A 68,933-nucleotide genomic window follows, 5' to 3' on the forward strand; every position below is an offset into this window, starting at 1 on the left:
AAAATTTAAAAATAAAATTAATAATGACATGTGTAGTTCTTAAAAAGAGAGCAAACCAAAATACTAATTTATTCATACATAATGAGTTAGAACAATTTAAAAGAGGTAGAGCTAAACAAAAAAGAGAAATGTTGCAAAGTAGGAGGAAGTATTATGAGAAATTATAAAACTTACAAGTTTGGACAAAAAATTATTTTAAATTTTGAATATTTTATGATTTTAAATTATGAAACTTACAAGTTTGGAAGAAAATTCATATTAGATTTAAACTTTATTATTATTATTATTATTATTATTATTATTATATAAGAGATTCCAAATATGAGGCATTACAGATTGAGGGTCAGCCTGTGTATTAAGTGTAATTATATTTTCAAAGTATTTCAAATAAACATGATTAATTTAAGGGTTAGATCATGTTTATCGTCTGTGAAAGTTATAATTTTTAATACTTTTCATTTATCCTATTTATATGTAACTGCTTTACTTATTAAATATGTGAGCTACTTGATGTTAGCAGGTTAATGATCAAAATTGGGCGTCAGACTCCTTATTCTTTTATCAGTGTAAGAATAACCTATCTCTGTATTTAAATATAAAATTATATAAAATTATGAAGAAGATATATGTAATTAATTCAAAAGTATTTAAATTTAAAATTCTATATCGATTTTCTTCCAAACTTGTAAGTTTCATAACTTCAAATCATAAAATATTCAAAATTCAAAATGAATTTTCTTCCAAACTTGTAAGTTTCATAATTTCTCATAATACTTCTTATTTTTTTGCAACCTTTCTGTTTTCTGTCTAACTCTACCTCTTTTAAATTGTAATTGTTCTATCACATTTTGTATCATTAAAATTTTGTATCATTAAATTAGTATTTTAGTTTGCTCTATTTTAAAGAACTACACATGTCATTATTAATTTTATTTTTAAATTTAAAATGTATATTCTTTTGAATTAGTTACATATATCTTCTTCATAATTTTAAATAATTTTTAATTTTATATTTATATAAAGAGATAGGTTGTTCTTACTTCGATATAAAAATAAGAAGTCTTATGTCTAATTTGATCATTTATCTGCTTATATTTAGGAGCTCACATATTTAATAAGTACGAGCACTTAAATACAAATAAGGTCAATGAAAAGTATTAAAAATATAACTTACACAAATGTAAACTGATTATTAAAAATCATTTTAAATCTATAACACCTCATATTTGCAATCTCTCTTGTAATTTTTAATAAAATTAATAATGGAAGGTACTCCTACAACGGGGCACCAACAATGCTTACGCCCATTAGAGAGCTATTACTCCTTTTAGGATCTTTTTCTTTTAAAAAACAATAAACAATAACACCAGCCAACATTTAGGAGGAGGATTAATCCACATAACGTCTACCATGGTGGTAAAATGTCTCGGTAGTTCGTGTTGTGTCAAGTCTAACCTGGAGGTCAAATTGTTCAACCCATACATGACTCATTTTTGTTGGCGGATCAAATAATAAAACTCGAATACGATCTGTCGTGGGTAACAAGGGTTGACCCGCAAAAATTGATAATCTAAATTTTTCCTATGAAAATTAAAAATAAAAGGGAAAAAGTGAATAAAATATGTGGGTTGATGGATGACCCATGATACCAAAATTTCAAAAAACAAAAATTATAAAAACAAAATTTTGCGGGTTGACATGTGGGTCATATGGGTCAACCCGTAATACGACATGACACTAATTCATGTCATTTAAATTTATACACAATCAATTTTATGGACCTACATTTTAGCCAGTCGTGTTGCGAGTCGACCTGTAGGTCATGACACGTTTTGCCACCCCTACTTACGAAATAGACCATCATGTATTATTTTTTAAGAGATAACCATTAAATGGACAAGTGTGTATTGTCACATTGCTTCTTATTAATTAATTTATAATGATGTGTAATTAAATGATTAATTAATGGTATAGTGACATGTAAATAATTTGGTAGAGCATATATATATATATATATATATATATATATATATATATATATATATATATATATATCGAAAAATTCAAAATTCAGTCACTGGACTGTCCAGTGAGTGTATTGTGACTATATTCTCCCGCGAGAATATAGTGCAAAAATATTACAATGGTGTTCTTCAGGTGTTCTCCCGGGAGAACATAGTTATAATATTTTTTGCACTATATTCTCGCGGGAGAATACAGTGCACTGGACCAAAATTACATCCAGTCACTTGATACTCACTAAGCCCATATATATATGTGTGTGTGTGTGGGGGGGGGGCAAAATGATTTGTAATGTGACTGCATATAAAGATTGGTGCAGTCACCTAAAAACTACGTCGTTATGAGTAGGATAAATGAAGTTCGCGTTCAAAATTAATTATAGAAAATGGAAATATTATATTCAATTCCACATTTGTATGGTTATGATTACTCATATTTAATTCTTTATACTTATTTTCGTCTTTGTATGGTTATGATTCCCAATATTAAATACTTTCACACTATAAAACGATGTAGTTTCATATGAGTGCACCAGTCCTTAGGTGCAGTCACTATACATCCGCTAAACCCATATATATATATATATATGGATAAACATTTCTACAGCCACTTTAGATAAGGTTATCTACAATTATTTCAAAAATTACGTCATTTTGATTAATGAAGAGTGTTTATGTAATTTTAAGTGAATTAATGAAGGGTGTTTCCATAATTTTGTTTATTTTTTATCATTACATTTTATGAAACACCCTTCATTAATTCACGTAAAATACAGAAACACTCTTCATTAATCAAAACGACGTCGTTTTTAGAGTAGCTGGAGATAATCTTATCTAAAGTGGCTGTAAAAAAAAATTTCTCGTATATATATATATATATATATATATATATATATATATATATATATATATATATATATATATATATGGGTCAAGATCATTTTACACCAGTGTAAGTTACACTCTCAATCTTGATCATTGATCCACTTGTATCTAATGGCTCACATCACATATAAGTGAGATTAATGGACACGATTGAAAGTGTAACTTACACTGGTGTAAAATGATTTGACCATATATATACATATATATATATATGGGATAAGATCAACTTACACTGGTGTAAGAATAATAAATCTTACACCACATCTTAACCATTGATTTCCGTGCATCCAACGGTTGAAATTTATTGAGATTTAGAAATTAATTAATGAGTGAGATATAATAAATCTTAACCGTTAGATGCACAAAATCAATGGTTATAATTTGGTGTAAGACTTATCATTCTTACACCGATGTAAGATGATCTTGCCCCTATATATTACCAAAAGAATTAAAAAAATATGTTTAAAGCAAGAATCATATGTGGCATTTTTTTTAAGATATACTATGAAAACTTGTGTCTCTCTTAGGTGATCTCACTGTCATTATTTATATTTTATTTAAAAGGAAGAGGATTTAGGTGGGGTAGCACCTCTCTCATAAGGAAAATATTACTTTTAGCCACACCAAAAATTACCTTTATCTTTATAATTATTTCCACCTATATTCTATATTTTTCCTTTTTAGGCAAAGTAGTATTTCATGCACCCAAAATGAACTCCTCCCATAAGAAGCCATGTAGCACTGCATCTCACCCCCTACTAATAATTAATGGGTTTAATATTTTTATTTTTATCACATAAATTTATTTTCTATCACACACATAAAAGTGAATGGATTTTATAATAATGAAAAAAGAGAAAAAGTTAATGGGATATATTGGGACTCGCTTATTTTTATCTTAGTGTGTCAAAAAAAAATTATGCAGCAAAGGAAGAAATAGTTTTCCCATAATTAAATATATTCAAAAGAAGAATTAATGGTATAACCATTTATTATTGGTGGAAATGACGTAATTAAAAAAATGAGAAATAAGTGAGGCCAAACTCTCATCTAATACCATTAAAATGTGGGTTTAACATTTCTGCATAAATATTTATTCTCCTATATACTCAAATATAGATAAGAATCTCAATGTCAAAAACAAAAATTTAATAAAATCCACTTATTTTTATATTATGTGACAGAAAAAATACTCGCTGCAAGGAATGTTCTTCCCTTAAAACATATGATTATATTTTAATTAATGAGCCATCGATTATGAGCCTAGTAAATTCAGTGCACTACATGAACCATAAATATTTAAAGATAAGTGGGATCTCAATATAAAATAAAAAATTTAATGAGATTCACTTATTTTAACGTGAGTTTAACAGAAAACATTTTTGCAACCAAAGCAGGGATATTCTTCCCTTAAAACATATGATTATTTTTTAATTAATGAGCCATAGATTATCGAGTCTAGTCAATTCAGACTATTACGTGAGCCATAAATACATAGTATTATTTCATTTGAAAATAATTTTACAATGTTAAAAATAATTAAGTTGCATATGTAATTAAAACAAAGAAGCTACAACTGTATTTTACAAAAAAAAAAAAAAAAAAGCTACAACTGTTTATGACTCATTGACAAAGGTATAAACATTTTTTTGACGGTATTAAATTCCAGCTTATTCTCATTCATTGCTTCTTTTTTTAATCCAAACCAAAAATAACGACAAAAATTGAATTTTATGGCATTTTTCCATTGGAAATATAACTTTAAATTGAATGGTTCTGTTATGTTGACAAACACAAGTGTGATTGTAGTTTTTATGAAATCTAAACACACAAAGGAGTAAATTTTGCATATCCAATATAACGAGACCTTGCATATCCAAAGTCAAATTTAATAGTGTAACAAGTGAACTAAGGACTTTTATTAAAGAACAGAGTGGTTAAATAAAAACAGAACTGTGTTATGCATAAAAAAAATAATTTCGTATAGCCCTCACAACCAATAAATGGTTGACATTTTTTTTTTTTCATCCATTACATAGCTTAATAAATTTTAAGAGTAAATACATTTTGGATCCTCGACAAAAATACACAAAATTCATTTTAATCCCTTAAAAAAAAATCTATATTAGTCTTTTTTTTATGGACTAATGTAGATCTTCTTTAAATTTCTGAGGAACCACAATTTCAAAGAACTGTAAATTCATAATGACCACAAGTCATTTTTTTTTTCTAAGGGATTAAAATGAGTTGGATATTTACTCAAACTTTAATATCTCAATTATTGTCAGTGAGGGTCACATGTGATACTCTTAATACATTAATATAAAAACTGAGATAATTCTAAGGGGAGGAGCATATCTTGTTTGTACTTTGAAAAAAAAGAATTGAAACTTATATTACACCTTACTTTTCTGTTTTGGAGAGAGATATTGATATCATTAGGCTATTTCATTTGAGGCAGCATATATGTGGTTTGAAAAACTAAAGAGAACAACCTTAATTATTTATAGCAAATTTTCCCTCATTAGATTTTCTTCAAATAGCAGTCAAACAAAGAGTCTGAGAAAAAAGATTACACAGAGCAAAGCAAGAAATTAATCATATTAACCAAGTTTGGCAATGACGTCATTCAGAGAAGATACAGTGTCAGCATAGTACTTCTCTGCTTGTGTGGAGCTCTTTTTCTTAGCTGCATAATCCAACTGTGAAAAAAAAAAAAAAAAAAATTAAGAAACTTTAATTACTCTAAACTTTCACAATCTTCAATTGATAAAGAGCTATGGGATAGTTTCATTTTCAACTTACATTGCCGATATCCTGAAAGAGCTTGCCAGTGAGTTCCTTAAGGGATTGCTTCTGGTCCTTAGGCTTTGCAGCAATGACAGTGTTGAGGTCATACCTAAGATATTCAGCTCTCAAACGCAAATCATTTTGAACATATGGCCATGCCTTCTTGTCTATCAACTTCTTGACACCAACAATTTCCTTTGCTGATTCCTTTGCCCTTTGTGCAGCCTCACTAGGAGACAATGGTTGAATGAAGAACCTTTCTTTCAATGGCAGCTCCAGGTCTCTTGCTTCATCTGAGTTCAATGTTCCAGCTGCCAAATTCCATAACATCACACCCACCATGGTTATAAATTATCCTCAATTTCCACTCTTTAATATCACTAATAACAACAACCCCATTTCTGATTTCTTAATTTTTTTTTTTCCTCTTTTGCCTTTAACCCATTAAAAGAAGGGTTGCTCGGTTCTGCAGCAGTGGCAGAAAAAATTATCTGCCACAGACATAACAAACTGGGTTGCTCGGTTCTGCATATATATATATATATATATATATATATATATATATATATATGAGTTTTATTAATCTCATGTAATAGGAGACTCTTATACAAAATAAGATTATATTTTCTCTATATATATAAAAAGGTTATATTTATAAAAAAAATTTACAATTTATACTTTAATTAAGAGTGCATGACTGGTTATACTTAATGTAATTTATAAAAAAAAATTATAAACTGATCATTCTCTTTTATATATATATATATAGGGGATTGTTTTTCTCATTAGAAAAACAATCTCCTACACACATATGGAAGAGGAAGAGAGAAAATAAAGGAGAGAGAGAAAATTTAAAATGGATCTCATATTCAATTTGTATCTAGTGCATGAGTTAATTATCTCATGTAAAATGAGATAATTATTTTCCATATATATATCACTCTCCGTTTAATCCCGATTATCGATGGTTGACTCTTGTAAAATTGCAAAAACACTATTTTTGGAATTCAAATTTATGACCTTTCAACAACAAAGTAACAATTTAGCACGGCTCAAGGCTTGCCCCCAATAAACATAATATATATACATAATGAAAATTGTAACATAAAAAGGAACAAGAAAAACTTACGCAATCCACCAGAAAGTGGAGGAGGAGGACCAACTTTGATGGATTTGGCATCAGCAAGAACAGCTTGAACAAAAGAGCCAGAGGCCAAACCAGCAGCAACAAGACCAATCATTGCTCTGCGGCTACTTTGTGGCTCAGCATGCACCTGTTGAGCTCTAACTATGAACCCTGAACGTGTTGATGACACTCTGCTACCACTATGCACATTCAAGCGTGTTGAGCCACTGAGTTGAAGGTTTCCTTCAAGCACAGCTTGAGAGGAACCACGTAAGCCAGCCATTGATGCCATAGCTTGTGCCATTTTTCCTTACTCAGTGACCCTCTTGTTTCCCCTGCTACCAATTGATTTGTAGAATGTGACAAGAATGAAAGAGAACCCTGAAATATAATATAATATTTTATGGCTAAGTAGATGGTGGATGATGATTGTTGTGTGTGTGATCCTGAGTCATTCTCAGAAGTACCTTATCTTACCATTTTCATAATTGGATAAGTTGGATATGTTCTCAGCCAATCATTGTTTAAGAATTGTGGTTACACCTTGACATGCTGGATTGTATTTCCAGCTTGGAATTTTAGCACTTTGACACATGGATTGGTAGATTATTGAATAATTTCATTATACTTTTTATTTTCCTTCCATTCCTTTTTCTCTTTTACACTTCGTTTCTTCAAAAGCAGGTCTAACTGACTAATCTTCCAACTGTATTGTTTTTTATTTTTTTTATAAATCATCCCGATATCACGTCGCCAAGCCAATGGACACTGACTAATCCAAATAGAATCACAAGAATAGAAAAATTCTTAATTTCGTACTAAATTTTAATAAAGCTACGTATCTAGAACTCAAATTCGAGATGAGTGATTTAGTTACAATAATTTGACACCCGTTGATGCACTTTTGGTAGTGTATTATTTTTGGGATTAGAATTTTTCATATTGTAAAAATTAATTTTATCTCTTACATACACACATATAAAAGTGTGTGAAATTCGTATTTTTTTTTTCTCTCTCTCTTCTTTTCACATAAACTCACATAGGACTCACACATTTTTATGTATATGTAGGAGATAAAATTATCTTCTATAACATGATAAATATTAATCCCGTTATTTTTTCTTTTAACTATAAACAAAGTAATAAAAGTTACAAATTAATAATATTAATAAGCGTATAACTTTTATTACTTAGTTAATAATATTTAATATAAATATAATTTTAAAAGAGAAAGTATTCTACTTTATTTAAAAAAATTACTAAAATAGATTCCCCTACTGATAAGTATACATAAGTTAATTAGGAGGGGGGGGGGGGGGGGGGGGGGGGGAAGCAAAAATATTTTGAAGATAAATTCTTATGTATCAGTGTCATATGAAAGTCATGATCTATATCGAATTCATATTTCCTTTCTATATATAGGAAAGGCAACCAAAAACACTTGAAAGTAGAAACTTCTTAACCCTATAAGGGCACGTATGTTTTTCCTCGAAATCACGTTTAAGACTTAAGGCCTTGTAAATTGGTTTGCATAGGAATTGCTTGGTTAAAATGTTAGGTTGTGCACCACTACGGTTAACCTAGTGGTGTGGGGTGTGTGTGTTAGGAGTGTGTGTAGTATAGGGTGTTGTGTTCAATTCCTTGTAACCTCCACACACAAAAAAATGTTAGGTTCTCGAAATCAATTTTATAGCGAGTAGAATTAATTTTGAAAAAATAGAGAAAAAAAAGAGTTTTAAACTTTTGGTTGACCAAAACTGATTTTAAATATATGACTCGTAAAATTTAAAAAAAATATATATTATTTACACTCAAAACGATTATTAATGTATCATCTACACAAAATCAATTTTAAACTCCCTTTTAAAGCAACATTCCCAAATGCAAATATTTTTTTTACATCAATTTGCTAGAGAGTTTGCTGCTCCAACAACAATTCAGCATATTCCAAAAGAGAATTTTTTACATTAACGAGAACTTGAACACAAAATCTTGTTTAAATAAAGGCTTTAATATTTCTACAGTAAATGTAAATAAGTTATTTACATTCGCTCTCAAAACGACGTCGTTTTGGATTGAAAAATTAAAAAATTATAATGAAAATGACTATTATAACCCTGAAATAAATTATAATTGCAAAAATACCTTGATTTCTGTCTCAAAATGACATCGTTTTGGGCTCAATGTAGATAAATTATCTACATTAACTATAGAAAAAACAAACCCTTAAATAAAATTAAACATGTGTCACTTGAACAAACTCTTATTTGTGAAAAAATACAGATTTCAACTCATCATATGTTCCTTTTCATATTCTCCAATATATATCACCTGATAAGTCTTCATTGGGCTTCTAACTCAGAATTCTAAAAACTCAACCAAAGACTTAGCTAATTTGACCTACGGCCCAAAACATTCAACATAGTTACATAATCTTTCACATACAAAAACTGATTCAGATGTCTTTTAATTTTGGGCTTCAGGTTTGGTCAGTTACAGATTTTTCCTCTTTTGAAACCTTCCGGATTTGGAGATGGCTATTTTGGCGATTATCTTGTATTGACAATCAAACTATTATTTTGTTTTTAAACTCTTTTTTTAACAATACATGTACCTATTATTTTTCTTCCATCCGAAGATTATTCAGCTTGAGTCTATTGTAACAAAATCCAATCGAATAAGTGTAAAAGTTTATTATCAATTTAAACATGCACTAAGTCCAAAGATCTTAATGTCTGACGAGTATCTATTTTATGACACCATTATGTTAGAAATTTTAACCATTGAAGACAAAACAGAATCAATTTGAACTACGAGGAGAGCTCCGTAATTCATTCAAGGGGTTAAACTTATGCTTGGGCAGAACGTATTTGATCAAATGTTCCGAAACAACAAACCAAAAACAACTTAAGAACAAAAACTAATGTATAAAACAAAAATTAAGATACTAATAGTTACCAGAATAAGATTATCCTCATAAATAATTTTTTTGTATGATTGAACAGTAATAAACACTGAAGTATATTTCACTGTGGCAGATACTAGTTTAAGATAATTCCACATAATTCTGAACTGATTTTTCACGGAACTTCCACAAAATTCTCAAATGAAAGTAAAAACACATGATGTTTGTTACATAAACTGTCTTAAGAAACAGAGTAAAACAACTAAACAAGACCCTATCCAAGGCCAAAACATTACAAGAGCTAGTAATGGATGTTCCTATGAACTTTCAGAAATCGAGAAACACAGGCTTGGCATATACTTGCATTCAGAAAAAAGTTACAATTTTTTCTGCAAAATAGGCAAACCAAGATTACTCCGTGTAACCGAAATTTTTAATATGCTTCACCACCACCATAGTCCTTCCACTAAAAAATTGACATCTAGATTAAAAAAAAAATCTCTCTTCTCTCTCCTCAACTTTTTCCCTTTCACAGAAATATCGCTCCTGTGTAACATGCAGCAGTGTTATAATTGCTTTAAACTGCACCTAATATTATTTGCAATAATCTCATTTCTTATCACTTTTCATACTGGTATTTATATAAACTGAGCAACTTGGAAGTTTACACTAATGATAAAATGATCTTCTATGCAAGGGTTTCATTGATTTTTCGGCTTTTATTTTTGGGCTCCATTAATATGGTTAAATAATAGTAGGTAACTCTAAGACCCACCCTCCCTGGTGAAGGATGGATTGGACTTGTTCTCACAATAAAACAACCATAAAATGAAGATTATCCAGTTATGCCAGATTATCTTCTGTGATTTTTTTAACCAAACTCTTTGGATAAATGATATACAACTAATCTTAATGGGGGAAAGGAAATAAATCATTGAGAAAAGTCATGCAAAAGTAAAAGGCCTAATCATACCTACAGGGAAGGTAATGTCTATGCAGATTGGATGGCTAATCATATTTTGGATACGGATGTCAATCTTCTGTATCAAATTTGGAGGGATCCTCCTCCTGGTGTTCAGTTTTTACTTCTTGGTGACATATCTGCTGTCAGTAGGACTAGGGCAGTGGTGTGTAGGTTCTAGTTTGTTTCTTTTCTGTTTCTTTTGGGCTTAGGCCTTTTGTTTATCAAAAATAAAAAAAAGGCCTAATCATAAGCAACATCAAGATCCAATAATAGTGCACTTGTCACCTGAATTTGGCAATAAAGGCAACAAGAGAGGGAGAGAAAGAGATATATCATTATTCATTAGGAAATACTTATATTGTTAGTTTGTTAGTATTAATTGGCATCTTGGGAAATAATTAGGATAATCTCATCTTCTATATTCAGACATGGTAAAACCTTAGAGTTCATATCGATGTTTTCTGAAATCTTATATTATCTTCTTGGTGAGAAAGTAAGCACATTTCTGGTTTTGCTTAATTTTTATTTAAAACAAAAAAAAATAAAAAATAAATCTTCTCAGCTACAAGTTCTCCATAGCATTTTGATTATAAATTTTTACTGTGCATAAAACTAAGATATTTAAACACACACTAAGATATAATTGGGTAATAGATAGCCATGGTGGTGGTCAAGGTTCAAACCCAAGTCATGTAATTTTCATAAGTAGAAGGTCGACCATGTAAGTCAACCCCCATTGGCAATATCTTAGAATCTTTTACAATGTAATAAAGAATTGTTATATATATTAAAGGTGTTTCTTCTCATTTATCTGGCCATTTAGTATCAGTATATGAGCCAACCTTTTGCCTTTACCATCTTACAAGTAGTCAGATAGATTCCAAGGAATTTTGTCCTACATCATGATGGGCATCAGAAATAAAATGGTGAGGCAATAACAGAACCAATGGGTACTAAAAGCAAGAACCAGAATCACGTGTATTGGTATTCGATGATACCGTAAGAATGCAAATTACACTGGTTAAACAAGAAAAAGAAAATATATGGAAACAAAAGATACAATGCTGACACTTAGAGAGGTCAACTTCCTCCCAATTACCCCAAAACTAACCAATTCCTTCAATGCCCTTTCACTTCCCCCCTCTCCTCTCATATATTCTCTCATGACAGCTTTTAAAATATTCCTAACAAACTCACACACTCCATGTCAGCATCTTTTAGTTTGAATTCCCAGCAGTCCTGCCCTTTCTCCTACTATACCTTTTTTTAAATGGTGGTCTATCACATCGTAACAGCATAAATTTTAAAATAGAAAAGGGAAAAACAAGTTCATGTGAAAACATGAAAACGATGAAGTCAAGTAGAAAGCACAAATACTTACAGATAGTTTACTTGTCATACCTCTGATATAATCACACTTTGAAGCAGCATGATAATTGTTCACAAAATTTGTGGTTTCTTTCTCTTAGAACTGAGATCACGTCATAGGAAATGAAGCAACGCAAGATAAGACATTTGCAGGTCATTCTTCAATTCCAAAAGTTAGGAAGCACTTACTAACCAGGTTTAAGAATCTGTACAAAATCATTTGGAATGATTGCTGGTGTTCATACTCAACAGTAAAAAATCATGGTCATCATACTAGCAATTTGCTGTTATAGAATTGCTCAAACCAATGTTTCGGAGCAGCTGGGTGAATTTTAAAAATGCGAGCAACAAAATTCTTGTCACTGGTCGCAATCATGCTTGCAATGGAATAGTTTTTGGCACACAGACCCTTTTGCATAATCCACATATGGAATCTATACCTAGGCTTAATACGTTTCTCTAAGTCAAAACATAAGAATGCTGGAAAAATGTCCAAAAGCTCTAAGGAGTGTCCCATTTCCCGACAGAGGAAATTAATCTTTTGTTCTATAATTTCAGGGTTTTGGCTTAGAATCCTAGGTCGAATTGTGATTATCTTACACAGCTTTGAGAATTCAATACCTGAATGTAGAAGGCAATCAAATCTTTTTTGCAACTCGCTACTTGTTCCATGCAAGTCGGTTAAGATATTCATGGTCAAAGCATTTTCTCCAAAGCCCAATGCATGCAAGAAATTCAATTTATTCATATTGTGAACTGGGGTTCTTGAAACACTAACTGCCTCTAAACCACCAAGATAATATTTATCTTGGGGTTCATTGGGATAGCTTGTGATATAACCCACTAACAAATGATGATTCCCATCTTTGATTTTATTAAAGAACCACTCCCGTAAACCCAAAGCCCTCATTACATTAGGAAGATTAGCCATTTTTATTGTTCCCAACACATGAGCATAATCCCTCTTGACATCCTCAATATCTTTGGAACTCATTCCAAGGTGTTTCAATAGCTTCAATACATTAATCACCGACGTTTCCAAATCAAGATTCAACAATTCTGAGCCCTCGAGAATAAACCGTGCCACTTCCTCCTTCTTGACACCAAAACTACAAAAATACTCAACCTTTTGAATCAACTCCTCTTCTCCATGCTCAAGAATGACACTTTTATTCCTTCCAATGAGATCCCCTATCTTAAAAACCTTGTCACCATTCAATTTGTAAAACACCCTAATTTTCCTACACACCTCATGCCAAGCCTCCACATTCCCCTCAACAGAACCTGCCAAATCAAAATCCCAAAAAGCCACTTTCAGATCAGAAAACAACCCATCAATCAGAGCACCCAATTGGCCTTCCTCCTCACAAAAAACAAAAGGGAAAGCCAAACATATCCCAGTGACTTGTGCATTACAAAAACCATATCTTTTGAACAAACAAAGCCTACCCTTCAACTCTAAAGCACTCCTTTTAAATACGGAACCACTCTCCATATACAACACCCCAAGCTTATCCCAGGGAAACCCAAATTCAGAGAGAGCACAAGCAGCATCCAGAAGGGACCCATCTTCAGAAAAGAAGAACTTGTTGGGAGGCAACAAAGCATGAAGTTGAGTATAATGTATGCCAATGCTTTCAAAGAAAAACTCAAATTCATTGATGGGGTTGTACCTGAGGAACTTGTCAAGGTTCTGGGAGAAATTTGAAGGTGAAAAAGGGACCTTTGAAATGAGATTGGTGAGAGAGAGAAGGGAATTCTTTGCAATCTGGTCAGCATAGGGATAAGGGATGCTCCTTGTGGCATGAAGGTAATCAGTGAGGGCATGCTGTGCTTGTGTCACAGCAAGCTTCTTATACCTCCAAGGGATTCTTGAGGTGGTGCTGGTGCTGGTGCTGGTGCCGGTGCTTGTACAGAGATGGCGCAAAGTAGAAAACATCACTGTATCTTTCTGCCTTTGCTTTTTGGAAATGGAGGGTTTTTCTTCTCTTTTCACTTAACTGGCTTCAACATCCTTCAAGGGCTGAAATAAATAAATAAATAAAATTTGAAAATGTTTTTTTTTTTTTTAATCCTAAGTAACATCAATAAAAATTTAACAACCTATAGGAAAATTTTTAATTTTTTTATGTTTTAAGACTTTACATGATTTTGTTATGTAAAAATATTTTATGTCTATAAAGTATTTTTCTATCTAACTGGGAAAATAGTTTTAGTCCAGTTAGAATAATATGGTTGATCAAAATAACACCATTATGTGTCATAACAACTTGTATAATGAAAACAAAAAAAAAATAATAATAATAATACTTACAATATAAGATGTATATGAATTTAGAGAGGTCGCACTACTCTAGCCTCTTCTTTTCTTCACTAAAGTGTTTTTCTTACTATATATAAGATTGCAATATCAAAACTATATCGTTTTGAGATTTAAGAAAAAAAGTGCATGGTATTCTTTTAAATTTTTCCTTTTTTTATATTATAAATTTTATTAAAATACTTTTTTTTTCAAACCACAAAATAATATTATTTTGAAGAAGAAAATTACTCTTACAATTTATTTTTGTTTACAATCTCTTACAATTATATCTTAACTGTTGATTTTTGTCCATCAATAATTATCATTTTGATCAATCTTTTCTCTATTTTGAATTGTAAAAAATAATTTCATTTCTTAGAGAAACTTAATCCCTGAAATATAACATCAAGGCTTTTGACCTGATACCAATTTGCCTGAACCCAAGTACATAAGCCCAGCATCTTATGGCGCAAACCCATCATTAAGACCAACCCAAACCGGTGCACATACTACAACTGTACTACCAGTCCTTGAGTTTTCCCAAAACTATGCATGCAACAAAGATATAACCTAGCATTTTAGGGTAAGGATGAGAATAATATTAATTTTTTATTTTTAATTAAAATAAATATTTATTAATCTAAACTATTTGGGTAATCGATGAATTAATGAAAAATTCATATATAAATATCAAGTTATTATAGAAATTATAATAAGTATTCCAAAAAATATACATGTATGTGGATGTGTGTGCGTGCTTTAATCAAAGTATACAAAAATGTAATATGAGCATTGCATGAATGCTTTAAAGTGAAGCACAAGATAATTAAAAAATCAAAAGACCTATGTATTATTTTTGCTTTAAAATTTAAAGGATTCTAAAATAAAGCCGTGAGTTAAAAATATAATAAAATTATTTATTTATTTTTATTCAAAAATTTAATTTTTTAAGAGAATTAATTCATAAAATGCAATTTTTTGCAATGAATATTTAAAATTAAAAAAACAAAGAAAACAAAGCTAATCGAAGCTCCTGGATTCTGATTAAAGAGAGCATCATATTTCACCTATTCATACGGTTAGCCCGTTTGGTTTCTTTCTAGTGTTCGGCCTTTGTTGACCCACAAGTTAAACAACACAGCTTGTTTAAGCCCACAATTAAACAAGCTAAAATATCAAAGACCAACCACATATTTCAGTGGGTCAAATGCCACTACACTAGACCCACCCCTCTCTTCTACCTCATTCATTAAATTGTATTTTTTCAATAAAAGAGGTATAAGAAGGTGGACAATAATAATGAATTATCTAATATCTCATTTTAACGTAATCACATTATATTTTTATTTATAATTTTTAATAACAAATCAATATATTTTGTACATGTTATTTAAGTTTAGGCTCATTATTCATGGAGCTCATTAACTAAGAAAAAAAATCTTATACCCCTTTCGATGACTTGAGAGTAGATGTAGTAACTATATATCCAAGTATACACATCTAAGCACTAAATTTATATATATATATATATATATATGAGGTAAGATCCTTTGATACCGGTGTCAAATTTGAAGTTTGACACCTTATCTGAGAACCGTTAGATCAAAAAAGATCAATGGTGTCACATGCTTACAAATCAGAGTCGTTGATCTTTTTTGATCTAATGACTTTCAGATGAGGTGTCAAACTTCGAATTTGTCACTGATGTCAAAGGATCCTGCCTATATATATATATATATATATATATATATATAGATAGATAGATTAACTTATACCGGTGTAAGAATAATAAGTCTTGCACTAAATTTTAACTGTTGATTTCTATGCATATAACAGTTGAGATTTATTAGGTCCCACTCATTTATTAATTATTAATTCTCAATAAATTATAATCGTTAAATGTATAAAAATTAACTGTTAAGATTTTGTGTAAGACATATTATTTTTACACTGATGATGATGCATATATAGAGAGAAAGAGAGAAAAATTATCAAGTTACATGAGGTGACCTTATCTCCGGTCACCCCAAAACTATATTGTTTTGAATGTTAGGTTTTGGTATTTTTGTTTGTTTGTTTATTATATGAATTTTACCAAAACACCCTTCATTAATTCTTTTAACCTCAAAACGACGTAGTTTTGGGGTGGTCGGAGATAAGATAACTTGTGTGTGTGTGTGTGTGTGTGTGTGTGTGTGTGTGTGTGTGTGTGTGTGTGTGTGTGTGTGTGTGTGTGTGTGTGTGTGTGTGTGTGTGTGTGTGTGTGTGTGTGTGTGTGTGTGTGTGTGTGTGTGTGTGTGTGTGTGTGTGTGTGTGTGTGTGTGTGTGTGTGTGTGTGTGTGTGTGTGTGTGTGTGTGTGTGTGTGTGTGTGTGTGTGTGTGTGTGTGTGTGTGTGTGTGTGTGTGTGTGTGTGTGTGTGTGTGTGTGTGTGTGTGTGTGTGTGTGTGTGTGTGTGTGTGTGTGTGTGTGTGTGTGTGTGTGTGTGTGTGTGTGTGTGTGTGTGTGTGTGTGTGTGTGTGTGTGTGTGTGTGTGTGTGTGTGTGTGTGTGTGTGTGGCATAATCTTTTTATACCGTTGTAAGAATAAAAAACCTTACACTTAATCTTAACCGTTGATTTTCATATATATGACAGTTGCAATTTTTTTAGAATTAATAATTAATCAATGGGAATAACTTAATCAATTATAGATGTTTGATGCATAGAAATCAATGGCTCAGATTGAATATAATATTTATATATGGGACAAGATATTTTTACCGTGATATAAGAATAAATATTACACTCAATTTTAGCCATTGATTTCTGTGCATGAAACGACCGTAATTGATTGGTTTACTCTCATTAATTAATTATAAATTTTCAATAAATTAAAACTGTTAGATATATGAAAATCAACAATTAAGATTTAGTATTAAATTTATTATTCTTACTCTTATATAAAAAATCGTATTCTACGTGTGTGTATATATATATATATATATATATATATATATACATGGTTATATTTATCTCATTCAACATGAGATAAATCAAATTTCTACACACACATAACAAATGTGGGTCTCTCTTATAATTTTGTTTCACTAACATAAGATAATTCATCTCCAATAACATAAGAAAAATATTTCTCATATATATATATATATATATATATATATATATATTAGTTAATTAATTTTATAAATAATTAGAGTAAATATACTCATTTCTAATATATAAGTGAGTGTTCTTCCAAACACTATTGAAAAGGAATATATTGATTCACTATTACTCTACGAGGGACTAGGAAGGGATCCGATCACATGAGGGGGGGGTCCACTAAAGACAATTGAATCAACAAATATACACACACTCATTGCGTTTGTTCTGAATTCTGACTCTAAGCATCCAACGCAGGCTCGGTGGACTCACCCCATGATTTCCCCACTTCATATTGCGTTCCTTCAATCCTTTATTTTTTTTCTTTTTAAGTAAATGTTCAATCCTTCTTTGGATGCAGCCAAAATTTATTTTAAATCAGTTTTTTTTTGGAAACCTGTATATTGGTGATTAGATTACGTAGCTGGAGTTAATAAGTTGTTTTATACACTAATGTCTAACAAAAAGTGATTCAGGCATTTTGGGGCGACAAGAAGTTTTGCATTGATTTATATAATTTTAATCACTCTTAATTTTTTTAACAACATATGTCAGTTCTTTTGATTAATCCATGCTGATTAAAAATAAATTTTTTTATTCACTGGCTATACAATTGATTGGTTGCATTTGACCATACAGTTTTTATTTGTATTTTTTATGATTTAAGTGAATCTTGACGATTGTAATTGATTGTAATTAATAAAAGGATGGAAAAATCATATATGCGATTGATATCTTTTAGTTGACTTTGGAAAGATATACTCAACGAATCTGGTTTCTGGAAGAAGAAAAATGAGTTTGGTGTGACTTGTCATACTTGAAAATGTAAAGCTTTATATAATATATGAGTTTGTATTTTCTGCTGTTAATGTAGATAAGTTATCTACGTTGAGCTCAAAACAACGTCATTTTAGAACAAAAATTAAGATATTTTTGTAATTATAATTTATAGGGTTATAATAGTCTTTTTCATTATATTTTTTAATTCAAAACGACGTCGCTTTGAGAGTGAATGTAGATAACTTATCTACATTCACTATAAAAATATTAAAGTCATAATATATTATATGATTTTTATTTTCTCATGTTGTTAGAGATGAAATATCTCATAATTGTAGACTTAAGGTGTGGTGAGACTTACACTTATTAAAAAATAAAAGTGTGGCTCGAGAATCAAATGGTGAGTAGCATAAGAGTATATACTCTCCTATTTTTTTTGGAGGTTACAAGGAATTGAACACAACACCTTACACTACACACACTCCTAACACACACACCCCACACCACTAGGCTAACCCTAGTGTTGCGAGTATATACTCTCCTATAATATAGGAAATAATTTCCCTAAAATGGATTTTTTTTTTTAATGGATCCATGGAGAATAAATTGATAAAAATATTTTAAGTTATGTTAATAAAATTAAAGTCTGAAAATAATTTGGCTTGACATGGTTAGATTTAATATAAGCTTTCTTACACGTTAAAAAGTATCAAAATCAATCATTATTAAAAAAATCTAAAAATTTATAGAGTTAAAAAATTATCACAATCAATTATTAGAGTTTAAAATTTTTACTTAATGTACAATGAAGAGATGCTTTATATTAATGCTGATTCTAGCTAATGTGTTTTTATTAATATTCTCACTGCTTGTCCTTTTGGCATTATTTTCGTGGTGCATTGAAGACTATAAAAGATGTTTTCTTTCTGTCTTTCTTTTTTCCTGTACTTATTTGTCCAGTTGAAAAAATCTTTTATTCGTTTATGGTATAAATAATAAAAAAAATTACTTGCAGATGTAGTCAGATGCTGCCAGTATAGAATTGTCCAAATGTGATTATAAATAGTGTGATTTTTTTTTGTAATGGGAGTTTATTTTTAAATACAGTAAATATTTATAATTAAATTTTAACGAGTTAAGTATAATAGCTTTTTGTATAAAAAAATTGTATTTGGAAGAAAAATATATTTAATTAACTAAAAATAAGTTACATATGTAACATAATCCTATTCGTATTATTAGATTTATTTTAAAATATTATATAACAAAATTTATATGAAATCTCATTTGTGAAAACGAATAGGGTGTTTGGTTGGAGTTTTTAATATGGATAGCTAGGCAACTTTTATTGGGATTTCTATTTAACTATGTTTGGTGCAAGTGTTTAACAAATTTTACCATCAAAATTGTTTCGCCATCCATTGTAATTCATTTGTAAAATAGATAGAAAACACTGTTTTGAAAAATCACATGAAAGGTGGTTTTTGAGATTTAGCTGGGCAACTAAAAAGAGCTCAATTTACAATGACAAAAATGCCTTATAGTTGGGGTCTCTTTTCTCTTTCTTTCATATAAAAACCAAATAAGCAAAGGAGTGTTGTGGTAAATGAATCTTATTTTCCTACCAATATTTCACTTCCAAACATAAATTTTTTCTAATCAAACAACTTTTTTTATATTTTCCTATCAAATTCACTTTTCAATCATTTCCCTATCAATTATATTTCCCTAGTATTCAAAAAATTTCTCCTCAACCAAACGCCCCCGGTAATAATTTCCCTCCATCGTTTGCTAGAAGGGAAAAAGTGGATTGCACGTGAGAAGATTGTCGTGTAATGGAGTCATTGATAAAAGAGTAAATACTCTTTTGGGTTCCAAACAAAAAATACGGTTTTCACTTTAATCTCTTATAAAAAAAATTAGTCAGTTGGTCTCTAACAAATTTAAAGTAGACCCATTTTAGTCTTTTTGAGGACTAATATGGGTCTTTTTTGAAATTGTGAGGGACCACAATTTCAACTAAATGGGTCCACTTTGAATTTATTAGAGACCAACTGATTAATTTTTTTATAAGGGACTAAAGTGAAGACCGTGTTTTTGTTAGGGATCAAAAAGAATATTTACTCTTAATAAAATAAAAAAGAGAAATGTACCAAAAAAAAGAAAGAAAGAGAGTATCCAATGATTGTAAAAGAGAGTGCGTGTCTGGTTATGGAGCGACAAAGTGACACGCACGAGTGCAATATGGGACCACGTGTTGACACGTGGCGAACCATCACGTGCTGATCCACTACATCACAGCTCATGCATGTTCCCCACGTGACCCCTTTTCTTTCGTATCATATTTTGCCTCACGCTTCGCACGTGAACCACAAATAAAATATTAATATTGAGTAATAACATATTAAAAAAGTATAATCAAATAATAAAACTAATTTAATAAATTTTAGGAAGTTAAGACAAGATTGCAGGCACGCAAGTTTTGAAGTGGCATTGGGTGTAAATGATTAGGAATTACATTTATGTATTCAGTTTTGAAGTCTTAAATTTTCCAATACTTTTTTATGTTATATTAACTTATTTTATATTCAGTACAATTTATAATTTAAAATCTTACTTAGATGATATTTTAATCAAAACTAAACATGCCCTACAACGTTTTTTGTTCAGATTAACTCCTTTCTTATTGTTTGAATCTTACACCATGAATACTCGAAGGAGCATCATTCTTCTCCATCTTCCTTGTGAGAGAAGCTTTGCACGCATTGATTGCCACGATGGCCAGATTTTGTGAGTCATGTCCCACTTCACCGAAGTTTTGAAACTGAAGCTGAATAAACAATGGGCAAAAGATGCAAATCTTGAATTCTTTTCAGCAAATTAATTTTTTTCCTTGTGTCGGGTTCCTGGAGAACCCGGGGAGCGGGACTTATTATCAATTGGTCAAGCTTGACTGTCTATATTAAGTTGGTCTAATATCATAGCACAATAAAAAAATCTTAAGACATTGAGTTCATGGCTCTTCATTTATATACAAAACCATAACCATGTTTGAAAATGATTGAGTTCCATTAATTATGATCATGACTCCTACTTTGCATTAATCTTTTTCTATGTTATTTGTGCCATTTCACCTGGCTTAATTAATAAGCAAAAAAATTTGAGGTTGATGTGTATTCGTGTTATGTTATAATATGTCAACTCGCATAATAAAAAAAATAATTTGAGGTTGGCAGGTATTTGTGTCATGTCATGTCGACTAGAAAAATGAACATGTTATGTTTGTGTTGAAGTTTTTGACATAAATCTTTATTTGTGTTGTATTTATGCGTGATTCCAACACAACACAAACACTACCATTAACACAAACTACCACCCCTACTTGGCAACGCTCAGAAGTTGCTCACATCTCATCTTCTCGAACTCCTTCTTTCACCTCCAAAGGAGACAAAGAAGGAAAAATAAATCCCCACGAATAACATACTCAAAAGAGGGAGTAGAAGCACAATCTTGTTGATATATGGGAATGACATACTTGAAAGATAACACTTTTTCAGTGCACCCGTCGTATGTGTGCCTCTCATTCGAAAAATGACACTTGGATTAAAAAAAATTTCTCTCATCCAACAACTTGCACCTCTTCTCTCCAATTTTGATTAGCCTGTCGCACCGAGTCAGTGGTGCGACGGAAGTACCTTAAAAATTTCACTTGAAAGATTGTTATTTCATGGTTTGAGATTAATTGCTATGTATTCATTGTTAGCTCATCATGTGGCACAAAACACGAAAGGTTGTTGTATGACTCCCAATATATTGAGAAAAACAGGAACCAACAATAGTAACAGGCACAAGTCCCTTCTGAGTCCTTCAACATACCACATCGGAACCTGTAACCTAGCACCATGAACTCTTGTACTACCGGACTGGTGGGACAACTATATTGAACCCTAATAATGGGTCACACCATATTCTAGAAGTTTAGAACAAGGCCCCACATCCAAATTCAAATAAACAATTATCAGAAAATCCTACCAACTAAAAAGATAATGTCCCACTCAAACACTACTACCAACAAGTAATCAACATTATAAATAGCCAAAGACCCTCAAATTTACACCATTGTGAAACCCTAATCTCTCATGTCCACTACAGACACACCACCACACCTTGGATTCACACCTCATCTTCCTTGCATCTAGTGATTTATTACCATTAGTGATCATCTCCCTCATAAATGATCACCCGTTGATGGGTCCAAGATAAAATTACAAATCTCATGATCAAAAAACAAACATTGTTTTCTCTTAAATATTTGATTCTATCATTGATTAATATCATAGATGGATATTGTGTATCTACTATAGTTTTTCATACGTAAAAGTCAAACTTTTATTAATGATGCAACCCAAGGATACAGTAGTGTGACAGAATGAGAGGTACTACTAGTCAATTAAATTATACAAATCTCATGGTTGTATACAAAATGCAAAGGACATTGACCAACATGCTATGTTTTGTCAAAAGAGTTTACCTCTATGCCATATGGGGCAAAAAATACCTGATTCAGACACTCGAGCCAAAAGTTATGGCTCTCCAAAGTTTTACTGTAAAATTTTGTACCACGTGTCACAAAACGATAAGCCACCAAATTTGCTCCCTATACTAGTGAGTTTGGCGGCTTATTGCTTTATGCCATGTGGCTTTTGAAACTCGTTGCCACTAACAGTGAATTTTCCACCATGACATTTTGGCAAAAAATTTGCCCCCGTGGCATACCAATAAAATTTTTTGGAATCTGTAGCAACATGGTCAATGTCCTTAAAAGGCTCAAATGCAATTAGTGTGTCCCTAAATTGGTTAAACAACTTCAATATATGCCACGAGTAAAGCTAAATTAGAGGTTGTTTGGATGGGCTTCTTTCTTAACAAAAGCTGCTTTTTTTTATAAATAAAAGTGCTTTTAGGGTAAAAGTGATTGTTTGGATGTTAACTTTTAAGAAAAGCAAAGGACAAAAAAAATTTAAAATCAGATTTTTATAAAAAGCTGAAAAATTTAGCTTTTGAAAAAAGCAGAAGTTGGAAGCAAATAAAATGACCTAGTGTGAGCATTTTGCCCCTTAGTTGGAAGCAAATAAAATTTGCACTAAAACAGTTCAAGCGGAAGCATATAACTCAATAAATAAAAATATTCTATAAATTATACATCTCCATTTCTTATAATTTGACATAGTCAATAACTCAACAATAGCATAGTTGTTGTTGATGACAAAAAATAACTGATTGACATACACAATGTAATAAGATTAAATTTTGGCAACAATAAAATAATTTATATACCATAAACCCCTTTGGGTAGGGAATATAATATTCAAATATTTTCTATCACATGAAGATTTGAACAATAAGGAGAATTAGATACAATTATGAAAATTCATCCCCTTTGGGTAGACAATTTTTTAAATTATACATATTTCTCCATAATATCATATGCAATTTAAAAATAATTTATCCCCTTTGGGAAGATAAATACTTCTAAATCACGTAATCTAATCAATAATTTCTTCATGTAATTTTCCAAATTATTATATGTTACAACCCAATTAATATATAATAATTCAAAATAATAGATCAATAATAATGCCCAACAAAATGAAACACTTAACATGTATTTCCAACAACATGAAACACTTCACAACATGTGTTTCCAACAACATTAAACACTTCACAACATGTGTTTTCAAAAATCATAATTCATTTGTCAGTCCAACAAATTTTGCCAAAAAAAAACATTTAACATTAAGTATAAGACAAAAAGTATTAATTATCTTAAGTAGGAGAAACTTTTATATAATTGTCTAAAATTTATCCCTTTTGGGCAGATAAATATTATAAATTATATATCTCTGTAATCCCAACATAAAGGCATCACATGTAATTTTAAAAAATTTATCACACAAGAATTTTTATTATATTTGCATGATGAATTACAACTAATATCACACCCTTTATGTGATCCAAGGACTTTTAATATATAATTGAAATAATTAAGGGTGCTGAGGATAATCCCTAATTAAATGAAATTATATGGATCACTTGACATTAACTTCCAAACCCAAATTATTACTTCAAACCATAGGAAATAATACCAAAATATTCAAATTATTCATCTCAATATTGTATGTATAAGGAAACATTAATTAATACACACAATCAAATCATTATAATACATGACATAAAAGCTTGTCTAATTTAATTCACACGGTGTATAACTATTAACCTTCAGTTATGGGTTCAGAACCTATTAGACCCATTTACCTTCCTTTTGCCACATACAATTAATGCCAAATTATACAGTAGCTTTACTCTCTTTTAAAATTATATTATGTAGCGAAAAAATTATAACAAATATACAAAAAATTCACAAATATTTCAAGGATCATACTATTAAAATTTTGTGAATTTTGGCTTAAAATAAGAGAGAGTGTGCTCTTTCCTTTAATCTAAAATTCACCAAATTTTAACAGTATTAATCTTATAATTATTTGTGAATTTTTTAATAATTTTTGTAATTTTTTGGCTCAATATATATTTTTATGAAATTATTATGTTTTATTCTATATTTAACTACATAAAAATATATATGTGTGCCCGAATTTTGAGAATCTAAATTACTGAAAAATTATTATGTCGAGAGATGAACTTGATGACAATATTACTATTTATAGATTCTTAAAGTCCATTTACACTTTCAGTTACAGTTTCATATTTGGGTTTTAGTGAAACACTTGATTTTGTTAAATGAGTGGATTATTGTTTTCATTGGATTGAGCTTCTCTTTTCAACATGTGTTGAAACTTTTGTTTGAATCTCTACATCTTAAATTTTTTAGAGATTAGTACTATTTAAGTCATAAGATTTTATGTTTAATGTTTTGACTGAATTTTCGATTTCCATGACTTTAGTGAGTGTATTATTGTTACACTATTATTGTCTTTGTATAGTTATGCTGCTCACGCATTAATTGCTATTGCTTTGTATATGGGAGCTTAAAGTACTAAAACCATGCCCTTGACTTTCGTATTATTTTATATTTGAATAATCTTAAATGCTGATTTTGTGGTAGAAATTGGCATCCTTTATACGGTATTGTATGCGCAAATCTTTTTTGCTTTGCCTTTTTTCTATTTTCCTAATTACTATTATTAGTGATATTCTATTTTTATATTACATTAAAAGGGCCACTGACATTGCTCTTGGTCTTTAATCATTAAAGTTTCAATATTCATTTTGGCTGACATGTTATTTTTCGTACTTTAGATTTCATATCTGATTTGGGCCGGTATATTATTGGACATTTGGTTTTTATTTTAGTGAAATAAGTGAAAATCATTTATGTCTCATAATTAATAAACTGTCCTTTTGGGACATTTTAGTGATTTTCACATTTTGGATTTAGTGAAATTGGTTTCATATTTCATTTCGTTATATGGTTATTCAATATTTTATTTTATTGGCACATTTATGACTAGTTCACCGTCATTGGTTTTTGGCACTGCAAAAATATTGTTGCAATATTTTTAGTGTCATTGATTGCTGTGTATTGCATTGTGACTTGTGATTAACAATATAATAAATGCAATTAATCATATTTCGCATTGAGATTTTTTTATTGTAGCTTCACATATAAAAATTAATATTTATTCCATTTGGCGGTGCTACTGCCAACTGAATCATTTTATTGAGTAAAAGGGAGTAAAGCTATTGTATAATTTGGCATTAATTGCATGTGATTTGAAAACTAATGTCAAGTGATCCATATAATTTCATTTAATTAGGGATTAACCTCAAACCCTTCATTATTTCAATTATATATTAAGAGTCCTTGGATCACATAAAAGGTGTGACATTAGTTGTAATTCGTAATGCAAATATAATAAAAATTCTTGTATGATAAATTTTTGAAAATTAATCTATAAGAATAATACTAATGCCAATAAGGCATATACACCAAAAAGGAACTCAAATAAAAGAAATTGCAGGACATGAGCGCACCACATATGGTGATCAAGAAGGCATACAAGAGATACATGGAAATCGAAAATCTAAAAATGACCTTTTAATTAAGATAGCAAAAAAATCTTAAAATTGTTAATTAAATCGAACAACAAATTTATGAAAAATTCAATTCCCTCAAATTCAGTGGATTATATAATCATATACATTAGGCTCTGATATCAAATGATAGATTTATTATTCCTGGATCATGTATATGATTATAAAATACCAAACAATATGAAATTAAAATTGGGATTGTGCGTACCTTGTTGGACCATCATAAAGTCGCAGGAAAGAAGGGACAATATGTCAGGATCTTCCTCTCTATGACCTATTCCGAAAGTGGCAGCCTTTGTGCGATGGGAGCAGACGGCTCATGAGGCTTAACCCCAATATAAATAGGCTAGAGAGGGGAACTAGCAAAACTCTAATCAACATTGTGTCTGATAGGTTCACCCATCACAAAAGCTCAATCAGACACTAATGCCTATATTGTGCTGCCCAACTAGGCCCAATACCATCAGATACCAAAAGTCTTTTTTTTTTGGAGGTTACAAGGAATTGAATTAGACTTTTGGTATCTCTAGACTTTTAGACTAGAGATACCAAAAGTCTAATTCAATATGATCACAACAGATTAATTAAAATAACAGAATTGAAATATCTATTAAAATGATTAATTTTAAAAAACAAAACTAATTGATTAATATTGCGCACATAACCTTGACCGGTTAAAACTTCCACTGCTCGAACGAAATGTGAAAGCAAAAGAAAAAGCAACATCAAAACTTACACAAGTGGCATCAAACCAAAAAGCATGCAAAATAGAACGGTATGCAAATATATGAATTATAAACAGTATACATTAAAAATATTGTTGTGAAGCCCTCAAGCACCAGTAAAGTACAAACCATAGTGCCAAATAAAGGAACAGTGAAATGAATATTCTGGGTTGATAAACGGATAAGTCATCCAGCGAACTTATACATCTCACTACTCATGCTCTCAAATAAGCAAAGAGCTAGGGGGCTTCTGATCTGGATTTATATTATAATAACACAAGACCCATTTGAAAGCCTTCATCCTTAAGCAAATATTACAGTCAACAAAGGCTGCTATAGTTAAATACTCATCTCAGTAAGCTTCTCAACATTAAACGCTACATGACAACAAGCTACTCATTCTACAAACTTCTCAAGCTTACTTTATCTCCAAGACACTTTTGTAAGATTATTTCAGCCACTACAATAACCAATAGGGAAGATTTACCGTCTCACAAACTTGCAACCAAGTTGCTCCTCTCCCCACCAAGTTGGACATCTCCATACTCTAAAAACAAATGTATTAACTCAAGGTAAATATTTTCTTCTATATAATAAAAATTTGTTTGAACCCAATCTGACTTGAGCGTCGGAGTGTCTTGCAGGTACACTCCGCACCTTGTTCCATTGAAAGCCCATGGGTTAAAAGCTGCTCCAACTGCAGGCTGCTCTGACTCGAGGCAGTTCCAGGCCATTTGTGTAGAGGAAGATCACATGGTTAGTCCAATTGTAAAACCGGTTCTGATCATGTTCTTTTGACGTTTTTGTTTTTTATTTTATTTTATTTTTTGGGTTTGATGTTTATTCTTTTAAAGGACATAAAATTGTGTTATTTTAAGTGAGAGAAAGACACAAGTAATGAAAATCATAGGAGAAGAAAGTGGATGATTTTTTTTAATTTAAATTTTAAATAAAAAATTATTAATTTATATATTTCTCTTGTTTAAAATGACATAACTTTATGTTTAAAAGTATAAATATCCTCCCTTACTTTTTACCTTCTAAATGATTCAAAACCAAAACTGATTCGTAAAAAATATTATCAGTTCGGTTCACTAAACCGAAGCGAACCACTAAAATTGGTTCAACATTTTAATCGAACCGTATCCACCTAATTGAGAGAGGCTCTTAGTGCTGATAAGAGGTTAGTCTTATAAGTAACCATGTAGGTAAAGTTATCTTGGTGAAAAATAAATCTACTTTTAAAAAAACAATATTTTTCCTTACTAATAACTTTGTAAAAATGACTTGCTTTTCTTAAAGAAATTATTACATTGATGAATATTAATTATATTAAATAGATTATTGTTAAATTAACTTATAATAAGTGTTTAATAACGTGCTTTGAATTTAATAAAAGTATCATACCAACTGAGAATTTTTTTCTTTATCTTTTTCTAGGTACTCTAAGGGCCCGTTTGGTAGGAGGATTTTTTTTGTTTTCCCGAGATTCCTTAGTTGGGTAAATAAGAATGCATCATTTGGTACAGGCTTTTTAAAATTTTCCCGGGAATCTGATCTTTCCGGGATTTTATTTTGTGTGTAAATTTTTTTTTAAAAATCATCCAGGAATACCATTCAAAAGGTGGTATTCTAGGATTTCTATGGCAACGGAAAATTTAATACAACTAAACATAGTATCAAGAAAATTAACCCAATATTCTCGAGAATATGTTAGTCTACTAAACAATTTTTTGATAACATTCCTAGAAAATTCATTTTCCCATCATATTCCTGGAAATCGTGATTTCCGGATAAAAAAAATTTCTCCTCTACCAAACGCCCCCGAAGGAAAAGAGTTGAGAAACATGAAAAGGATGAGAAGATAAGGAAATGGACAGGGTAAGCATCGACAACCATTGATAATTTAAACTAGAAAACTGAAAAGAGAGAGTATGCCCATATCCATATATACCTTACGAAAGAAACAATGAAGCATGTGACCGCAACCCTTCAAAAGATCTGTGAAAGATTTTGTGGATAAAAGTGTGAAGGGACGCATGCAGTTGAGAGCACACTTGAACTCCATGCAAAGTCCCAATCATTGTCATTCGATCATACATGATGATGTCAACTATACTCTTATTTCTCAACATCTTAAAGAGAATTTGATTCGCATTATTCTCTATGTTTCGAGCCTGAAAAAGTGATAAAGAAAAAGATAAAAAGTGACGGAAATAAAGATATTCTAGTCATTTATATCTATGGATTTGTCAATTTGCTAGGGTCATGCCTTCTAGCCATTATTATTTTTTTGTGTAAATATTTGGAAGTTAAGAAAATGACTCTTCTGATGAATATCAATACCAATCTCAAGATGAGCATTTCAGAGAACGTTCTTTTTAGTTGCAAATATTTGGATATGGGAAATGATTCTTTCATTGGAAATCAAAATCGTTTATTTTTTTCTCAAGATTTTTACACCGGTTCATTGATTACCCGACTGATCGAGTTGGATAAAATCACAAAATTGTAAAACTCCTTCTACCAAATTTTTTTTTTTTTTTTTTTATAACATTCTACCAAAATTTTAAACTATAAGCTGAAACAATCCTTACCATTTAATTCGGATTAAGGGAATGGAAGCAATTCTTCATGAGATTTTTTCTGAATGTAAATATTGAAATGACGATTATCTTCTTGAAAATCATCAACCAATTTCTCTAACTTTTCTTACGAATTATAACATTTATCCAAAGCAAATTTTTATAAATTATAGAAAATAAGTTTTTTTTAGTCAAATGGAAGTGCAAGCACTTGTGAAGGGAAAAAAAAAGAAGCTCGGTTTTTTTTTTTTTACATTTACAACATACTCAAATAAAAAACTTAGCTAATGCCAATAAAATTACAAGTTTATTATCCGATTTGAAAAGATATTAATAAAAAATGAAGCAATAATTTAAGTTTTAAGTAACCTATTGAATTGAAGTTACTATACTTTCATTTAAGACTTTGCGTGCCTAACATTTTGTTGTTGTTGAGAAAATATAAATATCTTATATTAAAGTAAAGGTACTAGTTTATAAAAGAAGAAGAAGAAGTAAAGGTACTATAAAATGTAAAAAATATTTATAAATAATAGAAGATTGAATTTATATATAATAGAAGATTAGATGCCGTAATAAGAAACATTATACTGATTACATTAAATTTTTAGAATCTTATATCGTGCAAGCAAAAGCACCATCTAACGTTGTTATTTCTATTTACTAAAACATAATGTCGCTCTACCCATTGCCATTTCTAATACAAAATGGGTAAAACTAATGCAAGGTATTTTTTTTTCACAGTTTTAAATACATGAGAAATAGTAATGCCACTACTAATTTTGTGGATGCCTCAAACAAGGTCATATTTGAATTAATAAAAAAGAATAAAATAAAGGGAAATAAAATGAAACACATTAGTTGTCGTTATTTGAATGATTTAAAATAAAATGAAATAAAATGTCTATCTCATATTTTATTTAATATTTTTGTTTTTCTTAATTCAATTTGGGATGAGATGAATATTATTATATCCTCCTTAGAGGACCACAAAGGTTAAACACATATATATAGGCATTATTTTAAGGGATTTTGATCACAAAATTTTTTCTACACACACAATATTTTGTGAGATTCGCATGTTTTGAAAAAAAGAAAGCTATGACACGCAAAACGAATATTTATAACATAACACAATCATTTTCCTATAATATAACTCTTATAAAACCCTTGTTTCAATGCCATAAAACATGAAAAAGTCACTCCAGACATCAAGTTGTACTGTGAGTACCGGTCACAATTCAATTAGAAAATATCAAAACACTATCTCATTTTTTTATTAGCATTTACATAATCAAAATTGTGTAAATATTAAATAAAAACATTTTTCTTAAATTTTCATACATTAAACATTAAATATTTTTACTTATTCTCGTAGCATAATACAAATAAAAGGTACTTTATTAAAGAGATTTAGATAGACCGGAGTAAGAAAAAGCTTATGTTTTATATTATTTAATATGTATCATATAGATTTTTTAGGTTTTTATTTGAATAATATTTATAATACTATAAATAATGTGATATGTACTTACCCAAAAAAATAACATGATATGTAAAATAATTTAAAATAATCTTTTTAAAAGAAACACTTGAGAAAATCTCTTATAAAATATTTTATACACAAATTTTTCTAATTTTTGAATTAGTTTATATTAAAGTGGAAAATTGTTTACGAAAAAAAAATCAATAAGTAAAAGTTAAATTTAATGTTTGTCATTTTAAAATATAAAATTATATCATTTTAAATTAAAGAAAATATATAAAATAGAAATTATACGAGAAGATAGTGAGTTTTTTTAATTTAAATTTTGAATAAAAAATATTAATTTTAATTAAAATAACTATTATTTAAAAAGATAAATATTTTTTCTTTATAAAATTTATGTAAATATTATTATTAAAAATTTCTACAGTGATTTACCAATTTACCTCTCGTTCTTTTAAACCCAGAGATGAGTGGGCCCCGCCTGGCATGTGTGGAAACGCCATGTCACACAGGGGACCCACCTTGAATGATGGCACATGAAAATCTTTCTTATCATCTTGATCATGATGAGGACATGATTCCCTGCGCGTGCCACTCCCAGCGCGTGAACCTCAAACACACACACACACTCTTTCTCTCTCCATTTTCTTCTCTTTTATATAGTCAACAGTCAAGTAGCGAAAAAGCTGCTATCCTTTCTCAACAGAACACAAACAGGAACACGATGAATTAAATATTAATGATAAATGTTCACCCAAAAAAAAAATTAATGATAAATAAATAAAAAAATTAAAATTTGTTCCAAATATCCCCACTCATTGAGAAATTATAATTTTCCAAAAAGTACATGTATGCATAGAAAGCAAAAACATGTTCTAACAGTATTTTTTTTCCTTATAAATAATAAATCCAACTAAAGATAATATCTTCTCATGTTAAATAAGTATTATATTATACCAAAAAAAACAAAAAAAAACAAGTAATATAATCATGTTGTGTCATCACAAAAATGGAAAAAAATTAAAATAAAATCAATTTACTCAAATAATAATGAGTTTTATAATAATTACTTTTTTCATCTCATTATTAACAATTAACATGGTTCAAAACAATATTATTAAAGACTTATTAAAGAAAGAAAGAACCCTTTAACCATGCTACACAAGCCTTTGGGGTTTCAAACTTAACCATGGTTAAAAAGTAACTAGATTTGGACTTTGAAGCTATCATATGTAGCTAAAGTTTAAAGCCTAGGAAAGTAGCCATTTTGTATGATGATTGAACCAAATTGGCACACTGACACAAGTCATCATTAACTCTACTACCTATTCTCTCACTCTCTTTTTCTATCTCTCCCTTTCACTACTCTTCTCCATAGTCCATAGTATCTATCTATATATAGTCCCATCTCTCCACCATTTCCCATTTATCGTTCTCTACAGAGCCCACACCATTTTCTGTTCTACCATTCTTATTACCATTTTGCTACTTTTCCACACTCCAAACCAGACAAGCTTTGTTGATTTTCTTTCTTAGAGGGAGAGAGAAAAATGGGTGAGAAAGATTATGGCTTGGGTTTGGGTTTGAGTTTGAGTTTGGGATGTGGAGAAAATGCAAATAATCAACCACCTTTGAAGGCAAATCTCATGCAAAAGCCTCCTCAATCGGTTCCAAACCAAAGGGGTTCCTTCAATAACTTGTTTCATTTTCATGGTTTGTGTTTCTTCATGTCACACACACACACTCTCTTTTTATTTTTTTATTCAATTTTTTGGTTCTTAGATTCTTCATACCAAAAAAAAAAAATTAAAAAAAAAATCATTTTTTCATAAATATTTGGTTAAAACTAAAACCCCATTTCGCAATTTTTTTTTTCGTTTGCAAAATGGTAACCTTTGTCGATGATTAGATGCAAAATCATGCAACGAAGAACACAATTTTTTTTTTATGTGTTATTTTTTCTATTTTTTTATATGTATGAAACAAAGCATTGTTTGTATAGAAATACCCTTCAATGTCGTTGTTAATTACACGACTGCCACTAACAAACTCACGTGCGCCTCACGCTGCAGATCGGAGCTCCGAGACGAGGTCGTTCCTCCGTGGAATAGACGTGAACTCAGCGCCGCCGTTGACGGCGGCGGTGGCGACTGCGTGCGACGACGAGAATGGGGTTTCGTCGCCGAACAGCACCATATCGAGTATCAGCGGGAAGAGGAGCGAGAGAGAAGGTAATGGAGACGAGAACGACGCTGCCGAGAGGGCCTCCTGTTCTCTAGGCGGAAGCGACGACGACGAAGGCGGAGGATGCGGCGGCGACGGCGACGGAGACACTTCAAGGAAGAAGTTGAGGTTGTCGAAGGAACAGTCCATGTTGCTTGAAGAAGCTTTCAAGGAACACAACACTCTGAATCCGGTGAGTGGTAGTGGCATTTCTGTAATTTTGTTGCGGGTTAAGGGCATATTTGGGATTTCATATTTGCTTATTTTGAGGTTGTCTTCTATTCTTAAATTATGTATTTTTTTATGGGTTTGTTTTTACTAACCGTTACTTTAGATAATTTTATTTAATTTTCATTAAAACGACGTCGTTTTGAGACAGAAATCATGGTATTTTTGTAATTTTAATTTATTTTAAGGATATAATAGTCTTTATCACTCTAATTTTTTAATTTTTCAACCCAAAATGACGTCGTTTCGATGAACATTAGATAAAGTTATGTAAAGTAACATCGGAATTTTTTTTCCCTTTTTTTATTACCTTTATTTTATTTTTTACTATAATTCAATGTTTACGTATGTTTTGTAAATGTTATTTTTTTGAACTATAATACAATGTTGGCATTTGGAATATTATTATTGTAATTTGTAGAAACAAAAGCAAGCATTGGCAAAGCAATTGAATCTGAGGCCAAGACAAGTTGAGGTGTGGTTCCAAAACAGAAGAGCAAGGTGAGGTTTTTTTTTTTTTTTTTTTTTATATATGTCTATGTTCTTCTAAGGGGCATTATTGAAATTGTATATATGAACTATAGAGTATTAAATTATATAATAAATATTTTGTGTTGTGGCATTGTTTATTGTCCCTTTACTTAATTTTCTGTGACATACCCTACTTTGTTTGGATCTATTTTAAATGGCTTTGATGTTCTCATCAATGTTATTCTTCTTCAGAGCAACTTCAAGCATAACTCCAACATCAATAATGGGATTTGACCCATGTGAGAATCATCAATAGCACAACTTTTATGACACAAAAGATAAAAAGTTTTAGATGATTTAGATTAAAAAAAAAGAAGCTATTTGTGATTAGCTGGGGCCCACTAACAGGCACAAAAAATGTAACATGTAGTTAGTTAGTGATGATGGATTTGGAGGTCAAAATTTGAAACTTTGGAATCTTTAGAATTTTTATACCATTCATTAGTACTTAAATTTCTAGCATTACGGTGGCAAAACTGATAAACTAATGGGTCAAGTGCAACAAAGATGGATGTGGCTTTGTTGTGTGTGTATGTGCGCGCGTGTGGTGTGTTACTTTATCTTCCATGTTATGGAAGAAAGTGATGTCAATGATTTTGGTTCAATAAATGCAGGACCAAGTTGAAGCAGACTGAAGTGGATTGTGAATACTTGAAGAGATGCTGCGAGAATTTAACTGAAGAGAATAGGAGGTTGCAAAAGGAAGTACAAGAGCTTAGGGCATTGAAATTATCCCCACAGCTCTACATGCACATGAACCCTCCCACAACTCTTACAATGTGCCCTTCATGTGAGCGTGTTGCTGTCTCATCTGCATCCTCCTCCTCATCAACCACCATACCCCCTGCCCCGTCTCCGGCTAATCGCAACCCTTTAGGCCCTAACATCCAGCGGCCGGTGCCGGTCAACCCTTGGGCGGCAATGTCAATCCAACACCGGATCCGGCCATAATTTTTGTTCACTCCTCGTCATGGTAAAGTTCATGTTGGAAAACAAGGACATTTTAGTTGCTAGACAGAAATGAATCAAATGCAAAAGGAATCTTTGTAAGTGTTGGTTTACTAGCACTTAAGGCTATGACTTTGGTTAACTCTTCAGTGTAGGCTTATTTGATTTTGGGCCTACGTAGAACATGTTTTAGTCAACTTTAGGATCTGTAAAGTGCGGACATGTTAAAGTAGGTTGTGTTTTCATATGCTGATTAGTTTTGTTAGCCTTGAAAAGATGAAAGAGGGAATCCGAATCTGTTTTATGTTTTTATTTTTATCATAGGATTTGTTATGCCACTTGCTAAGAAAAGGTGGGGTTTTGTGCAAGATTGGAGAGGGAGACAAATTAAGGGGATTCCCATAAAGGGATGACTTTGGTCTCAATTAGAAATAATTGTCTATCTTTCTTTTTCATGGTTCCCATTAATTTTGGTCTATAAACTTTAACATGGGGTTGGGTGAGTCAGATTGTGGGACTCAACTTTGGCTGCTTCCAATACGATAAGTGAACAAATGTAGATGTGGTTACGCACTAGTGACAGTAATTGCATCACATGCTTTTGAAAGTTCAAGTTTCAAAGGGAAGTAACAAACACAATGAAAGGTAACATGGGCCATGCCCATAATTACATTTTGCATTTTGGAACATTGGCCAATTTTGGAACATTGGCCAATCCTGTCTAGGTGTCACTTTTCTAAATATTGATTCTATTTTTTAGTTCATATTTTTAAATTGAGTTTTCATTACCAAATTTATATATAAAGAATTTGCCTATATTGCTCGTGCCGTGATTGATTTGATCAAGACAAGAAGTAACAACCCTTGAACTAATTTTTCATTTCTTTTTGTCTTTATTTCTGATCGTTTCAATTTCACTTTCACTTTTATGAATATAATTCTTGCATCCACGAGTGAATTGATGTACAACACAAAATAGGAAATGATAGTTGGCAGCGGCAGAAGAGGCTATAGCTGTTGAGTGATATTCTCAGCCTGCAAGTCTTGTGCGTAAGCTAATATAGGAACATTTACATTTCACGTAGTTACAACTTTTTTAAATAATTGTAACTTTTCTTAAAATAACTTACATAGAATTTACCATTTACGTTTTCAAAATAAAAAAATCTACAACTCTGAGCTAAAAGTAGTAGTAAAGAAGGTATAATTTCTAAAAAATTCTCAACGAGTTTACGACAAAAAATAAAAAAAAATGTTCATACCTTTTTTCAGCAAGAATTGTAAGCAACGGCCAAAGAACATACTTCATTTTTCTAATACTTTTTTAGTTTTTAGATTTAATTTCTATACCACATATCAAATTCTATTTCGCTGAATTTATTACACTCAAAAACATAATTTCTCCAAAATCAATTCAAATCATTACAGGTCAAAGGCCAGCAGACAAAAGATTTTTTTTATTTTATTTTTAATTCCAATGATATTTATGCTTAAGATAGTTTTAATGATCCTTAACTCAAAGCAATTAGGAACCTGAAAGGCTGAACTTCAACCTCAATTTTCATTAAATCTCACATTAAGAGCTTGTCCGTAGTTGTGAGAATTCTGGAGGCAAATTATGAGGTTACAAGCTCCTCAAAATGCATTAGATATTTCAGATTTCTCAAAAGTCCTGAAAAGTTAAAAATCATCACCCTTTGAATTGTAAACAATTTCAAAAGTAAAACAAGAGAAGTGACTCCAAAATTCAATATTAATATATTTCCCTGATATTTCACTACATTGATTGCTGTAGTCTTGCAAGGACATACAAGAGAACTAAAAACAATAAAGGAAAAGAACAAGTAAAAAGGTGGTCCAGAAATCAAACAGTGTTTACAGTATCAGTCAGGAAACGTAGAATGCAACCCAGTCCTGCTCTCTGTGTCAATTTTTCATGAATCCGGAGACATTGGTCGCATGTGGGACGATCTCCAGTAGCTAAGCCTCTATATAAGTACCTATGATGAATACCAACCTCTTAGGACAGAAACTGGTGGTGAAAGAATTAGACCTTAAATATCATTGATTATCTACTATAGTAACTATAGTATTATTTAAAATAATCCTCATTTAATGTCTATATTTAACTTCCTTAAAAATCCAAATTCCTACAACTACAAAGTAAAGAGAAAATTGCAATTTCAAATCAATCAGAGACCCATCAGTTACAGAGAGTTCCTACTTTCATATAACATTTACAAATTTTGTTCAAACAAATCACAACTCTAGAGTCACGTTTAAAAGTCAGATTTCAAAATATAAATTGTCAGGCCATCATATAATTAAATAAAATTATTATTTTTTTCCTTATTGTCTACTGTCTCTAGCAATATTTGAAAGAGTGTACTTACTGGATTGTAAACTTACAATTACTCCAGACTATGCAAATCAAAATAAAATTTTCATCACTTTACTAGCAAAGTTTTAACACTCTGACTAAGAGCAGGCAATGGCACAACATAGACCTCGTCACACTGGTCCATCCCGTTCAATATTATAGAGGTCTCAGGTCTAAAATATACCGGTTGAATCTTAAAAAGTAGCTAAGTTTAAACTCAAGTACGATCTGGAATGTAAAACATGCATATTTCTTTCTGGTGGGCATATGTCTACTATTCTAGAATATAATTCAAGTTTGGAATGTTCAACTATGATTAGCTTATTCTGATTCCTCAGCACAAAGTCTTAAAGTTGATACAACCAAACAATAAGGGTTCTTTTGACCTCGTTTCTCTAATCTTTTTAGTAATTTTTGGCCATTTATTACCTCATGAGACTGCCCCCCCTTTACATTCTCCCCGGAGCATGAAAAGGACAAACAGGATGAGGTATTGCATGCATATAAATATCATGTAAGATTTCTTCAAGCAAATAGAGAGATTTAAGCACTATCTACTTGGGAAGCTTTCCCTCCATAATGGCAAGGTAATATAATTCATAATGGTCTGTCTCTACTCTCTAGAAGTAGATCAACTTCTGTCAGAGACACAAAATTCTACATGAACTTAAGGAAAATCTCTGCCAAGCTCATGACTGTATGACAATTCAAGCTAATCAACACAAAAGAGAATTGGAGTTGAGTCTAGAGAGCGACAAAATTCTACATGAACTTCAGAAAAATCTCTGCCAAGCTCATAACTGTATGACAATTCAAGCTAATCAACACGAAAGAGAGTTGGAGTTTGAGTCTAGAGACTTGGTTTTCCTCAAAATTTAGCCTTATCCCCTGAAATCCCTAGCCAATTGAGTGGATGAAAAGCTCAGTCAGCAATTCTATGGCGTTACAACGAACTTGAAAGGGTGGGACAAATTGCCTATAAGTTGGAGTTGTCCCCTACTTGTTGCATACATCCTACTTTTCATGTTTCTTTGCTTGAGAAGGCTATAACACGCTTGACTAAACCTCAAGATATTCCCCCAATGCTTTCTAAGGACTGGGAACTGCAAGTACAACCTGAGGCTGCACTTAATTCACATGTAACTCCTACAAGGTTACATGAAGTGCTAATCAAATGGCAAGGCCTCCCTGATTTTGAGAATCTGTGGGAATCAGCTGCCACCATCAAGAAGGAGCATTTCCCTTCTTTTAACCTTGAGGACAAGGTGTCAGATTTTTGGGAAGAGTATTGTTAGGAAACCACCTATAACTCAGGTTTATCATAGGAAGCATAACAGGGAATCACACCATAAAGTAGTGTTGAAGCATAAGTGGGAAATTAATAAGCATGAGTGGGAAATTAATGGGCATAAGTGAGAAATTAGGTAGGGAGACAGAGAGACTCAGGGAGGAATTAAAAGAGGGAAAATTCGATTGGGTATAAATAGGCCAAGCATTCTATTATGAGCCTACATTAGGCCTGACTTGACCTAGTATGTTCGCTAACAAAAAAAGACTTTGGCCTAAAAAAATTATTTAAAAATGGGCCATAGGCCTATCCTATAAGCATGTAGGCTTGCCTGTCATATTATTTATTTTAAATAAAATAAAATAATTATTTGAATAATTTTATAGAATAAAATTATTATTTTAGTTATTTTTACTAATTCTTGATAGACCTAAAAGGCTTGATAGACTCATAATAAGCCCTGCCAAGCCTTTTACTTTTTACAAATCGAGTAGACCTATAATTTAGCCAGCAACGAACTAATAGGCCAGGCCAGGTTCAAAATATTCTACATAGGAGTAACCTATACACCCGTGGAATAGTGTGGGAAAGCAGCAAAAGATTGTAACTAGAGCCTCTTGAATGCTCTAGGCTATCTTTCCTTCATTTTTGTCATTCTTCTATCACTATAATCTATTTCAAACAATCTGATATGAACGGGATATCAGCTTTATATCAATAATATACCAGTTCTCATTCTATCAAGTGTTTCTCTACATTTGATTCTGATAGGAACTGAGTTCAAAAACTCTCAAAGAGATAAGGGAAAGGGGGAAAATGAAAAAAAAGCTGAAAGACTCATATTCCATGCATACGATTACAGTACATACAAACCCTATTTAACCTAGCGAACCTCCACTGACTCACTCTTGTGAAAGCTAACTGCTATAACTTCCTCATAAGAACTCTACTAACTGCTATTACCTCCTAACTATATCCCAACTACCACACTATACAACCTGAACACCAACAAACTATATCCAACTACCACAACTATACCAACTGAACACCAATGGAACCTACACAAAAGTATGCATCACTATGCTTCATGCATCATGGCTACGTCTTCATGCATCCTTACCCTTCTTGAACTTCTGCTTGTAACAGATTCGTAACAATGTTCAATATTAGAATTACATGAAGTTTCTTTTGTCTAAAAAACATATGAACGTCAGAGAGCTTCTAAAAAATTTGGACAAAGACACACCATGGGTATTCAGAACAAAAACAAATGTTGAATTGTTACAGAAGTGAAGATTAAGATACTGTCTTTTCCCTCCTAATTTAATAACGCATTAAATTCCCACACTATATCAACATTCCTTAGAATGTTATTCACATCTACGTTATGAGTTTGCCAACAAATTATCATTCCATTTCTGAAAAATATACAATCTAATTATCTATATTTATTTATTACAGTTCTATATTTTGATTTCTAGCTTTAATTGTTCCACTGCAGCACATATCATGCTAGAAAGTGTAACTGTAATATCATATAATATACCTGGTTCCAACTACCGCATGAAAAGGCGAAAGTAAGAGATATAGTTTTCACATTTTAATAAGCCCATTGTAATGCATAAGTTATTCTTCCCAGTTCAAATTTTTATTTGCAATGCATATCAAGATTGGACAAGCAAAGGAAAACTTGAAAACACTTGTGCCTTATGTTTGTATAGGTGGAATGAAGGGAACCCAAACTACACTGATCATTAACTACAAACCTGAGAATTTTACCATCACATCCAAGCAAATATGTATTCTAAAAGAATGAGAAGCTATCCAGTTAAAATTTGTAAAAATGAATTCAAACAAGACACTTCACCACTCACTTCATTAGGATATCATAGTACTCAGGATCCAAGGAAGAAAGCATTCCATCCACATCTTTTATAGCCATTATAGTTCTATGCACCACAATCCAATGTGCCGACTGCAAAATTATAAATGAAAAATATGTTGTGATTTCAACAAATTAGAAATCTTCAATTGTAACAACTCTAAGGGTCACAAAAAATGGCTAGAATTTGCTAGTTGAAATTAGCTTTACAAAATTATGAAAGAAAAGCACTATTATTGTTCCCCAACAACCCAAACCAAATGTAAGCACAAATATTAAAGTATGAAGACTCTTAAATATATAAAAAAAGGAAAAAGAAAAAACCAAGATACATGAAAAATATGTCGTGATTTCAAAAAAATCAGAAATCTTCAATCAAAACTCTAAAGTAACCAAAATAGAAAAAAAAAAAAAAAAACTCGTGTTTTTCGCAAGTTGAAAATAGCTTACAGAAAAGAAAAAAAAAATGTTTCAATTCCCAAAAACCCAAATCAAATACAGGCAAAAAATAACACTATATATATATAGACAGGAAAAATAGACAGAAGACCTTGCAACGCTCATCACCAGTCATGGCATACGTGCCTTCAAGGGCAGTTTTAAGGGCTTCCACGGGTTTATACCTGAAATTCCATCAAACACAATCATTTTTTTCTTCTTAATTTAGCATTCTATTCATCACAAAACAAATGAGTTTTGTGCTTCCAATACATAATAAAGAGAAGAAAGAGAGAGAAATGAAGGAAGAGGGTATTTATACTGTTTGAGTAAGCTTTCGATCTTGCGGGATTTGTGTTCAATTCTGGTAATAATGGCCTCTGCATTATCTGCTTCAACGAAACCTTCTGCCCCTGCCATAGATATCTTCTATTTTATCACAGTCCCTTTTGCTTGAGCCGGAATTTTCCCGAGAAAATGTGTTGATTTTCTTTCCCCCCAAACAAGGTGGTGGATCAGTTGTCTGCACTGGAGTGGCGTGCAGGTCAAGACGGATGAATAACAAATCAATAAAACAATTAGAACTATTTCGTAAATTGCATTAATGGGAATATGGGATTATTGTTTGTCAAGATGAGATAATTTTTAGCACAAAAGTAACTTTTGAATTTTAAACAAAAAATACATAACTCATTTTAGGAAAAAATATCTATCCTTTTAAACATATATCCTTCATTTTAATTCCTTAAAAATAAAATTAATTTATGTTTTTTTATAAAATTTAAAATAGATTCAATTAGTCGAAATTATGGTTCTTAAATTCGAAGAAGACCTACATTAGTCCTTCAAAAGGACTAACATAGATCTATTTTAAATTTCAGAGGAATTACGATTCGATATTATTTTAAAGAGTAAAATACCCTTTTTGGTCCTCAGCAAATTTCACGATGTCCGTTTTAGTCCCTAGCAAATTAAAAGGCCCATCGTAGTTCTTAAAAAATTTAAAATGGACCCATTCAGTTGAAATCGTGGTCCTCATAAATTCAAAAAAGACCCATATTAGTCCCTAAAAGGACTAAAATGGGTCCATTTTGAATTTTTAGGTACCACGACGAGCCTTTTTATTTGCTAGGGACTAAAGCGGGTATCGTGAAATTTGCTGAGGACCAAAAATGATATTTATTCTATTTTAAATTAGGCCCCTTGATATTTGTTGAGGACCTAAAAAATATTTTACTCTAATTTTTATCTCCTATGTGAAAGTGCGTGGAGTCCATATTTTTTTTTTCTCTTCACATAATACACTTATATGTATATGTAGGAAATAAAGTTATCGCCTACAACATAAGAAACAATGATCTCTTGCATTAATACCATAAATTTAAGGGGAATATGTTTATAGGTTTTAATGTTTCTATATTTAAGGTAGATAATTTATCTACGTTCACTCCCAAAATAACGTCGTTTTGAGTTAAAAAATATAATAAAAAAGATTATTATAACACTGAAATAAATTATAATTATAAAAATACATTGATTTCCGTTTCAAAACGACGTCATTTTGGGCTTAATGTAGATAAGTTATCCATATTGACTGTAGAGAAGTAAACCCGTGTTTATATTAGATAAAATTGTATCATGCAACATATAAAAAAGTGAATGAGATAAAATTGTACCACACAACATATAAAAAAGTGAATGAGATCCACTAAGGATGTCTTATGCTACATAAGAAACATATTTTCCTAAATTTAAATAAAGCTAAAAAAATTATAAAAATTAAAATTTTATAAGACATATATATATTGGAAATTATTCTCTCATCTATCAGATGTGGAACTATCCTAACATTCTGGCTTCTATTAATTCGACACTTCTGGTGCTCATTCCTAAGGTTCAATCTCCAGCTCATATCAGCCAATTTAGACCGATTTCGCTTTGCCAAGTAGTGTATAAGATTGTTAGTAAACTTATTCTCGGCCGACTTAAATCAATAATGGCAAAGGTGGTATCTCCTGCTCAATCTAGTTTTATTCCTCATCGTCATATTCAGGATAATATTATTGTGGTCTAAGAGTTGGTTCATTCTATGAGAAAAATGAGGGGTAAGAAATATTTTATGGCAGTCAAAGTGGATTTGGAGAAGACTTATGATCTTCTCAACTGGAATTTTATTCATAATGTGTTAAAAGAGATTCAGATTCCTAGGAATCTAACTGAGTTAATTATGGCTATTGTATCTTCTCCTAAAACTAGCATATTGTGGAATGGGGATATGACAGAGGAATTCAAGCCTAGAAGAGGGGTCAGACAAGGAAATCCAATGTCCCTATATCTGTTTGTTTTAGCTATGGAGAAGCTTTCCCATATTATTCAAACTGCTGTTAGTGGAGGTTTGTGGAAACCTATCAAGGCAGGTAAGGGGGAACCTAAAATCTCTCATTTACTATTTTCGGATGATTTAATGCTTTTCTTGGTAGCTAGTGAGGAGCAAATTCATATCCTTCTTCGTTGTTTAAATCTGTTTGGAGAAGTTTCTGGACAAAAAGTGAGTGATCAAAAAACTAGTGTTTATTTCTCTAAAAATACTCCTACTGATACAACAAGTAAGATTTTAGAGGTGAGTGGTTTAAAAAGGGTGTCAAACATTGGTAGGTACCTTGGGGCTATGATGTAGCATGGAAGAGTTACCAAGAATTCCTTTGCTGGTATAGTGGAGAGAGCTAAAGAGAGATTGAGCAATTGGCAATCTCAATCTCTTTCCCAAGCAGGCAGAATAGTCCTCTCACAATTTGTTCTGTCTGCCTTGCCCTACTATCACATGCAATATAGCATGATCCCGAGGGTATTTGCAACGAGCTGGAGAAGCTTCAGAGAGCTTTCATTTGGGTGATACAGTCAACAAAAAGCATATGCATCTCATTGGTTGGGATTCTATTGCAAGGCCGAAAAATCAGGGTGGTTTGGGTATTAGAAAGCTTTCTGTGATGAATGAAGCTTTTATGGGAAAAATTGTTTGGAGCTTTCTTAATGATTATGATAAGCTGTGGGTAAAGGTTTTGAAAGCTAAGTATGGAAGTGTGAGTAATAATCAAGAAAATTTCTTCTGGAAGAATGGGAATTCTAGCCTCTGGAAAGCCTTGTATGAAATCTGGAATAAGCTGAAGCCTAGGCTGACTTGGGATGTTGGTGATAGTTCATCAATTGATTTTTGGGAAGACAAATGGGTAGATCATGATACTAACTTAGCCAGTAAAGTGATCTCTGTTATTCCTCATGAAGAAATTGGAAGAAAAGTTAGGGATTATGTTAATTCTGATGGTTCTTGGAACTGTGGGGTTCTATTTAATCTCCTTCTAGAAAGTGTTGTCCAGTCTATAAGAGGGTTATTACCTCCTCAGGTGAGTAGTGGGGCTGATAGACTAAGGTGGAATATTAAAGGCTCAAGTGGGATTTCGGTTAAGCATTTATATAGTGCCTTAACTAACCAGGATGATGAAGAGTGTATTGATAATGGAATCTGGTGTGTCATTTGGAAATTAAAAATACCTAACTTGATCAGTGTTCTTCTTTGGAAATGAGCTCATCAACGTTTACCAATAAGAAGTATGCTGGCCAGATTTAGTATGTCTAATCCAATTTGTCCTCTTTGTCAAATTGAGGAAGAAACCATTATTCATATGGTTAGAGATTGTAACAAAATTAAGAGAGTGTGGCTGGATTTAACTAACCCAGATATGTATATGGAGTTTTTTAGTGCAGATTTATGCAGCTAGTTGAAGATGAACTTGAATAATGCAGATTTGAAGCAGTTTAATACCCACTGGCCGATAGTGTTTGTTGTCACTGTTTCTTGCGCTTGGAGTTGGAGAAATGAGGTGGTTCATGGAGCTGAGGACAATTGGCTGGCTTATAAAATTCATATGATAGAACAGAAAGTTAATGAAATCTCCCATGCTTGGATGCATAGCCATGATGGTCAGGTTAGGAGGATCTCAGTTTATATTACTGCTGGTTGGCATTCTCCGGAAGCTGGTTGGGTTAAAATCAATACAGATGGGGCAGCCAAAATTTCTGAAGGAGATGCTGCTTGTGGGGGACTGATTAGGGATGAGACTGGAAGATGGCTTCAAGGATTTGCGTATCACATAGGACATTGTTCAACGTTTGTAGTTGAGCTTTGGGGAGTACTCAAAGGTCTTGAAATGGCTTGGGCTGGGGGTTGGAGGCGTTGTTTGTTGAAAAGTGATGCTAGTTCAGTGATCACTTTGCTCACCAAAAGTGGAGGAACAGCTCGAGAGTCCGCTTGGTGTCTCATATTCGAGCATGGTTACAAAGGGATTGGGAGATTCATTTGGTTCATGTGTTCAGGGAGAGTAATGCATGTGCAGACTGGCTGTCGAAATATCCGTTGAATAATAGATTGGAGAATAATTTTATTGCTTTTCATTTCCCTCATCCTGGTATTTTGCCATTGTATTTGGTTGATTTCTCTTTGGTTTGTAGTCCTCGTAGGGTATTTTTGAATTGAGTTTGTGTTTGGGGTTTTTTACCCCTTCATATTACCAAAAAAAAAAGTAGTTGTGTTCAAGGAACTTGTGACAAGTAATGTCAAGTAATGGTTCATTGATCATGAAATTAAGATGACAAGATATGCAAGGATACAATTCATGCCAGACAAGTCTAATAGGACCCTAATATAAGTATAAGGTATATGAGGGGAAATAGATGTCATTATATGAAAAGTCATGATTATTTGACCAAGGTTAGGTCAAATGTTGATTTCGATGATGTAATTAAATTCTATAATTAATTTCATGGATTCAAAATGATCTTATTATGATCAAACAATATCTAGATTAATTTCTAAAAATAAGTCAAAATAAGGAAAATTGTAAATCAATGGAAATTGATATAAGTCAAAGATGTATATAAAGTTGTCAAGTTAATAACATAACTTAACTTTGTGAATTTTTTGCATTATTTTTAATGCATGAGTGAGTTCTTTGTAACTCGTATGTTTTATATTCAAGAAGGTCAAAGTTAAGTAAAAACCAACCAATTAGAATTAAGTTTGACTAGTCTTGAACAAATGAACAAATGAATGATAAGTTTGAATGTTCAAAAGGTGTCGTGTGGACAAATAAGCAATCCTAGTCATCTTTCTTCAAAGTGAAGTTGTTCCTTAGTGACTAATAGTTCTAGAATGTTGTATGAAAAGACGACTAACCAAGTGGGAAGCTAAAGAACTAATAGGATTTGAACAAATGTGTAAAGTTGGAAAATGTTAAAGTTAAGTAACTACTAAGATATTCACTACACCAAGTAGTCATATTTCTTTCTTTCTTAGGGTCCCACAAAGGTGTTTCTTCTTCCTCTTTCCTTGAGGCCGTGGCTATGGTTAGTGAGAGAGAGATTGAGAGTTCAACTGATTAAGACACTTTTTAAGCAAAAACTCATTACACAAAAGTGTAGCTTTTGGTCTTGTGAACTAAAACCTCTTTCTTTTCTTCTTGAGGAGCCTTGTAGTGAAAGAAACACTCATTCAAAGAGGGCTGATATTATTCATCTAGAGAGAGAAAGTTACGATTTTGACAAGTATTTGGGTGGAAAGTGTTGCCTAGTTCACAAGGAAGCTTAATAAGGTATTACATCTAAATTTTGATGGTTGAAGTTATTTTATTAAGTGTTTTATGACGGGTTAAGGTTTAATAATATCATGATTAAATGATGTCGTTTCATGTGATTTTAATTGATTTTGAGAATGTTTATTAAATATATGTAAAACTATACACAGAAAAGATTAAAAACAAGCATGTGGGATTATTATTTCTTCATGGAACCAATCGGCCATATAGTGTTAAATAGGATGCACCATCTGTTTGTAATAATGTCAAAGTGAAATTAAAGTCATAGTATGATTGGACTTAAGATTCAAGTGGTAAAAATATCAATGGAAGATGTTAAGATGCATGAACTCGGTTATAAGTCAATTTGGGGCTTCTGTTTTAGAAAAATCATATCTAAATCTATACGACTCCAAATGAATCGTTGTTTGTTCCAAATTAAAGGTAAATGTGTCTACTATAACATATCAAAAGTTCAGATCAATTGGAGTTGAAATGAAGTTTTCAAGAATAAAATGGCACAGGATGTCAATGCTAGAAATTGTGTGTGCATTTCGACCATATATGGAGTAATTATGCAAATTAAGTGTTTAATTCATTGGCTATGTAATGATCCATAGGACATTAAATCATGATTGATTAGTATTTAAACCAAAGAAAATGTATGAAATCCTATTTGGGTCTTGTATGTAGGTTTTGGTTATATTAGAGTTTTGTAGTTAAAGTGGTGAGTAATAAGTAATAAATCTTGAAAACATTGGGAAATTATCTATGACTTGCTTGGTGACATGAATTGGTATTAATTATAATTTGATGGTACATAGGTTGAGGAACAAGTTTTAGAAGAATTGGATTAAATTCGTGAAGTTCAAGTAAGCATTGGATTTGAGCTTCTATAGGTAAGCTCTCGGTTTAATAATTTTCTCTTCATTGTTGTTCCACCATAGTCCAGTATGGATGATGATTATAATTAGAGCTGTCAAAAAGGGCTCAAGCCCTAGGGCCAGCCCATCAAGCCCTAGGGCCAGCCCATCAAGCCCTAGGGCCAGCCCTATAAAATTTTAGCCCTTTATGTAATGGGGCCATTTTAAGCTCATCCTTTTAAAGCCCTCTCATTATAGGGTTAGGTTAGGGCTTGCTCGCGGGCTACAATATTCAACCCAATTTACAACGAAAAAATTTCATCAAAAGTTTTGACGGAAAAAAAGAATTCCTTCAAAAATTTTGACGGAATATTTTCCGTCCAAAATCTTCGATGAAAATTACAACGGAAATATTTTTTTTCAAAATTTTTGAGGGAAATGTATCTGTGAAACTTTCGACGGAATTTAGATTTCGTAAAGATTTTTGACAAAATATTTTTTTCGTTGAAATTTTTTACACAAATATTTTCGTCAAAGTTTTTTACAGAAATAATTTTCGTGGAAATTTTTTAACAAAAATGTGTTCCGTTTAAAATTTTGATAGAAATATTTTTTATCGAAAATTTTGTCAAAAATATTTTTCGTCAAAATTTTGACAGAAATGTGTTTCGTCAAAAATTTTGACGAAATTTTTTTTCGTCAAAAATATCGACAAAAACTTTTTTCATCAAAAATTTTGACGGAAATTTTTTCGTCAAAAATTTCGACGGAAATTTTTTTCGTCAAAAATTTCGACGGAAATTCTTTCGTCAAGAATTTCGACCGAATTTTTTTCGTCAAAAATTTCGACGGAAATTTTTTCGTCAAAAACTTTTACGGAATTTAGATTCTGTAAAGAATTTTGACGAATTTTTTTGTTCGTCAATTTTTTTACAGAAACGTTTTCTGTCAAAACTTTTTACGAAAAAATTTCTATGCAATAATTTTTTTAAAAAGTGACATTTTTCTAAAAACTATTTATTTTTTATTTTTTCTAATAATTTCTATCCACCATTTTACTATAAATATTTTTTTAAAAAAATACATATTATTTTTTTAGAAGGCCCGCGGGCTGGCCCTAACCCATAGGGTTTTGGCCCATATGGATCTATATCATTGTGGGCTTTTTGGCCCTAACCCACTTGGGCTAGGGCTAAATGGGCCGAACTGACCCGTTTTAACAGCTCTAATTATAATGTATGTATGATTGATAGTGAGATATTTGGTACATGTGCATACATGTGCATTTATGAGTCTTCATATAGACAAGTTTATTGATATTTTGATGTGATGCATTATAATTCAAGCAGATAAATATACAAGATGTAATGTTGTGTTAAGTTATTAAACATGAAGTACAAATGCTTTCGTAATAGTAACAAGTGTGAAGTACAAATTCTTTCGTAACATTATCATGAGGGAAGTACAAATGCTTCCGTATCATTATCAGTGGGAAGTATAAATGTTTCTGTAGTTTATCATTCGGGAAGTATAAATGCTTCTGTATTAATTGAGTGAGAAAAATTGATAGGATTGCATGTTGTTTTATATGCTTTATATATGATCTTTCATGCAAAAAGTGAACTCATGGGTGGAGACTACTCCATAAACCCAGAGTCTTGTTGCAAAAATATTTAATAAAAATTAAAAACTCTGGAGCCCTATCCTCTCTCTCGTTCGGTAACGCTGGAGGTTGCTGGTTCTTCTCTTCGTCGTCGGGTGCGAGTTCGAACGCTGCGTTTCAACGCACTTCTGCTTCTTCATGTTGAAGATGGAGAGAAAATGAAAGAGAAATGGAAGAGACTAATGTGGTGGTGATGTTGGTGTTAGTTTTTGGAGTGTAAACCGTTAACACAAGATTTATTGAAGCTCTGGGTTTTGGGAAGTTGAAGAGAGAGAGATGTTAGAAATCAAATTTGATTTTACAACTATCCACCGTCATCCTAGAAGAATCAAGAACCAAAAAATTCTGGAAGCTATGAGATATATGGGTTACACACCAATAGAAAATGAAAGAAGCAACCAGACCGCCATATCAAAGAGTTCTTGAAAGAAATGGTCAAAAGAAGAAAAAGATTAAACAAATAATTTAATGAAAAAGAAAGACAAGTTGGAAGAAAAGCATGTCGGTTGCTAAGATGAAAGTTAGTAGAAAGTAGTTGAATTTTTTCTATTTTTCTACACTCTACACTCTACACTCTTGGGATGTTCTATTTTATTTTAATAATTATATTATGAAATTTAAATATTTGATTAGTATATGAGTTATTATGAGTTGCTATATGTATTAAATATAAATTATATTATATATATTAAAAATATTATTTAATATCAAAACGTGTTCCAACGTGTCAAAATTTAACATTTTTTAGAATTAACGTGTCGGGGTGTCGTGTCGTGTCATGTCGTGTCCTGTGTCCGTGTCCGTATCCGTAATGGGCTACCATCATAGTTGTTACAATAAAATAACACAAAGTTGTATCCTTCAAAATGACAATATTTTTTTCTTTTTTAATTTTTTTTGCTATTATTTGTTACTTAAATAAAAATTAAGAAATAATGACACATAATTAAAATAATTATTAAAGAAATAATATCGCAACTCATCACTTGTTTTTTTTTTTTTTGGTAATCACTCATCACTTGTTTTACTTGTTAAGACGCATGCACTCTCGCCGTCAACATTTGCTGCATTCTAGTAAGACTTGTGCTTAAATTTCCACTAAAACATTATTTATTTGGGACATCTAGAAGCGTAAAACCTGTGTCAGGTTCTCCTAATATTTACGCTAGTTACTACGGCATTGACAATAATGACTCTCATCAATAGTTACAATTTATCTATTAGAGATTTATTATTTTTGTGTTACATAAGATAGAATCTATCTCCAACACACATAAATTTAATATGGATCTCACTTTATTTATTTTTTTCTCTCCCCTAAAAGTGGATCTTATCTGAACAAATGAGTCTGTAGAAGATAATACGTATTATCTCCTACTACATAAGAAAACTATTACCATTTCATATATGTTCTTGTAATTTAGAATTAAACAAAGCTGCATTATTATAAATAAAAAAAGGGTTCGCTTTTTCTGCAGTTACTGCAGATAAGTTATTTGCAGTAAGCCCAATACAACGTCATTTTGGGGCGAAAATCATAATGTTTTTGTAATTTGAATTTATTTTAGGGTTACAATAATCTTTATACTTATAATTTTTTAAGATTTCAATACCAAAACTACGTCATTTTGGGAATAAATGCAGATAACTTATCTGCATTAACTACAGAAACATTTTTCCCATAAAAAAAATCACATATCTTCAAGAAAATTTGTAAGAACATGCTATTACCATGGGATGGTTTAATACAGTGACACTGCATCTCAATTTAAAATTTTAAAATATTAAATTTATAAATTCTTTCATTATATTTATTATACTTAGCCCATTAATTTTTGATACGGAATTTTGTTATCGTTCACACTTAAATTTTCAATACAAAACTCCCAACTTGTAATAATAGGAACAAAAGTTGATTGCCCTATAATATTCCCTTCATTATATTTGCTCCAAGATTATTAGTGGCAGAGCCAACAAAATATTTTAGTCAGTGTAAAAAATTTCAGCTGGTGCCAAAATAGTTATGACTATATAGCTACATCTAAAGCGTGACTAATTTTCAAAAAATTTGAAACATTATTTATTATGTTTAATTAATTATACTTGAAACGTTGCTAAATTAATCAATATCAAAGTACCTGCAAGCACCAACCTAACTCACCACATAAAATTATCATAATAAAATAACATAACAATTGGTGATTAGTTTGTTACAATGGTTAGTTTTGGCATAGAAGCGACAAAACAAAGTTAGGCACCATAGACATCACCCAATAAACACAGATAAGATTGGTTTTGCACCGCTGTAAAGTTAAATTCAAGTGCATATATATATATATATATATATATATATATATATATATATATGGCAAAATGATTTCTGCAGCTACTGTACCTACAGCAAGCAAGGATACACACCCAAATCTTAGGATACGGCAACGGATACTGAATTTTTTTTTTTTTAAGAAGCCGTGGGGCCCACTTTTCTGTGTCAGCTGTAGATAACACTATCTACGGCTGCTGCAGAAATGTTAAGCTATATATATATATATATATATATATATATATATATATATATATATATGGCAAAATGATTTCTGCAGCTGCTGTACCTACAGCAAGCAAGGATACACGTCCGAATCTTAGGATACAACAACGAATCTTGAGTTTTTTTTTTTTTTTTTAAAGAAGCCGTGGGGCCCACTTTTCTGTGTCAGCTGTAGATAACACTATCTACGGCTGCTGCAGAAATGTTAAGCCCATATATATATATATATATAGGTTTATCGTTTCTCAAGCTGCTTGAGATAATCTTATCTCCGGCTACTAAATCATAACCGTACAAAGATGGATCAATGGTGATAAAGGAAAAGAGAGAAAAGTGAAATCATAACCATTCAAAGGTGAATCAATTAATATAAGGAAATAAATAAATAAAACGACGTAGTTTTAGGATAGGGAAAAATATTTCTCAAGCAGCTTGAGATAAGTTCATCTCCGACTATCCCAAAACTACGTTGTTTTATTTATTTATTTCCTTATATTAATTGATTCACCTTTGAATGGTTATGATTCCTTTTTTCTTTCTCTTCTTTTATCACCATTGATCCATCTTTATACGGTTATGATTTACTAGCCGGAGATAATATTATCTCAAGCAGCTTGAGAAACGATAAGCCCATATATATATAGGGTTATGATCATTTTACACCAGTGTAAGTTTCACTCTTAATCTTGTCCACTGATCTCATTTATATCTAAGAGCTCAAATTTTTTAGTAATGTGAGCCATTGGATTTAAGTGGATCAATGGTCAAGATTGAGTGTAAGACTTCTAACTCTTACACTAGTGTAAGAATATCCTGCCCCATATATATATATATATATGGAAAAATATTTCCCCGGTAACTTGAGATAAGTTTATCTCCGGCCACTCCAAAACCACGTCGTTTTGTTTATTTATTTTCTTATATTAATTGATTCACCTTTGAATGGTGATGATTCCTTTTCTCTCTCTCTTCTTTCATTACCATTGATCCATCTTTGTACGGTGTCAAAAGATCTAACCTTATATATATATATATATATATATATATATATATATATATATATATATATATATATATATATATATATAATTGAGGGTATATTCGGGACAGTGACCAAAATGCCACTGTTCACCGACTTTTTTACCTAAATGCCACGCGAACAGTGTTATTTCTCAATATGCCACACAGACAAGTTTGCTACAGCGCCCAGCGAACTTGGTTTGCTGATGTGGCACGTTTCTGGTGGACAACAAGTTCGCTACTCACAATAGCCAACTATGTTGCAATAAATGCTGACACATTGGAGAAGTTCGCTGCCACATGCAGCGAACTAGGTGTGCCACGTGTCTGACATGCACCAAGTTCGCTGAAGGTCCAAGCAAACTAGGTGCCACGCGACACAATCAAAATTAATGTATCAATCACAATAAAACACAGAAAATAAAGGAAAACGACAATTTAATTAATGTGTCAATCAAAATTAATGTGCCAATTAGCAATCACAATTAATGTGTCAATTATAATGAACGTACAAATAAGATTAACTTTTGATTATACCAATCACAATTAATGTACCAATCACCAATCACTTCGGAGGGCCATAATTTTTGATTCAGATATCCAAATCAGATATTATTTATTTTATTACATATAACTTTTCGAGATCTACCAAACAACACCTCGTTTGACATATTTTATCTCTCACAAACATCATTCGAATTGTAATAATGATATCACAAACAATTAATGTACCGAATTGTAATAATGATATCACAAACAATTAATGTACCGATCAAAATTAATTGTGATTGATACATTAATTGTGATTGGTGATTGATACATTAATTGTGATTAAGACATTAATACAATTAATTGTCATTTTCCTTCTTTTTCTATTTTTTTTATTGTGATTGGAACATTAATTCTGATCGGGCAATGAGATTGTGCCACCTAGCACACCAAGTTCGCTACCCCTGGTAGCGAACTTCGTCCAGTCAGTTTTTTCTGCAAAAGGGTGCCACATGTCACGAAATCATTGCCTACCACGTAGCGAACTTGGACACGTGACAGTCAACTTTTCCTGCCAAAATGTGCCACGTGTAACGAAATCATTGGCTACCAAGTTTCTTGGGCACTGTAGCAAACTTGCCCCATGACATATTGAAAAATTATATTATTGACGTAACATTTAGAAAAATAAGTTGTGAAACAGTGACACTTTAATTAGTGTTATGGTATATTCAATTGCATGGTCCTACAATCGATTAATGTATGTCAGCATAATTAATGTTTCAACTTTTAAAGTAGGTTTTTGAAAGTAACAAAACAAGTTACGCAAGCCCTTACATCACTTTCCTACTACTCTTTGGGTTTTTTTATTTTATTTTATTTTATTTTATTTTATTTAAGAGATAATTATAAGTAAAAGTTATGTCAAAAAAAAATTTAATTTTTTTTAAAAAATAATATTTTTTATATAATAAAAAATATTAAAAGCCAAAAGCTTATAGGATAATTTTTTTTTAAGCTCTTATTAACTTTTCTTAAATTGTGTGTTTTTTTTTTAAATAAAAAGCAATAGAAATAGAGAAACAAAATTTTCGTAAAATATGTATTTTTGAACTAAAAAATTTATATAATTACCAAACAATTTTTAACTTTTTTAAGTTTTTTTTAACTTTAGACCATAAAAAAATAATAAATAAATAACAGGTTAGTGGAATAACTTGGAGGGAAAGGCCTTCACTTTATTATAAAACCATCTTCAAGAAAATAAACCATCTTCACTCACAAAATATCCTTTTTCTGTAATCTGGGTCTCAAGTTTCATATTCATAATTTCATATCATATATAACATGGATAAAAAGCCCTGCATTGCAATGGTTCCTTCCCCTGGATTGAGCCATTTGATCCCACTAGCTGAGTTTGCAAAGAGGCTAGTTCTTCAACACCATGAATTCCATGTCACATTACTCATTCCCACACTTGATTCTCCCACTCCTTCCATGAAATCATTACTAGAGTCTCTACCACAAAACATAGACTTCACTATTCTTCCCCAAGTGAAAATTGAAGACCTTCCCCAGAATGTTTCACCAGCAACAAACATGAAACTCATTGTGAAACACTCTCTTCCATTGCTACATGAAGCATTAAGCTCATTAAATTCCCACACTCACCTAGTTGCTTTACTGTTCAGCATATTTTCAACCGATGCACTTGAACTTGCTAAGCAATTCAACCTCTTGTCTTATGTTTTCTTTTCCTCAGGAGCTACAACACTCTCATTCAATCTCACTCTTCCCAAGCTTGATGAGACTGTTTTTTCCACCGAGTCCTTGGACTTAGCAAAAACTGTGAATGTTCCGGGTTGTGTTATACCCTTCAAGATCAAAGATCTTCCAGATCCAGTTCTTAATGAAAGATCAAGTCAAACATATAGATCATATCTTGATGTGTGTCAAGCACTCTTGTTGGTTGATGGTATCATAGTGAATAGCTTCACAGATTTGGAAGCAGAGGTTATAAGAGCTATGCAAGAGAAAGAAGCCAATAGTGATGGTCCTTGTGTATATCCTATTGGACCCATCATTCAAAATGAGTCAAGTAATAAGGTAAATGAGTCAGTGTGTTTAAGATGGTTGGACAATCAACCACCAAATTCTGTTTTGTATGTGGCTTTTGGGAGTGGTGGAACACTCCCTCATGACCAATTCAATGAGATAGCCTATGGATTAGAACTTAGTGGCCACAAGTTTTTGTGGGTTGTGAGAGCTCCAAATGAATCAGCTAGTTCTGCTTATTTTAGAGGACAAAAGGAGAACCCACTACATTATTTACCACAAGGTTTTTTGGACAGAACCAAAGGTCAAGGCTTAGTGGTTCCATCATGGGCACCACAAATTGAAGTCCTTGGTCATGGTTCCACTGGTGGATTCTTGAGTCATTGTGGTTGGAGCTCAACTCTTGAGAGTGTGGTTCATGGGGTGCCCATGATTGCTTGGCCACTGTTTGCTGAGCAAAGAATGAATGCTGTATTGCTCACAGATGTGCTCAAAGTGGCTGTGAGGCCAAAGGTTGATGAAAGTGGCATAGTAAAAGGAGAGGAAATTGCCAATGTTATTAAGAGAGTCATGGAAGGACATGAAAGCTTGGAAATGAATAAAAGAATCAAAGAATTGAGTGATGGTGCTGCTGCTGCTCTTAGTGAACATGGTTCCTCTAATTTGGCACTCTCTAGTCTAGCAATGAAATGGCAAAATGTTTGAGTGGCATCTAGCTAGAAATAATTAATAATGTATTCTAGTGTCTTTAAGTATCTTTTTATACCCATCTTTTATATCTTTTTCTTCTCTTTGGAAAATTTTAATGATTTTTCTTCTTCTTCTTCTCAGGATTGAAATGTTTTTCTTTCTTCCATTTTTCTTCAAAAATAACTTTTGTTCCTTTCTTAGGAACTCAATCTTCACCCTCAAACTTGTTATTTTTTATTTTATTTTTTTTAGGCGAGGGTTGAATGACTCCGTAATATAGAACTTGAAGCTCTAATGATCCTAGTTTATATTTTTCTCATATTGGATGAGAAGTGTTAAAGGTGTGTTTACATTAGCTTATTTTGGTATGTTAATAACCGTTGCATTGCCTAACATTGAATTCAAATTTAATCATATTGTTCTTATGTGCTTATTGATATGAAAATATCTTAATAAAAGAAACCTAGTAAGTATTAACCCTTTTGTTTTCTTGCATTTTGGTCAACTTTTCCGGTTGAGTAAAAGCTAAAAAACATTGGAAACTTGACAGGTTTTCCACCATGTCATTGTTGATATAATTTGGACCACATCTGCTTGGTGGTCCCGTATAAAGAAAATAAAATAAAATATTATGAATAGATTAGCATGGATGGTTGGCTTGTCTTACTCTCAACTCTATTATGCAGAACATAGTCAACATACCAATCATGCAAGACACGGACTCCAATTTTGTTTTTCTCCCTTATTAACATTGATTTAACCAATAATAGAAAATTTTATGAGAAGGAGCAAATCAACAATACATAATAAGATTTGAAAAAAAAAATTAAATTTTTTATGCATAAAAAGTAATAAAAATAATATTGAAAGGCTGAACTCGGATAATTATAAACCTAATTCAGTATAGGGAGAGTAGGTAGAGGTAGTATTAATATATAACTTTCTTTATAAAAGAGAAAATAAGAATATGAAAAGAAATAATTATAAAGATAAAGATAATATAAATATATTATTTTTGGATATATTTGATATAGGATATATCAAATCATCGGGACATCTCCAACCATCAACCACTCTAATTCCTTTGTGACTTCACCATTGCAAGTCAATGTTATTTAATGTCACTAGTCTCTCTTCGCTCCATTCGATGAAAGGGATTTGCAAAGTTTGAGGTGAGCCTAAGGTGGTGAGGGAAAAAAATAAGAACAAGTATTGGACGCATATATCAAACAAAAGAACAAGAATTACACTAAAATTCAAAAATATGATTGTTATGGTCTATATGGGATTTCCAAAGTTATTAGTCGAGGGTAAGCCTAGAAGAATCGAAGAATTACAAATGAATGTACAAGAAAAAGTAAATTGTGTGAACCGAAAAATCAACATTGTTATTACAAAAATTGCAATTGATATACAAGGCTCATTTAGTATATGACTTAATAAGGGGCAATTCAAATAAGGATATGATATAATCAAAGAAGAACATTAATCTAATATACTAATCCTAATACGATAGTATCAGACTTGAGCTTAGGCTTTTATAGGAGGCACAAAGGGTCCAGAATTCTCATACCCACACACTATAAAAATATCAGTGTTTAGCACGTTTATAAACGTGGCTAAATTGCTTTAAAAATGTGGCTAATGAAAGCAATCACACTTTTTGTCAACGTGGCTAATCGTGGCGTTGCATTATTTTAGCCACATTTACTGCTTTACTTGGCCACATTATATTTGAGTGTGGCAGCATTCGTTTAGCTACGTTTATTGATTATATTTACCACGATTTAAACATGGCTATTTTAATGATTATTTTTAAAAAAAAAATTACAACCACATTGTGGCTGAATTCATAGAATTAAAAACCAATAAAAGGAATAAAATTTTAAGGGAAATGGATATAAATACAATTAAAGGTAACTTCGACAATGATTTGTTTTATCTCCTGAAGTATCTAACATTGATAAGACTTAGAACTTACAAACACTAAAGATTATTTTAACTAAAAATAAATCACTTAAAATTTACAAATAGTTGAGCTATATTCTTTTAGTACGACTAACCCTAGTCACCATTTAAGGTAGTATGAGCCTAGCCACCATCAGAAAAGGCAATAGATTTTCCTAAATCCAAAGACTGCTCTAATGCCTGCATGTATCTAAACAAAAAGAATGAATATTAAGTGGCAAATTTGTAAAAGAGCACAATGCATTGAGGAATCGTTACCAAAAATAAAAAGGTCCTCATTTTTGAGCACAATGACTAGGGGTTTTCACGTACCACAATGCTAAGTGGAGATGCAAAGACACTCACAGAAGATGATGTAAATGATCTCTACCACACATCCAAATGAGTTAATGGTAACGAGGAGACCAATGTCTTTTTTGAGTAAAGCATAGTATAACCAAAGCATGAAACTGAACAGTGCCACCACTTAAGGCAATGATTAAAACCCCCTGTCAATTTCTTCTTGTATATTCAGTAAAATGTGGATCGACAATATTCAAGGAAGGTAAAATATATAATTTTATTAATAATTAATATTAACTAAAATCTGTGAATCTCTATTTCTTTTTTTGAACCTCATCAATTAAGTGGAAGTAACAAGAGTTGATAGATAGATATAAATACTTACATTGGAGCCAAGAATACCAAGAACGAAATAACATTACATCTGCATCAAAAGGAGAATATATTAATTCCTTAATTTGTTTAATACAAAATATATAAGAGGTTAGAAATATTATATCAAGGGAAGAAGGACATATACATTGGTCGAAAATGAAACAGGGGCACATCATGTGGTGGTTGGTAACATCTTTGTGTGATGTGTCTAATATCGACAAGTTGAGTCACTTATTCATTTAATTTAAATTCAAATGCAATACTAAAGGATCCAGAAGACGAAGACATACATTTAATTGAGATTATCTTAAGCCAGTAAATACATCACCAATGGGTCCATTTAAGAAATTGTGGCTTAAATTCCTGCAAGACAACAACGATGATTTCACATCCATTAGTAATAATAAAAATGAAGAAATAAATTCTAAAGCGATACTGAATAGTAATAATAAAAAATGAAGAAATAAATTCTAAAGCGATACTGAATAGTAATAATAAAAAATAAAAAATACACATACGAATATAAAAATAACAATGATGAACTATTTTTTTCTTTTTATAATATTAAAATCAATTATTTGGGTTCAGGTACAACTGAGAAAAGGCACAACCAAATTGACATAGAGACAGAAACAAATAGATTGAACATATATTTCTTATTGGATTCGCGTATGGATCCTTCATCCTTAACCCCAAAGCCAACCCATTTATATCTCTACTATGGGAGAGGGGAGGTAAAGGATCTTAAAAAAATATAGACAAGTTGTAGAAACTTAAAAAAAAAAACCATTCCCCGTTAAACCTGACTAACGAGACAAGCTGTAGTATCTTATCTCCTGAAAATAAGATGATGTTTATAACACCTCGTATTTCAAAATGTATAATTATATGTGATAATGTTGATTAAAAGGGTAGGATTAGTGAAAATTCAAAAATTAGAGCCAAAATACATAGAAAGGGCAAAATGGTAATTTACCAAACACGTCCTCTTAGTCATAAAAAAATTGAGTAGAAGATCTCAAATGGTAAAAAAAATGCCGGAAATGAATTCAGGATAAAAAATCGAGTGGATAGGCAAGTTTCGGAAAATTTGATATATAGTAATTTTTCCGATGTAAAATTCTGTGGTATAATTGTACCGATAAGCGTGAGAATATGATCAGTATTTCTAGGAAGTAAAAATATGACGTGAACGAGAAAAATACACGGGTTATGAATTTGTGGGTTAAATTGGGTGATTTAAGAAAGTTAATTGACATGTGGGTCCCACTTTAAGTGACTTAAATGACTTAAAGGCTTAAGAAATAAGATTTCTATCTCACTCTCTCTCCTCTCTTCTCCCTCACCGTCGAGCATCACCATTGTTAGGGGCTTGGAATAGCTTGAAATTCCATCTTGAGCTAGAGACCTTGTGAGAGAAAAGTGTGAACATCAAACTTCATCCAAAACACCTAGTAAGCAACTTTCTAGTTATGATTTTTCCTTAAAAGTGAGGTGTGAGGAGATCCTTGGCCTCTTTCGCCACGAAAATTTGAGGAAGAGTGATCATTGTGGGTTGTTTCAAGTGCTTGGGAGCTTGGAGGTCACTTGGTTGGACCTTGGGAAGCTCTTAGTGGTAAGTTTCTACACTTTCATTGAGTTATTTGAGAGATCATAAAATTGATGAACATTGAATGTGAGTATATTGGTTGATGTAGTTGGAGAACATTAATGGTATTGTCTCTTTGGAAATAAGTTCTTAGAATGATAAATGAATGAGATTGAATTAATAATATTTATGGTGACAAAGTTTTGTAACTTAGTGAAATTTATAGGAGAATTGTGATTGGGGTCTTAAATATGGTTGGTGAAAATTAGGTGTAGGTTGTTGGGGAATTTAATGTGAATGTTGAATGAAAAAGAAATATGATAGAACAATGGGAAATCCCTTGGTTTGTGACAAGATGATCATTAGCCATATGGAGATAGTTTGATGGAAATTGGATTGGAATGTGAGAATGATTGTGTGTTGTGTGATTGTTGGGGCTTGTGATCAAACTATTGATGATCATTGTTGTATGATCATTGTAGGTTACCTCTCACGGATTCAATAGAGGTGGATTGAGCTTAGAGCTAACGTTGGGGAGCATTGCTTTTGGAATTGAGGTAAACCTTTGGAACTTGGGTTTTATTCCCTTGTGTACTCCACCACACCTAGTGGAAGGTTGTGGTTGGATTTTGTGATTTTTGACATTGTATGAATATGTATGTTCATGCATTATTGCTTGATTGTGTGACATGCTTGAAGCATGCTGTGTGTTATATCTGCGATCTCTGGCCAGTAGATGTGTGTGGTTTGGACTTCCGCTGGAGATATCCTTTGGGGATTCCGGTCGGGTTTTGCCGTGGGACCGACTCTGAGAGCGCTACCAGGATGATCCAAATGTGGGACTTCCGCTGGATAGGGCTCATGAGGAGTTCCAGTTAGGTTTTTCCTTAGGGTCGTCTCATCCATGGGAGAGGCACCAGGAAGCTTCCCGGGAGTTATATGGTGGGGTCCTTGAACGTAATCTGGGTGTGGATGATCTTGGATGTGAGCCCGGTATGATGTGATTTTGTATGTTATACATTTTATATGATGATCATTGTATGCACATTGAGTGAGCCATGGGGTGGAGTGATCATCTAGTACCCTTGGTTTACTGAGATATATTTGTATATCTCACTCCGCGTTTGGGGACATCATTTCAGGTTATAGTGAGCATTGAGGATCTTCGGGCAAGAGGCATGCATAGAGGAAGATTGGATCATGGTGTGTATATGGAGAGCATAGCATTTTGAAGGATTACATAGGATGCACATACTAGCATTTATTTTGTATCTTAGACTTAGAGTATGAACATTGGATTGCATGAGATTATAGATGCCATGCTTTGGTTGTTCATATGTGGTTCTAAGTCATTTGATCATGATGTTGTATTTTGGTATATGAAATTGTATATGTCTCATGCTATTATTTTGAGTATTGGTGAGCATGGGGATGTCCATGCCACTTGATATTATTTGAGGCATTGATGTTGTAAACAATTATATTTTGGAGAATTCATATGATGGAAGGGTCACCGACTTATTCGATGATGTGTTATGTGAAGATAGATAAATAGATATTATATGTTGTAAAGTTGTCTTCTAGGTCATTTGGTGGATGGGAAGTAATTCCCCAAAAGAAAAATAGGTAAAACAGGGGAAGGCATGTGTTGCCCAGTTGGAGAGGGTTACAACGCTCAAATAGGCATTAAAATGTGCTTACACCGAAAAAATGGTAACTCCCCTGTTGGAGAGCATTGTAACATGCAAATGAGCGTTAAAACGCTCAAAAAGATGCAAAGGATACCTGTGGTGGGCGTTATAACGCGCTATAGTGTTATTTCCCTCGGGTCTCGAGTGTTTTAACGCGTTATTGAGTGTTGTAACGCGCTTCCAGAAAGAAAAAATGGCTCGATGAGCGCGTCGTAACGCTTTGGAGAGCGTTAAAACTCTCTACTCGAAATCAGCTCAAACATAGTTTAGTAAAATTTGCATAACTTGAGCTACGGTGCTCCAAATTGAGCGCGGTTTGAACACACACGAAGCTAACGAAGAAATCTATAACATAGTAAGAAATGAAAATCATTGGGAAAGTATAAAATTTTAGAATAAGTAAAAATGTGAAGGCATTTAGTGTTAATCATGGATAGAATAAGTTTTAAGCTTTGTTGGTTTATGGGAACCACTTAGCAACCTCCAAATTTAAGTTGTATGGTATTAAGCTTGTAGAATTATAATTCTACAATGATTTTTGGGTAATGATCACCTTTAGTATGTTGTCGGACACGATTATTTTAAAAGTGCAAACAACAAAAAAAGAAAAAAAAGAAAAAGTTTACCCGTAATTTAATTAATTCAATTACTGTGATTGTAACTGCGCTTAATACTATATGCAACGATAACATTACCGGTACGTAACAGGCTGTTACAATGTTTAAACAAGTTCAAAAATATATAAACAAACCATGTTTTTATTCTCTTTAAGCTGGTAAAAAATGGTTTAGTAGAAGAAAATCAAGGGTTATGACAAAGAGAGGAAATGTAAGTACCGCATTGGCTTTGTTTAGTTTAAGATCACAACAGCTGCAGTATATAACATTGTGACTATCTTTAAACTCTCCTTGCTTACAAATAGGACACCAAATCTCTTCTATATGCCCCTATTATCAATTCCTATAATCAAATCAGAGACTTCATTCCAAGTAAATGTAGAACTAAAACCTAAGGCTGCTATTTTTGGGAGCTGACCATATCTAGTTAGAATATACTTTGGGAAAATGGTCATGTTTTGAATTGCATTGCTTATCTGCATGTGCTCATAAACTGCACGAGCCAAGTACTCATCCACTTCATCTTCCCAAGTTTCAATTTCGTTTTCTAAATCTGTAGGGAGATTAAGTAAAATCTCCACATTAAAAAAGCAGGAGCGAGTTAAAGCAAATTTAACTGAAAAGTAAATCTACAGCCATATGGCCCATTTATAGATTTTCTTAATAGCCTTGATGTTTATTTTATTTCCATCTCATCTTCTGGCATAATCTAGAACTACCCAAATGTTCAACAGAACACGCGTCATTTTGTTCTTGTTTCACTGTTCACTATAGAAATAATAATGTTACAGAGAAAGTTTTGTTCTTTAATAATGTAATGTAGCATGTTAAATGAGAAGAAGGTGATATTATAAAGTTAGACCTTCAATGGGTGGTTCGGATTTGAGATGTCATAAAATATCCTCTGCATTTCTAAGATTATTTCTTGGCGCTCACCCTGGTAACTAGTATGGAGACCTTGATAGTCCCATAATAGATCATCCATCTCAGAATCAGAAATTGGAATGTTATGAATCGATGAGTGTTTGATTTTGTTGAGTTCATTGGATACAATATCCTGGATAGCAGTTCTGACAATATCCTGCAACCAAGGAAATATCCAACTCTTCCTAAATGCAAATAGCATACAAGTAGATAGTTGTGCGAAAATTACACAATTACAGATCAAAATTAGAATTAAAATCCTTCATTTGGCAATAACCTAGTTGATAGTTAAATTGTTTCATTCAATAAGCGATTCTGACTTAGACTTAATTTGGTACATAACCGAAAAAAGTTAGGTAACCAAAGTATTACACAAATGCAATCTTTCAAGGAGATTTATACCATTGTTGTTGGCTAGTGGCTAGATGTATACTGAGAAAAATAAATTTATAATTTATCGATAGTGCCTAGAAGTACTCACAGGTATATGAGCACAATCTTCACCACCAAATAAAAATAAACTCAGAAAATCTCATAATAAACCTTGAAAGTGGCTTTTTCATCTTCCTTCACGAAGGAACCTAATATGGTTTCGATAACCAAACGACGAGTTAGGGAATATAATTTCATAACCAATTTCTCAAGTGATTGGAAATTACCTCAGGAATTCACCCTCAAAGCAAGCATATCCACATCCACCATAATAGGAATGCAAAATAAATTCATTACTAACTAAAAATATGTCAAATCAAATATTCACAGTAAATATAAATAATTAAAAATGCAGTTGACCTTTGTTTTTAATGAGATTTCCAACTCCAATATGCACTACAAGTAGTAACAATTAAGATCCCTAAAAATTATGGTTAAAGCATCTAATCACAATGTAATTATGATAAACTATAAGATCAAAGCTTCCTGCGTAAAGGATCAACATCGTAACAAGAAATTGTCAAAGAAATGCCAACGAAAGAACCGAATCAGAGAAACTTACATCAAGTCCAGAGACCAAGACTCTGCAGATTTGAGTGGCTAACCATGGAACTCTGAGAAAATTGTTGAAGTAAAGGACGGACAAGTGCCGTTGTTGGCGATGATAGATGAACTGAAGATTAGAGGTGATGGTGACGTAGAGGAAGAAGAGGTTGGATGAGAATCTGAAGAGGGGAATGGGAATTGCATTTTTCTTTTCTTTTCTCTATGGATTTGAGGATAATCAATTGATATGAGAAGGATAACTGGTTAGAGAAAAAAAATAGGAATGGGTTGCAAAAAAAAGAAAAAGAAAAAGAAAACTCTTTTTCTTATTTAGACGAATTTATCGAGCGAAATAATACTCTTTGCAGGATTCCTTATTTATTATTATTATTTTTTTGTCTCCTAACTTAGTAGATCTAGGGCTTTTCAAAAATATTTGCCACATTCTAAGATTATCGCTAAACGATTGTGCTTAAATGCCGTTTTTCTTGTAGTGACAAGTAAACTCTATAAATAAGAGGTAAAGCCCACATGTATGATTCATTCTCTCTCTCTCTCTTCTACTATTATGTTGTCATTGTGCACACACACCACCCCTTTGACAAAAACTGTTTTCTCTTACTTGGGCACAGTAATCTGTTATACTCAAAGATATCTAATTCATAGATACCTTAGAGAGCACCTAGATCCAAGATAAACTCACTAATTCATTGGGCTAGATATCTCTGTCTTCATAACAAAACATTGGTACCATCTGTGGGGAATATAAATATTTATTCCCACAGCCAAGAATGGTTCATACAAAGAGTAGCAGTCACTTGCCACCATATGTGCAACTGCTGGTGAATCAAGTTCTAGTGGAGGTGGATCAACCTCTCAATCAGCCTGAACATGAAGTTGCACTAGAGTATGATGTAGTTCATGTAAGTGACGATGTCTTAGATACAACCTCCACACCGGCTCTAGCAGGTAATCCTCAGAATTAAATAGAACCTCTTCAGCATCAACCTGCAGATCTAGATGCTCGCCTTGTATAACACCTCACGATTTTAAATCAAGTAATTAAAATATTAAGTGAGCAATCAAGTGATGGATTAGTGAAAATCCTAAAGATTTGGCCAAAATACAAAGAAAGGGCAAAACGGTAATTAGCCAACACGCAACCCTAGGAAGATAAAAATTGAGTAGAAGGTCTCATATGGTAAAAATAACCCTGGAAATGGGTTCAGAACGAAAAATTGAGTGGATGGGCAAGTTTCAGAAAAATCAGTGAATAGTGTTTTCGCGGGTAAAAATATCGCGTTACGATTGCACCGTAAAACGTGCCAGTTGAATTTTGAGCTCTAGGTTTCAAATATGAGTTAAAAATGGTCTAATGAGTTAGGAAATATGATTTCTTATAATATTCGATGAAATTAAGACAGTTTGGGGAAGCGTGCCAATGGCGCGCGTAATAGCTTAAAACAGTGTTTTCTCCGAACGAATGGAGGACTCTTAATTCATCTGATCAAGCCTAATTAAAGGGGAATAGTTAATGTTAAAAATTTGAGTTTCTAAATAGGTTGTGAATTTACGGACGTTTAGTGGAATCGGAGGAAAATTCGGATTAGTTTTAAATCGCGTGAGGTGGCGGTGGGACCCACCCCACTTAAGTGACTTAAGCCACATGTGCTTGGCACTATTCATGCATCACTTTCCTCCCTTCTTCTTCATGAAACCCGCAGCCCCCTCCCCTCAAAAACCCCATTTGCATTCAAATTTTCTTTTCACCATAACTTGATCATTTCTTAACCAAATCAAGTGATTTTTGTGTTGAAATTTGTTGGAAACAACCTTCTAAACACATTGGTACCACTCTTGAGCCTTGAAACCGTGTATTTGGGGAGATATTGGCCATTTACAGCCACGAAATTTTGGAGAAAAAATGGTTGTCCATGGAGCTTTTTGATCTTCCATTGCTTGGAGGAGTCTTGGATTAGCTTCTAGCCTTTGTTGTGAGTATGTTTCCATCCCATTTACATGGTTTAATTGTGATTGAATTTTTGGAAACCTAAAGCTTGATTTGATGATGTGTTGTGTTAGAGAGCTCAATTTGAAAATGTGTATTAGATGATAATGTGTTAGAATGATGTATTAGAGCTAGAAATGCGATGAAATTTATTGGTGAAAATTGATGAATTTAACTTAGAAAAATTTGATGATCATGATTTTGGACTTGTGAATTTTGGTGTTGAGACTTGTTTGATGAATTGTGGCATGATGGTATGATGATATAATAGGTTGTATGAAGGTTGGAATGATTAAAGTTGTATGGAAATTCCTTGGAATGCCATAGGTTAAAATTCGATTCTTTGAGGAAAGATTGAGGAATTGATGTTGAAAAATGAATTGGATAATGATTTGTGTAGTTATATGGTGCTTAGATGGGTTGTGTTGTGCTTGGAGAGTGTTTGAATCAATGGAGAAAAATGAATTGTGTTAGAGACCTAAATGAGCCCAGAATGAAATATTTCGCAAAACGATGCGTAAATGTCGAAAAACGGAAAAACGACGATTGAACTAGCCTCTAAACAACCTAAGGGAGTGTTATAAAATGAGAAAGAAAATTTAGGAAAATAAATCTCAAATTTACACCTACATGGCCGAACCTCCAAGGGGAAAAAGGGTGATTTGGCGATTTTCGCGTTTTGATGTAATTCGACGCGAAAATGACGAACCGGCACTTGAACCGGCCTATTGACAACCTAATGAGACGTAACAAAATGAGAAAGAAAATTTAGAAAAATAAATCTCACATTTACACTACAATGGCCGAACCATCAAGGGAGGATGGGGAGGATTTTTGTGTTTTCGCGTTTTGATACTATTTGACGAGTACTGATGGATGTACATTATTGTATAGGTTGCCGTACGTCGACCTGAATCCCGAATCTTGAATCAGTGAATTGCCCTTGGTCCGGGACCAAGTGGATTGAGGTAAGAAATTGGTTCATTACATGTGTAATTATAAATTAACGTGTATGGGTTGAACTGAGAGTGATTGGGAATGTCCTCTGTGTAGGCATTCCGCTGTGTACCGAGTTGAGGGATAAGCTGCTGCGGAGCTTGTGGAAACGCAAATTAAGGTAACCTCTTGGTACTGGGGCTTGTTCCCCTTTTCTGTTCCACCTTGCCAGTTGATGGCAACGGTAGGAAGTGTGTATGAATAGTATAGAACACATGAGCATGCATGCATTATTGCTATGGGTACTTATGTACCGAGTCTCTGGCCAGTAGACAGTTTTATTAGCCTTCGGGCATTTTCGGACTTCCGCTGGATAGGTCTCCAGGAGGGAGTTCCAGTTGACTGCGGTCATGGTGTGTGATCCGGGTAGGAGCACACTAGGAATGTCTTTGGCGTTTTGGTTGGTTTGGGCATCATGGTTGTGGTTTCTGTGAACACACCTTGGATGATACCCATAGGCTTATATATGCCGAGGGTGTACGTGGAATTGGGGTTACCATCCCGTATCGTCGTATTTTGTTTTCTTTATATTCCCCCTTCTCTAAATCCCATGCTATATCGTGATGTATTTGGTTATGTTGTCTTTTAATTAAGTCGAAATTTTAGAAGAATGTAATTTGAAGTTTTAGTTTCAAGTTGTAATTTGTAAAGCCATATTGTAATAGTATTGATGCATGTCTAATTATGATGGAAGGGCCTTAGGCCTATTTTAGGTTATGACAATATGTATGATGGAAATATGCATGAAAAAGGTGTTAGTGATTGCAACTACTTAAGAATGATTAATATGGACTCTATGTTTAATAACTATAAACTGGATTGGGTTGTAAGTGCCCCAAGGCGTTGTTGGTCCTTGTGTGTGCCACCCATTGGATTATTACTGTATTATCATGTGTTTATTAGGTACATTGAGGTTTTAAATGATCTTTTACAAATTTGGGATTATTGGAAAAACAAAGGAAACTCTGGCGAATTTTCTGTAGAATTGGCAGATTTTAGGCGAACTTCGGAAGAGCATATCTCCCTCTATAGAGGTCCCCTAGGGACGTGCCATACGTCATTTTGAAGGTTGAGATGTCCTCTACCTTGTGTCAAAATTTGAGGAAATTCTGGGTTGATCTTCGGCCTGAAATAAATAGAGAAACACGGACTGCCCATGTGCCCCTGCACCTGAGGCAGATTCTGGACCGGATTTGGGAAATTAATTCCCGCTTCGTTTCTCCGTCAAATTAAGCGTGTGATATGTCAAAATGAAGTTTGAGATGTCTAGTTTGTAGGATAAAAATTTGAGAGCAAATGGTTGAGTCGATTGAGTGCAGTAATTCGGGCAAAGTGAGTGGTTTGGGCTGTTTTTGGGGTTGTTTGGGCTAATTGCTTATCCAACTTCAAACGGCGATAACCGGAGCAAATGAGCTCCGAATTGAGCGTATTTTAGCTTGT

General features: G+C 32.2%; 5 protein-coding genes across 6 annotated transcripts; 2 read left to right on the top strand and 3 right to left on the bottom strand.

The window, feature by feature from the left end:
• Positions 1 to 5,393: 5,393 nt before the first annotated feature.
• On the bottom strand, positions 5,394 to 7,194 carry LOC133313450 (oxygen-evolving enhancer protein 3-2, chloroplastic). Its single transcript, XM_061514826.1, has 3 exons — positions 6,826 to 7,194; positions 5,712 to 6,007; positions 5,394 to 5,608 (listed from the first exon to the last, which is right to left on the bottom strand). Exons 1-3 carry the CDS (start codon positions 7,124 to 7,126, stop codon positions 5,510 to 5,512), a joined length of 696 nt encoding a protein of 231 aa, XP_061370810.1. The 5' UTR covers positions 7,127 to 7,194; the 3' UTR covers positions 5,394 to 5,509.
• Positions 7,195 to 10,232: 3,038 nt separating this feature from the next.
• LOC133313460 (transcription termination factor MTEF18, mitochondrial-like) lies at positions 10,233 to 14,038 on the bottom strand. Of its 2 annotated transcripts, XM_061514843.1 has the most exons (2): positions 12,681 to 14,038; positions 10,233 to 12,265 (listed from the first exon to the last, which is right to left on the bottom strand). In XM_061514843.1, exons 1-2 carry the CDS (start codon positions 13,996 to 13,998, stop codon positions 12,258 to 12,260), a joined length of 1,326 nt encoding a protein of 441 aa, XP_061370827.1. In that variant the 5' UTR covers positions 13,999 to 14,038; the 3' UTR covers positions 10,233 to 12,257. The 2 variants fall into 2 exon arrangements, with proteins under 2 accessions (XP_061370827.1, XP_061370821.1); XM_061514837.1 differs by having other exon boundaries at positions 10,233 to 14,038.
• Positions 14,039 to 32,510: 18,472 nt separating this feature from the next.
• On the top strand, positions 32,511 to 35,513 carry LOC133313434 (homeobox-leucine zipper protein HAT3). The gene is made up of 4 exons (XM_061514810.1): positions 32,511 to 32,906; positions 33,266 to 33,609; positions 34,066 to 34,145; positions 34,790 to 35,513. The coding sequence occupies exons 1-4, from the start codon at positions 32,744 to 32,746 to the stop codon at positions 35,124 to 35,126; spliced, it is 924 nt and encodes a 307-aa protein (XP_061370794.1). The 5' UTR covers positions 32,511 to 32,743; the 3' UTR covers positions 35,127 to 35,513.
• A 1,353-nt stretch (positions 35,514 to 36,866) lies between these two features.
• LOC133313442 (actin-related protein 2/3 complex subunit 5A-like) lies at positions 36,867 to 41,680 on the bottom strand. Its single transcript, XM_061514817.1, has 4 exons — positions 41,434 to 41,680; positions 41,224 to 41,296; positions 40,666 to 40,766; positions 36,867 to 37,123 (listed from the first exon to the last, which is right to left on the bottom strand). Exons 1-4 carry the CDS (start codon positions 41,529 to 41,531, stop codon positions 36,988 to 36,990), a joined length of 408 nt encoding a protein of 135 aa, XP_061370801.1. The 5' UTR covers positions 41,532 to 41,680; the 3' UTR covers positions 36,867 to 36,987.
• A 12,941-nt stretch (positions 41,681 to 54,621) lies between these two features.
• LOC133313469 (hydroquinone glucosyltransferase-like) lies at positions 54,622 to 56,177 on the top strand. Its single transcript, XM_061514857.1, has one exon. It carries the CDS (start codon positions 54,669 to 54,671, stop codon positions 56,079 to 56,081), a length of 1,413 nt encoding a protein of 470 aa, XP_061370841.1. The 5' UTR covers positions 54,622 to 54,668; the 3' UTR covers positions 56,082 to 56,177.
• Positions 56,178 to 68,933: the final 12,756 nt, after the last annotated feature.

The sequence above is a fragment of the Gastrolobium bilobum genome, unplaced genomic scaffold (genome assembly GCF_033153095.1).
Source record: "Gastrolobium bilobum isolate Gb01-03AN ecotype WA unplaced genomic scaffold, APGP_CSIRO_Gbil_v1 utg91145, whole genome shotgun sequence".
NCBI classification, from domain to species: Eukaryota; Viridiplantae; Streptophyta; class Magnoliopsida; order Fabales; family Fabaceae; genus Gastrolobium; species Gastrolobium bilobum.

What these genes read in the sequence shown, in the direction of transcription:
- LOC133313450 (XM_061514826.1), bottom strand. Translation starts at nt 7,126, where the DNA reads ATGGCACAAGCTATGGCATCAATGGCTGGCTTACGTGGTTCCTCTCAA. An exon ending in TCCACTTTCTGGTGGATTGC is followed by an intron (nt 6,008 to 6,825) that starts GTAAGTTTTTCT and finishes GGAATTTGGCAG; the next exon opens with CTGGAACATTGAACTCAGAT. An exon ending in TCTTTCAGGATATCGGCAAT is followed by an intron (nt 5,609 to 5,711) that starts GTAAGTTGAAAA and finishes TTTTTTTCACAG; the next exon opens with TTGGATTATGCAGCTAAGAA.
- LOC133313460 (XM_061514837.1), bottom strand. Translation starts at nt 13,998, where the DNA reads ATGTTTTCTACTTTGCGCCATCTCTGTACAAGCACCGGCACCAGCACC.
- LOC133313434 (XM_061514810.1), top strand. Translation starts at nt 32,744, where the DNA reads ATGGGTGAGAAAGATTATGGCTTGGGTTTGGGTTTGAGTTTGAGTTTG. An exon ending in AACACAACACTCTGAATCCG is followed by an intron (nt 33,610 to 34,065) that starts GTGAGTGGTAGT and finishes TGTAATTTGTAG; the next exon opens with AAACAAAAGCAAGCATTGGC. An exon ending in TTCCAAAACAGAAGAGCAAG is followed by an intron (nt 34,146 to 34,789) that starts GTGAGGTTTTTT and finishes CAATAAATGCAG; the next exon opens with GACCAAGTTGAAGCAGACTG.
- LOC133313442 (XM_061514817.1), bottom strand. Translation starts at nt 41,531, where the DNA reads ATGGCAGGGGCAGAAGGTTTCGTTGAAGCAGATAATGCAGAGGCCATT. An exon ending in ATCGAAAGCTTACTCAAACA is followed by an intron (nt 41,297 to 41,433) that starts GTATAAATACCC and finishes ATGGAATTTCAG; the next exon opens with GTATAAACCCGTGGAAGCCC. An exon ending in TACTATGATATCCTAATGAA is followed by an intron (nt 37,124 to 40,665) that starts GTGAGTGGTGAA and finishes TATTCATCATAG; the next exon opens with GTACTTATATAGAGGCTTAG.
- LOC133313469 (XM_061514857.1), top strand. Translation starts at nt 54,669, where the DNA reads ATGGATAAAAAGCCCTGCATTGCAATGGTTCCTTCCCCTGGATTGAGC.